At 44.4% G+C, this 72,089-nt stretch overlaps 1 protein-coding gene across 1 annotated transcript; it reads right to left on the bottom strand.

The window, feature by feature from the left end:
* Nucleotides 1–42,701: 42,701 nt before the first annotated feature.
* On the bottom strand, nt 42,702–46,271 carry LOC123071735 (thioredoxin domain-containing protein 9 homolog). The gene is made up of 4 exons (XM_044495319.1): nt 46,122–46,271; nt 45,769–46,041; nt 43,193–43,351; nt 42,702–43,099 (listed from the first exon to the last, which is right to left on the bottom strand). The coding sequence occupies exons 1-4, from the start codon at nt 46,140–46,142 to the stop codon at nt 42,920–42,922; spliced, it is 633 nt and encodes a 210-aa protein (XP_044351254.1). The 5' UTR covers nt 46,143–46,271; the 3' UTR covers nt 42,702–42,919.
* Nucleotides 46,272–72,089: the final 25,818 nt, after the last annotated feature.

Raw genomic sequence — 72,089 nt, 5'->3', positions numbered from 1 at the left:
GGCGGTTCACCCGCACTGGTCCTAGACCCAATCATCGACGGATTCCACCTCATGCGAGTCCTTATGGATGGCGGCAGCAGCCTGAACCTGCTCTATCAGGACACAATGCGCAAAATGGGCATCGACCCATCGAGGATCAAGCCCACCAAAACCACCTTCAAAGGTGTAATTCTAGGAGTAGAGGCTCGTTGCAGAGGCTCCATAACACTGGAAGTGGTCTTCGGATCTCCAGATAACTTCCGAAGCGAGGACTTAATCTTCGATATCGTCCCTTTCCATAGTGGTTATCACGCACTGCTTGGATGAACTGCATTCGCTCGATTCAATGCGGTACCACACTATGCATACCTCAAGCTCAAGATGCCAGGACCTCGCGGGGTTATAACAGTCAACGGAAACATGGACCGCTCTCTCCGTACAGAAGAGCATACTGCAGCCCTCACGGCAGAAGTACAATGTAGCCCTCGCGGCAGAAGTACAATGCAGCCTTCTTCGGCAAACCACCAATCCGGCGATAACAACCCTGAACACCGTCAAGCAATTCCGGAGTACCCCGCAACAAGATCGCCAGGCACGCCAAGAGCGCGACTAGCAGTCCGGCCTCCGCTCCAGCCCCATCAAGGCAGCATTCATGGCGCGCGTACACAATTACGCACTCAAAATACCATGGGCATAGGCGGAGGCGCAATAGTGACTCAGTCAACAGTGCGGTACATCCGCAACATACTTTAATAACCCCTGTTTATCTTTTAGGACACTGCTTTCGGGCAGCCTCTTCAGAAGAGCCGGATTGTCGGACTCGCATAGGAGAGAAAACCAAGGAGGCAAAAGGCTTTGCGCACAAAGGGAATACCCAGGTGGAATCTGTTCACGATCGTTATACCTATTTTATATACCTACATGCGGCCCGCCCTTGGATAGGACATGTTAAATAGTCCTATTTAATTCTGCTTAACGCATTCATTGTAAACATACTCTTAGACGTATTATCCATTAATGGGAAATAATATATAGCGTCAGCTTATTATTCCTATTTGCACATTTTCCCCTATAAATATTTATTTAATATTGCACCTGTACACCTTGGTACGTTCAGTTTGCCAGGGGCTTCTTATGGCGCCCCATAATACGGCAAGACAAGTCCGAACACTTTCAACAGTGCGGCACCCCGAACTTATAGCATTATATGCATCAGCTCCGAATCATGTCTTGGGTCAATAGTTGGGTTTTCCCGGCTCCCTTGTTTTGGTACCTTACATTCCGTTATATCAGCTAAGGTAGCGCAGGGAGAACTACTGCGATTGTGTCCCAGTTCTTCCGGACGAGCACCTCAGTAGAGAAAGCCGAAAACTGACCGGCATGATGCGGCGAGAGCTGGTCGCTGTTCGAGAGGTCTTAAAATCCTTAAAGATTTTTTCTGCTTTAAGGCGATGAATCGGCCTCGTCCGATTTAGGCGTATATAGCGCCCCAATTCAGCTTTTCGAATTCTAGGGGCTTCGCCGAAATTTAGAATTGTAGACTTCTATGTCTAAGTGAAAGTTATAAAGTCGCATAGTCCGATTGCCTTGTTCGTTGCGCCAAACACCTCCATCAGGGACCAAAAATTTGGATAAAGAGTGTCTGGGTTTTTTCCACGAACACCCGAGTACTAGTTATGTGGGGACGGAAGCCAACGACTGGCCTACTTTCAGAATTTTATAAACGGTCGCACAGAAGGTAATATTTTAAATCAAAACAAAGCACTATATAGCGCAAATAACTTCGTCTTTATATTACAAAAACGACATAAGTACATTCACTCAAAGATCGTGTCCTTGGTACATTCATCGGCCACGAGACGAGCGCCTTTCATAATGCCATCATAATATTTTTCGGGACAGCGATGCGCCTTTCCCTCCGGCGGTCCATCCTTCACCACCTTCTCCGCATCCAGCTTGCCCCAATGCACCTTTGCACGGGCAAAGGCTCGGCGGGCACCCTCAATGCAAACGGATCGCTTGATCACGTCAAGCTGCGGATAGGCATTTACGATCCGCTTAATCAGGCCGAAGTAGCTGGCGGGCACGGGCTCACCAGGCCACATCCGGACTATGAAATCTTTCATAGCCACTTCGGCCGCCCTGTGGAGTTCAACCAATTGCTTCAATTGGTCACTCAGAGGCATCGGGTGTTCGGCTCCAGCATACTGGGACCAGAACAGCTTCTCCGTTGAGCTCCCCTCCTCGGCACGGTAGAACTCCGCAGCATCTGATACGCTGCCTGGCAGATCTGTGAATGCCCCTGGAGAGCTCCGAATTCGGGTAAGTAAAAGAAACGTCTCCTCCACATGCTTGCTTTGCATAAAGAATGTCTTACCTGCCGCTATCTTCTTGGCCGCCTGGATTTCCTGCTGGGCCTTTTCGGCTTTGGCCTTGGCGTCTTTCATGCTCAAAAGGGCCTTCGCAAGCTCACACTCCTTCGTCTTGAGGTCACGCTCCAAGGACTCGAACTTCTTGCCAAGCTCCTGGAGCTCTTGCTGTACCTCACCCACCCTAGCATTTTGCTTTTCGCGCTCAATGCGCTCCATGACCGCCTTCTCTTCGGCCTCGGATAGCGCTTTCTTCAGGGACGCCACTTCGGTCGTGGCCCCTATTACAAAATCACGACGCTTTGTCGCTAGCATCACCAATTTTGTCTATTCTTTATGATATGTGAACAGGGTATTACTCAACTTTGTTCTCTTCGAGCTGCCTCCTCGTGAGGTTGAGCTCTCCCTGGGCCTGCTCCAGGTCCCGTTTGAGTCTGGAGACCTCCGCTGTGTGGGCAGCAGCGGCAAGCAGCACCGCCTGCTCATTCACATAGACACTTAATATTAGACTCCTGCGGATTTTAATTGACCCTCCGTTTGGCTTTTCTTTTGGAACACCAAACAGAGTATCAGAGGCTATTGTCTATCGGGTGATAATTTCCCAAACTTTTAATTACTTACCTCAAAACCTGTTAGGAGGCTGGTGCAGGCTTCGGTCAATCCGCTTTTGGCGGACCTGCTACCTCTTGAGCACTGCGTTGGATTTCCCCGAAGAGGAAAGGATGATGCAGCAAAGTAGCGTAAGTATTTCCCTCAGTTTTTGAGAACCAAGGTATCAATCCAGTAGGAGACCACGCACAAATCCCTCATACCTACACAAAATGATAGCAACTCGCAACCAACGCTTAGGGGTTGTCAATCCCTTCACGGTCACTTACGAGAGTGAGATCTGATAGATAATATTTTTGGTATTTTTGATAGATAGATGCAAAGTAAAAAAGTAAAAGGCAAAGTAAAAACAAATCAAGTAAATAAAGTGATAGAGATTGATATGATGAGAATAGACCCGGGGGCCATAGGTTTCACTAGTGGCTTCTCTCAAGAGCATAAGTATTCTACGGTGGGTGAACAAATTACTGTTGAGCAATTGACGGAATTGAGCATAGTTATGAGTATATCTAGGCAATGATCATGTATATAGGCATCACGTCCGAGACAAGTAGATCGAAACGATTCTGGATCTACTACTATTACTCCACTCATCGACCGCTATCCAGCATGCATCTAGAGTATTAAGTAAAAACAGAGTAACGCCTTAAGCAAGATGACATGACGTAGAGGGATAAATTCATGCAATATGATAAAAAAACCATCTTGTTATCCTCGATGGCAACAATACAATACGTGCCTTGCAACCCTTTCTGTCACTGGGTAAGGACACCGCAAGATTGAACCCAAATCTAAGCACTTCTCCCATTGCAAGAACTACCAATCTAGTTGGCCAAACCAAAAAGGATAATTCGAAGAGACTTGTAAAGATAACTCAATCATACATAAAAGAATTCAGAGAAGAATCAAATATTTTCCATAGATAATACTGGATCATAAACCCACAATTCATCGGTCTCAACAAACACACCGCAAAAAGAAGATTACATCGAATAGATCTCCACGAGAGAGGGGGAGAACATTGTATTGAGATCCAAAAAGAGAGAAGAAGCCATCTAGCTACTAGCTATGGACCCGAAGGTCTGAAGTAAACTACTCACACTTCATCGAAGGGGCTATGGTGTTGATGTAGAAGCCCTCTGTGGTGGATGCCCCCTCCAGCGGAGCTCCGGAACAGGCCCCAAGATGGGATCTCGTGGATACAGAAGGTTGCGACGGTGGAATTAGGTTTTTGGCTCCTGTTCTGATTGTTCGGGGATACGTAGGTATATATAGGAGGAAGGAGTACGTCGGTGGAGCGTCGAGGGGCCCACGAGGTAGGGGGCGCGCCCTCCACCCTCGTGACTGCCTTTGGCACTGCTTGGAGTAGGGTCCAAGTCTCCTGGATCACGTTCGGTTGGAAAATCACGATCCCGAAGGTTTCATTCCGTTTGGACTCCGTTTGATATTCTGTTTCTTCAAAATACTGAAAAAGGCAAAAAACAGCAATTCTGGGTTGGGCCTCTGGTTAATAGGTTAGTCCCAAAAATAATATAAAAGTGGAAAATAAAGCCCAATATAGTCCAAAACAGTAGATAAAGTAGCATGGAGCAATCAAAACTTATAGATACATTGGAGACGTATCAGGGATCCCCAAGCTTAATTCCTGCTCGTCCTCGAGTAGGTAAATGATAAAAAAATTGATGCGGAGTGATACTTTGGCATAATTTCAATGTAAACTTCTTAATTGTGATATGAATATTCAGATCCGAAAGATTCAAGACAAAAGTTCATATTGACATAAAAATGATAATACTTCCAGCATACTAATCAAAGCAATCATGTCTTCTCAAAATAACATGGCAAAAGAAAGTTATCCCTACAAAATCATATAGTCTGGATATGCTTCATCTTCCCCACACAAAATATTTAAATCATGCACAACCCCGATGACAAGCCAAGCAATTGTTTCATACTTATGACATTCTCAAAACTTTTCAATCTTCACGCAATACATGAGTGTGAGCCATGGATATAGCACTATTGGTGGAATAGAAGGGTGATTGTGGAGAAGACAAAAAGAGGGAAGATAGTCTCACATCAACTAGGCATATCAACGGGCTATGGAGATGCCCATCAATAGATATCAATGTGAGTGAGTAGGGATTGCCATGCAACGGATGCACTAGAGCTATAAGTATATGAAAGCTCTACAAAAGAAACTAAGTGGGTGTGCATCCAACTCGCATGCTCACGAAGACCTAGGGCATTTTGAGGAAGCCCATCATTGGAATATACAAGCCAAGTTCTATAATGAAAAATTCCCACTAGTATATGAAAGTGACAAAATGAGAGACTCTCTATCATGAAGATCTTGGTGCTACTTTGAAGCACAAGTGGGGTAAAAGGATAGTAGCATTGTCCCTTCTCTCTTTTTCTCTCATTTTCTTTATTTGGGCCTTTCTCTTCTCTTTTTTTGGCCTCTTTTTTTTATATATTTTTTTGTAAAGTCCGGAGTCTCATCCCAACTTGTGGGGGAATCATAGTCTCCATCATCCTTTCCTCACTTGGGACAATGCTCTAATAATGATGATCATCACACTTTTATTTTTCTTACAACTCAACAATTACAACTCGATACTTAGAACAAAATATGACTCTATATGAATGCCTCCGACGGTGTACCGGGATATGCAATGAATCATGAGTGACATGTATGAAATAATTATGAATGGTGGCTTTGCCACAAATACAATGTCAACTACATGATCATGCTAGCAATATGACAATGATGGAGCGTGTCATAATAAACGGAATGGTGGAAAGTTGCATGGCAATATATCTCGGAATGGCTATGGAAATTCCATGATAGGTAGGTATGGTGGCTGTTTTGTGGAAGGTATATGGTGGGTGTATGATACCGGCGAAAAGTGCGCGGTATTAGAGAGGCTAGTAAAGGTGGAAGGATGGGAAAAGTGCGTATAATCCATGGACTCAACATTAGTCATAAAGAACTCATATACTTGTTGCAAAAATCTAGAAGTTATCAAAGCAAAGTATTACGCGCATGCTCCTAGGGGGATATATTGGTAGGAAAAGACCATCGCTCGTCCCCGACCGCCACTCATAAGGAAGACAATCAATAAATAAATCATGCTCCGAGTTCATCACATAACGGTTCACCATACGTGCATGCTACGGGAATCACAAACTTCAACACAAGTATTCTTTGAATTCACAAATACTTAACTAGCATGACTCTAATATCACCATCTTCATATCTCAAAACAATTATCAAGCATCAAACTTATCTTAGTACTCTACGCACTCAAAAGAAAGTTTCACATATCTTGAACACCAAGTATATAAACATTAAGCGAATTACCATGCTATTAACGACTCTCAAAATAATCTAAGTGAAGCATGAGAGATCAATAGTTTCTTTAAAACAAATCCACCACCGTGCTCTAAAAGATATAAGTGAAGTACTAGAGCAAAATTTATCATGCTCAAAAGATATAAGTGAAGTACTATGAGCAAAACTATCAAGCTCAAAAGATATAAGTGAAGCACATAGAATATTCTAACAAATTCCAAATCATGTATGGCTCTCTCCAAAGGTGTGTACAGCAAGGATGATTGTGGTAGACTAACAAGCAAATACACAAATAATACAAGACGCTCCAAGCAAAACACATATCATGTGGTGAATAAAAATATAGCTCCAAGTAAATTACCGATGGAAGTGGACGAAAGAGGGGATGCCTTCCGGGGCATCCCCAAGCTTTGACTTTTTGATGTCCTTGGATTATTTTTGGGGTGCCATGGGCATCCCCAAGCTTAGGCTCTTGCCACTCCTTGTTCCATAATCCATCAAAAGAATTCACCCAAAACTTGAAAACTTCACAACACAAAACTCAACAGAAATCTCGTGAGCTCCGTTAGAGAAAGAAAACAAAAGACTACTTCAAGGTACTGTAATGAACTCATTCTTTATTTATTTTGGTGTTAAACCTACTTTATTCCAACTTCTCTATGGTTTATAAACTATTTTACTAGCCATAGATTCATCAAAATACGCAAACAACACACGTAAAACAGAATCTGTCAAAAAAAGAACAGTTTGTAGCAATCTGTAACTAACGCAAACTTCTGGAACTCTACAAATTCTCCCAAAATAGGAAGTCCTGGACAATTTGTTTATTGAACAGAAGCAAAAAGAATCTACGCAAAAACACGTTCCTGGGATTTAACATAACTATATTCGTGCGCGCAAAGTTTCTGTTTTTCAGCAGAATCAAATCAACTATCATCGTAGGTTATCCTATAGGTTCTACTTGGCACAAACACTAATTAAAACATAAAACCACATCCAAACAGAAGCTAGATGGATTATTTATTCCTAAACATAAGCAAAAACAAAAAACACAAAATAAAATTGGGTTGCCTCCCAACAAGCGCTATCGTTTAACGCCCCTAGCTAGGCATAAAAGCAAGGATAGATCTAGGTATTGCCATCTTTGGTAGGCAATCCATAAGTGGCTCTCATGATAGATTCATATGGTAATTTTATTTTATTTCTGGGTAAGTGTTCCATACCCTTCTTTAAGGGAAATTGGAATCTAATATTCCCTTCCTTCATATCAATAATTGCACCAACCGTTCTCAGGAAAGGTCTACCAAGAATAATAGGACATGAAGGATTACAATCTATATCAAGAACGATAAAATGTACGGGCACATAATTCCTATTTGCAACAATAAGAACATCATTAATTCTTCCCATAGGTTTTTTAATAGTGGAATACGCAAGATGCAAGTTTAGAGAGCAATCATCAAAATCAAGGAAATCTAGCAAATCACACAAAGCTTTGGGAATAGTGGAGACACTAGCACCCAAATCACACAAAGCATGAAACTCATAATCTTTAATTTTAATTTTAATAGTAGGTTCCCACTCATCATAGAGTTTTCTAGGGATAGAAACTTTCAACTCAAGTTTTTCTTCATAAGATTGCATCAAAGCATCAACAATGTGTTCGGTAAAGGCTTTATTTTGACTATAAGCATGAGGAGAATATAGCACGGATTGCAACAAGGAAATACAACCAATCAAAGAGCAATTTTCATAATTAAATTCCTTGAGATCCAAAATAGTGGGTTTAGCAACATCTAGGTTTTTATTTCTTTCAATCCCACTTTCATCAATTTCATCATCAAGATCTAGAAACTCCGAAATCTTAGAACGCCTTCTAGGTAAAGGAAGATCATATTCAGTTTCATCAAGATTCATATTGCAAAACAAAGATTTAATGGGGGACACATCAATAGCTTTTAGATCTTCATCTTGATTTTCATAGGAATTGGAAGAAGACGCTTTAATAAAGGCATCTTTGGAAGCACGCATCCTAGCGGTTCTTTCCTTGCACTCATCAATGGAAATTCTCATGGCTTTGAGAGACTCATTGATATCATGCTTAGGAGGAATAGATCTAAGCTTTAAAGAATCAATTTCAAGAGAAATTCTATCAATGTTCCTAGCCAAATCATCAACTTTAAGCAATTTCTCTTCAAGCAAAGCATTAAAATTCTTTTATGAATTCATAAACTCTTTAACACTACTCTCAAATTCAGAGGGCATCTTATTAAAATTTCCATAAGAGTTGTTGTAGGAATTTCCATAATTATTAGAAGGATTACTAGGATAAGGCCTAGGATTAAATTCCCTCTATAAGTGTTGTTTCCAAAACTATTCCTACCAACAAAATTCACATCCATAGGTTCATCATTATTCTCAAGCAAAGTAGATAAAGGCATATCATTGGGATCAAGAGGAGTATTTTTAGGAGCAAACATCTTCATAAGTTCATCCATCTTTTCACTCAAAACATCAATTTCTTCTATAGCATGCACTTTTTTACTAGAAGATCTTTTGGTGTGCCATTGAGAGTAATTAGCCATAATATTATCAAGCAATTTGGTAGCATCCCCTAACGTTATTTCCATAAACGTGCCTCCCACGGCCGAATCTAAAAGATTTCTAGAAGCAAAATTCAATCCGGCATAAAAAAATTGTATGATCATCCATAAATTCAAACCATGAGTAGGGCAATTGCGAAGCATTAATTTCATTCTTTCCCAAGATTGGGCAACATGCTCATGATCAAGTTGTTTAAAATTCATGATATCGTTCCTAAGAGTGATAATCTTAGCGGGAGGAAAATACTTAGAGATAAAAGCATCTTTGCACTTGTTCCAAGAATCAATACTATTTTTAGGCAAAGATGAAAACCAAACTTTAGCACTCTAAGCGAAAACGGAATTAACTTCAATTTGACAATATTGTTATCCGTATCTTTCTTCTTTTGCATATCACACAAATACACAAAATTGTTTAGATGAGTAGCAGCATCTTCACTAGGAAGGCCGGCAAATTGATCTTTCATAACAAGATTCAACAAAGCGGTATCGATTTCACAAGACTCTCATTATTAAGAGGAGCAATCGGAGTACTAAGGAAATCATTATTATTGGTATTCGAGAAATCACACAATTTGGTATTATCTTGCACCATGGCAACAAGTAATCCAACACACAAGCAAACAGAAAGGCAACGGGAAAAAGGCAAAGGGGAAAGAGAGGAGGAGATTGGGAAAGAGAGGGCGAATAAAACGGCAAGGGTGAAGTGGGGGAGAGGAAAACGAGAGGCAAATGGCAAATAATGTAATGCGAGAGATAGGGATTGCGATGGGTACTTGGTATTGTTGACTTGCTTGTGTGAGCCTCCCCGGCAACGGCGCCAGAAATTCTTCTTGCTACCTCTTGAGCACTGCGTTGGATTTCCCCGAAGAGGAGAGGATGATGCAGCAAAGTAGCGTAAGTATTTCCCTCAGTTTTTGAGAACCAAGGTATCAATCCAGTAGGAGACCACGCACAAGTCCCTCGTACCTACACAAAACGATAGCAACTCGCAACCAACACTTAGGGGTTGTCAATCCCTTCACGGTCACTTACGAGAGTGAGATCTGATAGATAATATTTTTGGTATTTTTGATAGATAGATGCAAAGTAAAAAAGTAAAAGGCAAAGTAAAAACAAAGCAAGTAAATAAAGTGCTAGAGATTGATATGATGAGAATAGACCCGGGGGCCATAGGTTTCACTAGTGGCTTCTCTCAAGAGCATAAGTATTTTACGGTGGGTGAACAAATTACTGTTGAGCAATTGACAGAATTGAGCATAGTTATGAGTATATCTAGACAATGATCATGTATATAGGCATCACGTCCGAGACAAGTAGATCGAAACGATTCTGGATCTACTACTATTACTCCACTCATCGACCGCTATCCAGCATGCATCTAGAGTATTAAGCAAAAACAGAGTAACGCCTTAAGCAAGATGACATGATGTAGAGGGATAAATTCATGCAATATGATAAAAACCCCATCTTGTTATCCTCGATGGCAACAATACAATACGTGCCTTGCAACCCTTTCTGTCACTGGGTAAGGACACCGCAAGATTGAACCCAAAGCTAAGCACTTCTCCCATTGCAAGAACTACCAATCTAGTTGGCCAAACCAAAAAGGATAATTCGAAGAGACTTGCAAAGATAACTCAATCATACATAAAAGAATTCAGAGAAGAATCAAATATTTTCCATAAATAATACTGGATCATAAACCCACAATTCATCGGTCTCAACAAACACACCGCAAAAAGAAGATTACATCGAATAGATCTCCACGAGAGAGGGGGAGAACATTGTATTGAGATCCAAAAAGAGAGAATAAGCCATCTAGCTACTAGCTATGGACCCGAAGGTCTGAAGTAAACTACTCACACTTCATCGAAGGGGCTATGGTGTTGATGTAGAAGCCCTCCGTGGTGGATGCCCCCTCCGGCGGAGCTCCGGAACAGGCCCCAAGATGGGATCTCGTGGATACAGAAGGTTGCGACGGTGGAATTAGGTTTTTGGCTCCTGTTCTGATCGTTCGGGGATACTTAGGTATATATAGGAGGAAGGAGTACGTCGGTGGAGCGTCGAGGGGCCCACGAGGTAGGGGGGGCGCCCAGGGGGCGCGCCCTCCACCCTCATGACCGCCTCTGGCACTGCTTGGAGTTGGGTCCAAGTCTCCTGGATCACGTTCGGTTGGAAAATCACGATCCCGAAGGTTTCATTCCGTTTGGACTCCGTTTGATATTCTGTTTCTTCGAAATACTGAAAAAGGCAAAAAACAGCAATTCTGGGTTGGGCCTCCAGTTAATAGGTTAGTCCAAAAAATAATACAGAAGTGGAAAATAAAGCCCAATATAGTCCAAAATAGTAGATAAAGTAGCATGGAGCAATCAAAAATTATAGATACGTTGGAGACGTATCAAGACTGAACCCTCTGAATCACCGCACTCATAAGAGTATGGTGCTCTTCACCCATGGAAGCGCCATGAAGCGCTTCCAGCAGAATATCCGATGCCTCTGGCATAACGGAAGTTATCGGCACAGACGGCTCGCCCTCCTTGGCGTGGGGCTGCCTGCCCGAATCCGGAACCTTTGGGGGTTCCGGTATAGTGTCCGGCTGGGAGCCCGGCTTGCTGGGGCTCCCGTCAGCACAATCCATGGGGATCTTGCGCCCCGTGTGCCCGGCGTCTGGAATTTCTCCTTGGGGCGTCTCCAGAGTCACCTCCCCCTACTCTGGGAGCCTTTGGGACAACACCTCCGTGTCATCCGTAGGCCGAGGGGTAGTGGCCGTCGGGAGCGAGTTCATCGTCGAATCACTCAAGGACCCATCCGAAGAGGATACCTCGGGATGGACCCTGGCCGGACTACATATATGTGTTCAGTGTTATAACAGACTATGAAGCGAAGTCGCACTAAAATACAACAAAGTGCGGATACTTACGATCTTACTAGGGGCTTCCCCCTGGGCAGCCACTCCTCCTCGTTGTAGGCGGCCGTGGTGGAGTAATCCGGAAGGGATGCCTTTCCCTTCTTGGGCATCCTAGCCTCCCCCTCTAGGGAGGCTTTCCTTTTCTTCTCCTCCCCAGTGCGGGGAGGCGGAGTTTCCTCGTGTTTCCCCCCGCCTCCGCGGGAGGAATCCGCCTCATCGTCTTCGGACGACGAGCTTATGACGGCCTTGCACCGGGGACCCTTCCTGGTCCCCTGGGTCGCCCTCTTGGTCCCTTCGGCTTCCTCAGGTGGGGCGGCCCCTTCCTTTTCCTCCTCCCATTCGGGGGAGGAGTGTGCCTCATCGTCTCCGGACGAGGCGTCCGGTACGACCTTATGCCGGAGACCCTTCCTAGTCCCCGGGGCCTTCTTTTCCGGCGCCTTGTAGGGCGCTGGGACTAGTATCTCCGTCAAGAGAGCGTCTACTGGACCTTATGGCAGTGGAGCTGGACAGTCGATCCGCTCCGCCGTCACCACGTACTCCTGATTAAACACACACGATGACTTAAAATCCTCCCATGCGTACGCTGGGAAAACTATATCTGGTGATGGTCAGGAAACTCACCGGACTGGGGAGCCGCATGGCATTAAGTCCGCGGTCCTCGGATGTGGGAGGGAGTATTTCGGAGGCCTTGAACAACACCTTCCATGCGTCCTTGTGTGTCAAGCCGTAGAGCTCTTGAAGTGTCCGGTGTTTGGCCGGAACAAACTCCCACAGAGTACATGCCCGTCTTTGGCACGGAAGAATGCGGAAGACGAGCATGACCTGGACCACGTTGACAAGCTTGATTTTCTTGTCCATCATACTCCTGATGCAGTTCTGAAGTCCTGTCAGCTCCTCAGGTTCGCCCCAGGCCAGGCCCTTCTTTTCCCAGGAGGTGAGCCACATGGGAATTCCGGATCGGAATTCGGGGGCCGCCGCCCAGTTGGCGTCGCGTGGCTCGGTGATGTAGAACCACCCCGATTGCCACCCCTTTACGGTCTCCACGAAGGAGCCGTCGAGCCAGGTAACGTTGGGCATCCTGCCCACCATGGCGCTTCCGCACTCCGCTTGCTGGCCACTCACGATCTTTGGCTTCACGCAGAAGATTCGTAGCCACAAGCCGAAGTGAGGTTTGATGTGGAGGAAGGCCTCACACACGACGATAAACGCCGAGATGTTGAGGACGAAATTTGGGGCTAGATCATGGAAATCTAGCCCGTAGTAAAACATGAGCCCACGGACGAAGGGATGAAGTGGAAACCCCAGTCCACGCACGAAGTGGGCGAGAAACACGACCCTCTCGTGGGGTCCCGGAGTTGGAATGATCTGCCCTGCGTTCGGTAGCCGGTGCATGATATATGCGGCCAAGTATCCGACCGCCCGGAGCTTCGTGATATGCTCCTCCTTGACGGTGGAGGCCACCCACTTGCCTCCTGCTCCGGACATGTTTGGCTGTGCGGAGGAGGTGTGAACTAGGGCACTGGAGCTCGAGGGGGAAAGAATGGATAAGCGAAGGAGGAAGAAGGCGTGGGTGAAAATGGGGAATCCTTATCCCTTTATAGAGATGACGAGAACGGTGCGCCTCCCCACTTGCCCGTTGGGGATCACTTATTTCCCAAGCACCACGATTGATGGCGCGGTTGGGTTACCCATACCCGTATTGATGCGAATCCTGTGATAAGGGGACATGATCTCTGCCTCGACAAGATGTGCTGAGGAAACCACCTCGTAATATGCACTGTGGCTGGTTGTGGGAAAACGGTTCGAATAATGACTCGACCGTAGTGTCGTGTCACGTTGTCTAAAGTTGTCAGCAGATTACATTTGTGGAATATCATTCTCTCTATGGTGGTATGTGAAGATCATCTTGCAGATCCGGAAATGATTTAAGTGTTCGATAATTACTTTGGAGTATTCGGAGATGGAACCCGCCTTGCAATGCCGAAGACAAAACTGCGCGCCGAACTCATCGTCATTCAAGGCTGGTTCAGGGGCTACTGAGGGAGTCCTGGATTAGGGGGTATCCGGACAGCCGGACTATATACTTTGGCCGGACTGTTGGACCGTGAAGATACAAGACTCAAGACTTCGTCCCGTGTCTGGATGGGACTCTCCTTTGCGTGGAAGACAAGCTTGGCGATCCGGATATTATATATCCTTCTTTGTAACCGACTCTGTGTAAACCCTAGCCCCCTCCAGTGTCTATATAAACCGGAGGGTTTAGTCCTTAGAGACACAATCATAATCATCATAGGCTAGCTTCTAGGGTTTAGCCTCTACGATCTCGTGGTAGATCAACTCTTGTAATACTCATATCATCAATATCAATCAAGCAGGAAGTAGGGTTTTACCTCCATCGAGAGGGCCCGAACTTGGGTAAAACATCGTGTCCCTTGCCTCCTGTTACCATTAGCCTTAGACACACAGATCAGGACCCCCTACCCGAGATCCGCCAGTTTTGACATCGACAGCGACTATCGCTACCGCTTAGTGATAAAGTAAAGCAATTACAGGGCGATTGCATTGCATACAATAAAGCGACAACCATATGGCTCCTGCCAGTTGCTGACAACTCGGTTACAAAACATGATCATCGCATACAATAAAATATAGCATCATGTCTTGACCATATCACATCACAACATGCCCTGAAAAAATAAGTTAGACGTCCTCTACTTTGTTGTTGCAAGTTTTACGTGGCTGCTACGGGCTGAGCAAGAACCTTTCTTACCTACGCATAAAAACCACAATGATATTTCATCAAGTTAGTGTTGTTTTAACCTTCTTAAGGACTGAGCATAGCCACACTCGGTTCAACTAAAGTTGGAGAAACTAACACCCGCTAGTCACCTCTATGCAAAGCACGGCGGTAAAACCAGTCTCGCGTAAGCGTACGCGTAATATCGGTCTGGGCCGCTTCATCCAACAATACCGCCGAACCAAAGTATGACATGCTGGTAAGCATTATGACTTGTATCGCCCATAACTCACTTGTGTTCTACTCGTGCATATAACATCTACGCATAAACCTGGCTCAGATGCCACTGTTGGGGAACGTAGTAATTTCAAAAAAATTCCTACGCACACGCAAGATCATGGTGATGCATAGCAATGAGAGGGGAGAGTGTGTCCACGTACCCTCGTAGACCGAAAGCGGAAGCGTTAGCACAACGCGGTTGATGTAGTTGTACGTCTTCACAATCCGACCGATCAAGTATCGAACGCACGGCACCTCCGAGTTCAGCACACGTTCAACTCGATGACATCCCTCAAACTCCGATCCAGCCGAGCTTTGAGGGAGAGTTCCGCCAGCACGACAGTGTGGTGACGATGATGATGTTCTACCAACGCAGGGCTTCGCCTAAGCACCGCTACGATATTATCGAGGTGGGTTATGGTGGAGGGGGGCATCGCACACGGCTAAGAGATCCAAGGGATCAATTGTTGTGTCTATGGGGTGCCCCCCTCCTCCGTATATAAAGGAGGGGAGGAGAGGGCCGGCCAGGAGGAGGAGGCGCACCCAAGGGGGGAGTCCTACTCCCACCGGGAGTAGGACTCCTCCTTTTCCTATTTGGAGAGGGAGAGGGAAGGAAGAGGAAGGAGGGAGGAAGGAAAGGGGGGCTGGCCCCCCTCCCAATTCGGATTGGGATTGGGGGGGCGTGCCCCCTCCCTTGCTCCTTTCCCCTCCTTTCCACTAAAGCCCATTAAGGCCCATATACCTCCCGGGGGGTTCCGATAACCTCCCGGTGCTCCGGTATTGTCCCGATCTCATCCAGAACCATTCTAGTGTCCAAATATAGTCGTCCAATATATCGATCTTTATGTCTCAACAATTTCAAGACTCCTCGTCATGTCCGTGATCACATCTGGGACTCCGAACTACCTTCGGTACATCAAAACACATAAACTCATAATATAACCATCATCGAACTTTAAGCGTGCAAACCCTACGGGTTCGAGAACTATGTAGACATGACTGATACACGTCTCCAGTCAAAACCAATAGCGGAACCTAGATGCCCATATTGTCTCCCACATATTCTACAAAGATCTTTATCGGTCAAACCGCATAAAAACATATGTTGTTCCCTTTGACATCGATATCTTACTTGCCCGAGATTCGATCGTCGGTATCTCAATACCTAGTTCAATCTCGTTACCGGCAAGTCTCTTTACTCGTTTCATAATGCATCATCCCGTAACTAACTCATTAGCTACATTGCTTGCAAGGTTTATAGTGATGTGCATTACCGAGAGGGCTCAGAGACACCTCTCCGACAATCGGAGTGACAAATCCTAATCTCGAAATACGTCAACTCAACAAGTACCTTTGGAGACACCTGTAGAGCCCCTTTATAATCACCCAGTTACGTTGTGACGTTTGGTAGCACACAAAGTGTTCCTCCGGTAAGCGGGAGTTACATAATCTCATAGTCATAGGAACATGTATAAGTCATGAAGAAAGCAATAGCAACATACTAAACGATCAACTGCTAAGCTAAAGAAATGGGTCAAGTCAATCACATCATTCTTCTAATGATGTGATCCCACTGATCAAATGATAACTCATATCCATGGTTAGGAAACTCAACCATCTTTGATCAATGAGCTAGTCAAGTAGAGGCATACTAGTAACACTATGTTTTTCTATGTATTCACACATGTATTGTGTTTATGGGTAATACAATTCTAGCATGAATAATAAACATTTATCATGATATGAGGAAATAAATAATAACTTTATTATTGCCTCTAGGGCATATTTCCTTCAATTATTGCCTCTAAGGCATATTTCCTTCAAAAATGACCCAATTGAGCCAGAGATGGCAGATGCAGAGCAGGAAAATAATGCATTGCAGCAGGTTAACACTCAAGTTAGTGTTAATTATGCGGATTTCCAGTTTGATACAGATGAGGAGGAGCATGCAGGAAATGAGGACACATCTGATGAAGATGATGACTCGGTATTTGATGAAGACTTTGTAGCTCATGTAGACCTCCTAGATGTAGAAGAAGATTCAGATTCATGGACTATGAAGAAGAAGATAGTGTAGCTAGAGAAGAAGAATAGAGGAGGAAAGTGGAAAGTGATCTGAAAGACACAATTTCTAACATTAAGAGGAAGAGAGATCAATACATGAGCAGTACACACTGTGAAGGGGACACAAACCCTGAAGATTTATATGACATAGACTTGGAGGAAGAGGATGATGAGTGTCAAGAGATTGCAGTTGCTGAGCCTGTTGAGAAGAAGATAAAGAGGCATGGACCTACAAGTAGGTCCCACTCTAGTGCTAATAGAAGCATTAATGACGACTGGTATCCATCTTCAGAAGAGGATGATATAGGCTTTGAAGCTGATGATGATGCAATGAACCAATGTCCTTTATAATCCCCTCTGGTAGAAGGAGCAGAGCTAAGAAAAGACCACCCAGGGTCTGGTATGGTGCGAACAGGCTGCATCCAGAGCAGCAATTCCAGCTCAGGCTTTATTTCAGAGATGTGTACCAATTTAGAGAGGCTCTTGTGAATTTGCATGTGAAACAACTTAGAAGATACAAATATCACAAAAACTGCAGTGATAGGATAATAGTGTGTTGTGTTGGAGAGGGCTGTCAGTTCCACATGGTTGCGGCAAAGATCAATAATGAGCCCACTTTCTGCATTAAGAAGATGATATTGGAGCACACATGTCCCACCCAATCTGAGAAGACAAGGATCAGCTCAAAGTGGCTTGGCAAAAAAATGCTTGTAACTATCAGATCAGACCCCAACACTACTGTACCTGCTATAGTTGACAAGGTAAAGAGGCAGTTTGGTGTTGAGGTGCCCAAGATGATGGCATGGAGAGCAAAGAGGAAAGCAAAGGAGATTGTGCTTGGAGATCACAAGAGGCAATACAAGAGGCCGGGAGATTATTTGGAGATTGTGAAAGCTACAAATCCTGGAACAAGATGCATTGTTGCTACTGTGAGTGGAAAAACAAGAGAAAGTCCAACTGCAGGACCAAGGTTTCATGGTCTTTTTTCTGTTTGAATGCATATGTTGAGGGATTTTAGAATGGATGCAGGCCATTCATAGGCCTAGATGGTTATTTCATTAAGTTTACTAGTGGGGCACAAATACTAGCTGCTACTGGAAGGGATGGCAACAACAATATGTACCCCATAGCATTTGGAGTGGTTGGAGTTGAAGACACACCAAACTGGTCTTAGTTTTTGACTCAACTAAAGTATGCCCTAGGAGGGACTAAAGAGGGAAAATTTGGGAAGTACACATTCATGTCTGATAGACAGAAGGTGAGTTTATTTTGATCTTAACTTGTTCTTAATTTAGTAGTACAATTAGTTAATTAATTTGTTCTGCATTTAGTTAACTTAGTTCATTATTTTGTTTTGCATTTAGTTAACTTAATTCATTATTTTGTTGAATAGTAGAACAACTAAATTGAATAGTAGAACAACTAAATTGAATTAAAATCAAATTAATAGTAGAACAATTTAATTTAAAATATTTTTATAATGTAAAATTAATTCAAAATCCTTTGTAGGGTCTGCTGAATGCAGTCACAACAATCTTTCCAAACTGCCCTCATAGGTACTGCTTGAGGCACATTTATGCCAACTTTCAGAGAGCAGGATTCAGAGGAGAAGACTTGAAGAAATGCATGGATGCAGCTGCATATGGTCACACTGAACATGACTTTCAGTTGGCAATGGAGAGCATGAAGGCTAAGTGCAAGCCTGCTTGGGAGTGGATGTCAAGGATTCCTCCAAAAGCTTGGTCAAGACATGCAATGCATACTAACTGCAAAACTGATCTGGCGGTCAATAACTTAAGTGAAGTTTTTAATAAGTACATACTTGATGTAAGGAAGAAGCCAATTGTCACTATGATCAATGGGATCAAGGACAAATTTCTGGTAAGGTATCAACAAAAGAGAGAGGGTGGACTAGTTTCAAGATGGGAAATTGCACCAACTTATGCTGAGAAGCTAGATATGAACAAGAGATATGCAAGGGACTGCAAATCATTGATAGCTGGACCAGGTCTTTTCCAAGTGAGTAGTGGGGACAAGACCTACTATGTTGAAACTAACCTGAAAACATGTGGTTGTAAGAAATGGGACCGATGACCCAGAAGTATAGGGGATCTATCGTAGTCCTTTTGATAAGTAAGAGTGTCGAACCCAAAGAAGAGCAGAAGGAAATGACAAGCGGTTTTCAGTAAGGTATTCTCTGCAAGCATTGAAATTGTAGGTAACAGATAGTTTTGTGATAAGATAATTTGTAACAGGTAACAAACAATGAAAGTAAATAAATTGCATCAAGGTGGCCCAATCCTTTTTATAGCAAAGGACAAGCCTGGACAATTTCTTATAATGAGAAAAGCGCTCCCGAGGACACATGGGAATTATCGTCAAGCTAGTTTTCATCACGCTCATATGATTCGCGTTCGGTACTTTGATAATTTGATATGTGGGTGGACCGGTGCTTGGGTACTGCCCTTACTTGGACAAGCATACCACTTATGATTAACCCCTATTGCAAGCATCCGCAACTACAAAAGAAGTATTAAGGTAAACCTAACCATAGCATTAGACATATGGATGCAAATCAGCCCCTTACGAAGCAACGCTTAAACTAGGGTTTAAGCTTCTGTCACTCTAGCAACCCATCATATACTTATTACTTCCCAATGCCTTCCTCTAGGACCAAATAATGGTGAAGTGTCATGTAGTCGACGTTCACATAACAACACTAGAGGAGAGACAACATACATCTCATCAAAATATCCAGCGAATAACAAATTCACATGACTACTAATAGCAAGACTTCACCCATGTCCTCAGGAACAAAAGTAACTACTCACAAAGCATATTCATGTTCATGATCAGAGGAGTATAAATATGCAGTGGGTCATCAAGAAAATTCTCTGACCTAGACAAGAGTCTTGATGACCCACAAGTATAGAGGATCTATCGTAGTCCTTTCGATAAGTAAGAGTGTCGAACCCAACGAGGAGCAGAAGGAAATGACAAGCGGTTTTCAGTAAGGTATTCTCTCCAAGCACTGAAATTGTAGGTAACAGATAGTTTTGTGATAAGATAATTTGTAACGGGTAACAAGCAATGAAAGTAAATAAAGTGCAGCAAGGTGGCCCAATCTTTTTTTAGCAAAGGACAAGCCTGGACAATTTCTTATAATGAGAAAAGCGCTCCCGAGGACACATGGGAATTATCGTCAAGCTAGTTTTCATCACGCTCATATGATTCGCGTTCGGTACTTTGATAATTTGATATGTGGGTGGACCGGTGCTTGGGTACTGCCCTTACTTGGACAAGAATCCCACTTATGATTAACCTCTATTGCAATCATCCGCAACTACAAAATAAGTATTAAGGTAAACCTAACAACAACATTAGACATATGGATCCAAATCAGCCCCTTACGAAGCAACGCATAAACTAGGGTTTAAGCTTCTGTCACTCTAGCAACCCATCATCTACTTATTACTTCCCAATGCCTTCCTCTAGGCCCAAATAATGGTGAAGTGTCATGTAGTCGACGTTTACATAACAGCACTAGAGGAGAGACAACATACATCTCATCAAAATATCCAGCGAATAACAAATTCACATGACTACTAATAGCAAGACTTCACCCATGTCCTCAGGAACAAAAGTAACTACTCATAAAGCATATTCATGTTCATGATCAGAGGAGTATAAATATGCATTAAGGATTTGAACATATGATCTTCCACCAAGTAAACCAATTAGCATCAACTACAAGGAGTAATCAACACTACTAGCAACCCACAGGTACCAATTTGTGGTTTGGATACAAGATTGGATACAAGAGATGAACTAGGGTTTTGAGAGGAGATGGTGCTGGTGAAGATGTTGATGGGGATTGACCCCCTCCCGATGAGAGGATCGTTGGTGATGACGATGATGATGATTTCCCCCTCCCGGAGGGAAGTTTCCCCGGCAGAACAACTCTGCCAGAGCCCTAGATTGGTTACGCCAAGGTTCCGTCTCGTGGCGGCGGAGTTTCATCCCGTAAGCTTGCTTGTGATTTTTTCCAGGGTGAAAGCCTTCATATAGCAGAAGATGGGCACCGAAGGGCCACCAGGGGGCCCAGGAGACAGGGGGCGCGCCCAGTAGGGGTGGGCGCGCCCCCCACCCTCCTGGCCAGGGTGTGGGCCCCCTCTGGTAGTTTCTTCGCTCAATAATTCTTATTAATTCCAAAAATAGCTTCCGTGGAGTTTCAGGATTTTTGGAGCTGTGCAGAATAGGTTACCAATATTTGCTCCTTTTCCAGCCAGAATTCCAGTTGCCGGCATTCCCCCTCTTCATGGTAAACCTTGTAAAATAAGAGATAATAGCCATAAGTATTGAGACATAATGTGTAATAACAGCCCATAATGCAATAAATATTGATATAAAAGCATGATGCAAAATGGACGTATCAGGGACCTCTTTGGAATTCCTTGCAACCATGCTTGTTCTGCCATCTAAAGTTCCAAACAACTACCAGAGGACCATGTAAATGTGTTCTTCAAAAAGGCTATGTACTTGGAGTCATACAAGCCTATCATTTACCCAGTTCCTGGTCCTGATTGTTGGGTGAAAACTAAAACTCCTGACATTGACCCAGCTCAGTTCAAAGAAGACAAGAAGGGACCGGCAGAAGAGAAAAGGAAGAAAGGCAGGTTAGAGCCTCCTCAAGCAAAGCAGACATCAAGGATGGCTACAATAACTTGTAGTAACTGCAAGTTGCAGGGTCACAAATACACAAGTTGTGCTAAGCCATTGAGGCCAGATCTGCAAATTAGGAAGAACAAGCACATGGTATGTTCTTTTTTACTGGCTTCTCTGTCTCATCATTCATTAAGTATCACTGAAATTTATCCAAATAAAATAATTGAAGGAAATCAGGACAGCCCCTTCATGGCAGCAAGGTGGAAGCTCGACATCTGCTACAACAACTCCTAGGGGTGCAAGCTCTACATCTGCTTCAAGGGGTTCATCTGCTGCTGCTTCAAGGGGCAACTCTGCTAGAGCTGCTACTCCATCTGCTAGAGCTGCTGGTACATCTGCTAGAGCTGCAAATTCGTCTCCTTTTGGTGCTGGTATTGTTGCTGCAAGAAGAGGTGCAAAGACAGGTGCAAGAAGCTTCAATCCTCCAAGAACTACTGCAGAAGCTTCAACTAGCCAGCCAACAGGACATAGGTCCAAAAGGACAAGATACATGAGCAAAAGGATGGAGGGGGTACTTCTATGCCAGTGGGAACTACTGAGAGTTCTTGTTTGACTATGTATCCAAGTGCATGTGTGCTCCATCAGGCACTAGAGCACTTTCTCTATGCCAAGACTAAATTTGAACTTATGTAATGCTATGTTGAACCTATGTGTGGCACTAAGAACTACTGTTGTGTAGTGCTATGTTGAACCTATGTATGGATCTTATGTACTGCTATGTTGAACCTATGTTGGCTTGCATGATCATCATATATCTATCTATAATTATGTGCTTGCCATAAGTTACTGTATATCATCACATTCTGTGCACAATAATAATGCCATCAGTTCCTGGTATACTAATGCCGTAAGTTTCTGTATATCATCATATTATGTGCACCAATTTCACCTGATATAAATATTTTTATAAATACAAGAGACATACTACAAATTCAGTTCAAATTCATGCCATAAGTTCAAATTCTAGACTTGGAGATAAACTGGATAATTCAGTACAAAATAAACCATTACAACACTACAGTACACTTCTAGTTAGGTCTCATTATTCAGTGCAACGAAGCACAACTACACCAACAAAGCACAACACTACAGTGCACATTACATAATTAAAATTCATCACAGATCTCCTTCAACTTCCTGATCTTGTCCTTGTAGCCATGCTTCTGTTTCAGCAAATCAGAAATGATGTACTCCAGCTTTTTCTTCTCTTCCTTTAGTTGGTCTCTCTCTGTGAGCACTTGGTCTCTCTCTACCACAAGCTTGTCCCTCTCCTTCTCTGCCTTTGCCCTGAGTAACTGATGTAGATTTGTGCAACCATGGTCTGCCAGCTTCTTCTTCTCCATCTCCTCTTTCAGATCACTAAGAGCCAACCTAGCATTGCCCAGCTGAGTAATAGACTCCTCCTTGTCAGCCACCATTTTTGCAAAATCAAGTTTGAAAAATCTCAGCTCTTCCTCCATCTTCCTCTTTTCTCCAACTACTTTGAAATTGTGTTCAGCAAGCTGAACATTGTCTCTCAACCTGTCCTTGTTTTCTTTGGAGTACATGCTCCACAATTCAGTTAGGCGGAACTGCAAAGCCACTGACCACTTAGGATCTATCCACTCCAGATAGTTGCACTTCAGTTCAGGCTAAAATTTAGAAAATATATTATCAATGATACTACAAAAGAGATGTTCTTGTTCTCAATAAGAAATTGTGATCATTTAAGAGCAGAAACAGTTATGCAAGCCTATGAAATTAATATGTGTTGTCAATAAGAAATTTTTGTCAATTTTAACAGCATATGAACTAAATATATGTTGGCAATAATTATAACAACAACTATATTATTTCCACCAAATTATTTAATATAGCATAATTACCTACTGACATTAACAATTTCCTACTGTACTAAATTATTTGGAGCAAATTACACTGGCAGAGCATGATTTCCTACCGGCGGAGCATCATTTCCTACTGTGAGAGCATAACCACCAAATTATATCCAACCGTGGGCAGTGACATTTCTTTACACTAATAAGCAGAGCAAAATTTCCTTCTGGCAATTGAATGGAGCAGAAACTAACTAAGATTAACTAATTACAGTACTAAGCAACATACCTTCTCCTCAGCACAAGCAAGAAAACGTCGGCCAGTGTCAGTAGATTCAAATGATACTAGCCTGAGGCAAGGCTCTCGATGCAGACAGCAAGAGGAGAGCTCATGAGCAATGCCACTCCATTCATAGCATGGGATAGTCCTAGGAAGCTAAAACCCAAGAGATTGAACAAATCAGCGAGTTGGTAAGAAATCCCCAACTCAAGAACCCTAACCCTAATCCTAAATGCTGCAATCCCCAAATGAACGTACCTGGCTGGTCACTGACTCGTCGTCCAAAGAAGAAGAGCTTGACCCCTCGCTCCAAGAAACCATGGCGGAGCGGCGGTGCCGGCGAGACGATCATGGCGGTGCCGGCGGTCGTCGAGGTCGAGACAGAGCGGTCGATGTGGTCTGGTGCCGTCTGGTCCGACTAGCGACCCGTGCGGCCCACTAATACACATGTGCGGAAACGGCCGTCACCCACCGTCTAACGTCATCCGTCAGCCTGCGCCACGTCGACCAGACAGGTGGGCCCGACCTGCCGGTCTTGCTGTTTCCGCGGCAAAATCAGCCCGTCAGTGCTCCGCATTACCAATAGTCTCAGAGTTGGTGGTTTTTTGTGACATGGCTCAAATCTGGTACTGACATGTTACCCTAGCCCCAAGTGTGGTGGTTCTGGGTAAATAACTCAACAAAAGCTATGCACATGGACTGCGGCTGGATGGTTAGAAGGAGTTCAAGTCCTAGACTTGTTGCTTGCATGAGAGGAGATGTTCTTGCCAACTACGAAGACGTCGTCGTTGTCTGTGGTGACTTTATCTAGGAATTCACACGTAGATTATGGTCTCCAAAAAAGGCCACCAGCTTGGTATTTCCCGACTTCTCCATCCATGAGCTATGACTACCAGGCCATCGGTAATGAGTAGTGAGACCATCGGTGAAACTAAAGCCACCGGAGATCAGTTTTATTCGAATATTGATTGACATTTGGACGGTCACGGAAGGAAATTTGGCTGAAGATATTCAAGTCTCAGCACGTGTTATGACACCAGCTAGAGAGCACTAGGGAAAACTTTCTTACAGACGGATAACTATTAGTGTTGAAACTAACTTTGTTATAGTTCAAGTCCAAACAACAACACATACCAAAGAGATCCTCAAAGTAACTTTTGCAAGATCATTCAACCAATGTAATCTCAAGCATCATACTCCCTTCGCATGCGTGCGCACGACACACACACACACACACACACACACACACACACACACACACACACACACACACACACACACACACACACACACACACACACACACACACACACACACACACACACAAAGTGACATTTGGGGACTGTCTCAAGTCGTGGCCATCGATATCGTTTTAAATATTCAACCTCAAAATCATATGTATGAATAAGCCTTGAGAAGTGTTTTTTAGCATTGTACTCCCTCCGTACCTAAATATAAGTCGTTTTGGTAGGCTAGGAAGTAGTATTACAATTATTTTAAAGACCACGTCAGTTATGAAAATGTCACTTCTTCATGTGGCAAAGGGAATGATGTGGCAGATGCAGCTTTGTTGTACAGAATCTATTGATGTGCATTATACAGTCGGTGCCCAGGAAAACTCTTTATACAGTAGATATAAGCAATGTGACATTCTACAATAGCACATAGTTAGATGGCTTTTCAGATTTGTAACTGATCATAACTTCCATCCACAAGCAATAGTATCGCGACTCAGGGTATCATTTGTTCCGCTTGTCAAGAAATTCATCGATTTTCTGGCAATCGCATGGAGCAAGAAAAGTCATGTTAGCAACGAAAAACATTTCCCTCAAATAAGCGAACCAAATCAGGTATGGATGCATGGTAAAAACGAGAGCAATCTACAACAGTGACAATTGCGGTTCAAATCGACATCACCACACAAATTTCTTTCCTATTACCAGTAAGGATAGCATAACGGCTTGGCGTAAATCCTATATATAAAAATCCTTGGTGCACGCCTTCAATATAGGAACAAAACTAGTCAGAGTCTGAGTTGCCAGCATCTGATTGTCGACTTCGCTTGCTGGCGGCAGAAATAATAATTACATTACACCTAATGGCATTCTTCACACAACCGAAGAACAAACCATGAAGAGCAGTCCTACCACATAATCCTCAAGCTTGGCATTTTTTACTAGAACAAGAGTTGGGAGCACAACAACACTTAGTTTTTTTGTCCAAAACGGAGCCTTTTCAGCATGCACTTTGATAAATCGTGTTTCTACATGTTTTTTTAGCATTCTTCACCCGTACCCAAACCCGGCGGGTGCCATCCCTAGTTGCGCATTCAAGAAAAGAAATGCTTCAAGATTATAAATGGGAAAGGAGTCAACTGAGACAGTCATAGTGCAGATAATAAAGTGAAGATTTTCAAGGAAACAAATATAAACTAAGTGACCGGATGATTTCTTGCACAAAAACTTTGTTTTTGCTTTACTAGGTATGTTGAATGTTGCATATCTGAATGTGGCCATGCGCTCCGCGTCAACCTCATGGTATTGGAGGCCATCTCCCCCTCCAAAAGACGTAGGACGACTACCCGGTACAACATGTGGAGGTGGACCTCTACTTCAATCGGCACCCCACACGATGTTTCCGGCACCGCTGCGCGTGCGGCCGGGCAAGACCACACTCAACTACATCGCTTCATATACGACTAGAGTCGGCCCTAATAATATGGATGTCCTAATATGATTGAGGCACAGTGAACCTTAACATAGTAACATATGTACTTTCAACAATATATATCATATATCATGAAAAATATAAAGGCATAAACATAAAGAAAACGTATGTTTCTCAATACACCACCTATATGTGATTATTTGATGCAAACAATGATTATAAGATACATGTACTCGACTATAAATAAGTATTGAATAAATACGACATGGTGAAGTGCGTCGGGAGGGGGGCAGGTGCCCTCTATTCAAGTTGATTTTGTGTCCTGGAAAACAATTTTTGTAATTTATTTAAGTATATAGATATATTGGGAGGCCGCAACATGGAAGGAGGCCACAACCGAAGGTGGGTCGATGGAGTTCCACCTCGCCGGCTGGTTCGGTACCAGCGTGATCCGTCCTATTTTGTTTGGATTCATTCCCTGTAAGGTTAAGGCCAAGTGTAAACTTTCGTTCAACTTGCCGCCCGGCAGGACGTTGATGCGTCACTCAAACTCAAGCTGCACGTAGTATGCAGGGACATAAACCTGCTGGAACCGACGATGTTGTAGTACCCTCATTATTTCACCATGGAGCAGTTCTTATTAATTAAGCTCATTAGAATTATAACAAGCACATAGAAATAGCTATAAGCAGATCAAGTTGTAAATAGTCATGCAAAAACTCAGCGCAACTTTATGATGATTAATTTAACACACTGACTGGTAAAGAATTGATTTGAGTAACAAGCTTATTGTTTAGGAAGGAATAACTCTGTGACTGGGACATCATTACACGCCTACATGAGGCATGGTCATTATTTCCCTAGGATACGATGCTGGAAGACATACTCACCCGTTATGGGACGGAGGGAGTACAAAATAATCCTAAAAGTTTGGAGTAAAAATGAATCACATGGAAGGAGGAATAGGGACGTATTTAGTTAAGTTATCACCGACCCGGCGCCCCACAAACTCTTGAATATCAGCCATTGGTCTCCCCTTCAACATGGAAGCCACTTTTTCATTGGTGTCCAAAGATGTTTGTAACGCAAGTCAGACGAAGAGAGGGCATTCTTCCATGTCAGTAATTATTTTGAATAAATTCTCATTCAGGTGATTAACAAATAAAGATAAAAACTTCAAGACGTTACATGAAACATTAGAACCAATGAATGTAAAAGAAACCTCACTAGCACAAAGACGACCAACGCCGTCGATGCAAGATAGGATATTGGCTGAAGATTTGGATAGACGTCTCTGTGATTCTTTTGCTGTTTCATCAGATTCTTTTTTCTGGTAGTTAGACTTATTCTGTAATGTAGTTATTAATGTGTACTGCACAAACAAAAATTAATAGTCCTCATAAATAAATCTTTTTGTTTTGGAAACAAGACAAAAGATTTGCCATTTTCATTGAATAAGGAGTTTTAGGGATCTCAGCCAAAGGTCAAATACAACATATCACTCTCGCGGCATGATACTAGGTGAACATGAGATAGCTTCTCCCATAGGTTGACAAACTCATAAAGATAGTCGACCGTGTTGCCCTGGGAGGTCTTCGAGATAAAATCTTGAGCCACTGAACTTCAGTAACATACTTAAATAGTAGAGCAGGGACTAAGATGTGAGACCTCAGAATGCAAAAGTCCCAACTCTTCACTCAAATCCTTGAAACAAACTGTTCTGGGGTCATAGTATGTTTGTAGTACTTTTTTTTGGATCAACAAGAACCCAAGGCTTTTTTGTAGATCATATATTGAAGACTAGCCCCTGTGGCTTTTAAATTAAAAGAGAACAACTGTGAGCACCCCTGCAGAGCACAAGGATCAAATGCGGGTGGGCTAGGGGCCATGACCGCACACGCCTCTAGACAACTGTTCGATGCCCAGTTATATATGTTTGCAGTTCAATGGACATAAATGAATGGTGCGGTGATCACAACTAGAATATTGTGCAAATACTAAATTTGTATAACCAGAAAATTAGGAACTACCTTAGCATTTAGAAGCTTTTCCAGTTCAATGAACTGAAATCCAGATCAGAAGAGACACCTAAAGATGACAAAGAAAAAACAAAATCATTAGAGAAGATTTATGTGGTGTAGAAGCAAATCAAACCTATGGTAGATACTACAACACAAGGGAACAACAGAAATATTGACAGTCCATGGCATATATACAACCGAAGATTATGCCCTTTGTCGTGGAAATGTCACGGCAGATGTCTGATAACCCACAAATGTAGGGAATCGCAACAGCTTTCGAGGGTAAAGTATTCAACCAAAATTTATTGATTCGACACAAGGGGAGCCAAAGAATATTCTTAAGTATTAGCAATTGAGTTATCAATTCAACCACACCTGGATAACTTAGTATCTGCAGCAAAGTATTTAGTAGCAAAGTAGTATGATAATAAAGGTAACAGTGGAAAAAGTAAAGATAATAGTTTTGTAGTAGTTGTAACAGTAGCAACGGAAAAGTAAATAAGCAAAGCACAATATGTTAAAAGCTCATAGGCATTGGATCAGTGATGGATAATTATGTCAGATATGATTCCTCATGTAATATCTATAACATAGGGTGACATAGAACTAGCTCCAATTCATCAATGTAATGTAGGCATGTATTCCGAACATAGTCATACGTGCTTATGGAAAAGAACTTGCATGACATCTTTTGTCCTACCCTCCCGTGGCAGCGGGGTCCTAGTGGAAACTAAGGGATATTAATGCCTCCTTTTAATAGAGAACTGGAACAAAGCATTAGCACATAGTGAATACATGAACTCCTCAAACTACGGTCATCACCGAGAAGTATCCCGATTATTGTCACTTCGGGGTTGTCGGATCATAACACATAATAGGTGACTATAGACTTGCAAGATAGGATCAAGAACTCACATATATTCATGAAAACATAATAGGTTCAGATCTGAAATCATGGCGCTCGGGCCCTAGTGACAAGCATTAAGCATAGCAAAATCATAGCAACATCAATCTCAGAACATAGTGGATACTAGGGATCAAACCCTAACAAAACTAACTTGATTACATGGTAAATCTCATCCAACCCATCACCGTCCAGCAAGCCTATGATGGAATTACTCACACACGGCGGTGAGCATCATGAAATTGGTGATGGAGGATGGTTGATGATGACGACGGCGACAAATCCCCCTCTCTGGAGCCCCGAACGGACTCCAGATCAGCCCTCCCAAGAGAGATTAGGGCTTGGCGGCGGCTCTGTATCGTAAAACGCGATGAAACTTTCTCTATGATTTTTTTCTCCACGAAACAGAATATATGAAGTTGGAGTTGAGGTCGGTGGATCATCATGGGGCACACGAGACAGGGGGCACGCCCATGGGGAGGGCGCCCCCCACCCTCGTGGACAGGGTGTGGGCCCCCTGGCTTTGATTCTTTCGCCAGTATTTTTTATATTTTCCAAAACTTATCTCTGTGGATTTTCAAGTCATTCCGAGAACTTTTGTTTTCTACACAATAAACAACATCATGGCAGTTCTGCTGAAAACAGCGTCAATCCAGTTTAGTTTCATTCAAATCATGCAAGTTAGAGTCCAAAACAAGGGCAAAAGTGTTTGGAAAAGTAGATACGTTGGAGACGTATCAACTCCCCCAAGCTTAAACATTTGCTTGTCCTCAAGCAATTTAGTTGATAAACTAAAAGTGATAAAGAAAAACTTTTACAAACTCTATTTTCTCTTCTTGTTGTAAATATGTAGAGCCAGCATTCAAGTTTTTAGCAAGGGTTATAAACTAACCATACTCACAATAACGCTTAGGTCTCACAATTACTCATATCAATGGCATTCAGCTAGCGAGCAATAATAATAAAAATCGGATGACAACACTTTCTCAAAACAATCATAATATGATATAATAAGATGGTATCTCGCTAGCCCTTTCTGAGACCGCAAAACATAAATGCAGTGCACCTTTAAAGATCAAGGACTGACTAAACATTGTAATTCATGGTAAAACAGATCCAGTCAAGTCATACCCAATATAAACCAATAGTAATGAATGCAAATGACAGTGTGCTCTCGAGCGGGTGCTTTTTAATAAGAAGGATGATGACTCAACATAAAAGTAAATAGATAGGCCCTTCGCAGAGGGAAGCGGGGATTTGTAGAGGTGCCAGAGCTCGATTTTAAAATAGAGATGAATAACATTTTGAGCGGCATACTTTCACTGTCAACGCAACAACTATGAGATGGTGATATCTTCCATACTACATGCATTATAGGCAGTTCTCAAACAGAATGGTAAAAGTTATACTCCCCCACCACCAACAAGCATCAATCCATGGCTTGCTCGAAACAACGAGTGGCTCCAACTAACAACAGCCCTGGGGGAGTTTTGTTTAATTATGTTGATTTGCTTTGATCTTTTTGGATCATGGGACTGGGCATCCCGGTTACCAGCCATTTCTCGTGAATAAGGAGCGGAGTCCACTCCTCTTGAGAATAATCCACCTAGTATGGAAGATATAGGCGGCCCTAGCTGGAACATGAGCTGCTCGAGCATACAAAACAGAATTTCATTTAAAGGTTTGGAGTTTGGCACATACAAAATTACTTGGAAAGGTAAGTAAATACTGCATATAGGAAGATATGGTGGACTCATATGGAACAACTTTTCGGGTTTAAGGAGTTTGGATGCACAAGCAGTATTCCCGCTTAGTACAGGTGAAGGCTAACAAAAGACTGGGAAGCAACCAACTGAGAGAGCGACAACAGTCATGAACATGCACTAAAATTAATTTACACCGAGTACAAACATAAGTAGGATATAATCCACCATGAACATAAATATTGTGAAGGCTATGTTGATTTGTTTCAATTACATGCATGAACATGTGCCAAGTCGACTCACTCAATTCATTCAAAAGAGGATGCCATCCTATCATACCAAATCATAATCATTTTAATAGCATGTTGGCACGCAAGGTAAACCATTATAACTCATAGCTAATCAAGCATGGCACAAGCAACTATAATATCTAAATGTCATCACAAATATGTTTACTTCATAATAAGCTGAATCAGGAACGATGAACTCATCATATTTACAAAAACAAGAGAGGTCGAGTTCATACCAGCTTTTCTCATCTCAACCAGTCCATCATATATCGTCATTATTGCCTTTCACTTGCACGACCGAACGATGTGTATAATAATAATTGTGCACGTGCATTGGACTAAGCTGGAATCTGCAAGCATTCAACTCAAGAGAGAAGACAAAGTAATATGGGCTCTGAGTTAAATAAACAATCATGCATATGAGAGCCACTAAGCATTTTCAATATGGTCTTCTACTCTTGACCCCCAATGGAAAGAAAAGAAAATAAAACTATTTACACGGGAAAGCTCCCAACAAGCAAGAAGAAGAACGAGAAATCTTTTTGGGTTTTCATTTTAATTTCTACTACAAGCATGGAAATTAAATTAACTAATTGTTTTTGGTTTTTCTTAAGGTTTATCAAACACACAAGAAGAAAGCTATAAAAAGAAATTAAACTAGCATGGATAATACAATGAAAGAGTATGAGCACCGACATCTAGAATAGTGTGTGAACATGAGTGTAAAGTCAGTGAGAAATACGTACTCCCCCAAGCTTAGGCTTTTGGCCTAAGTTGGTCTATTGCCAAGGACCGCGGCTGCTCTTCCCGGTGTACTGAGGAGTGTAATCAGGATACCACTGACTGGCGATCTCCTTCGGATCCCACTGGTAAGATGATGAACGATAAGGGTCTAGTGGAGGTTCCGGCTCAGGCTCTGGAGTGCATGCTTGGCCTCGATGAGCATAAATCGCTTCCGGCGTGACAAGATAATTAACTGCAGCCAAATCAAACAACAGAGGCGCAGGCAGGATAATAATTTCATTGTGTTTCTTATTAAATCTTAAGTTATATAGGAGCATCTTATCATCATTGTGAACAATAAACTCATGTGCTACCATGCTCTTGTAATCTAAAATGTAAGGAGGCAATATTGTCTCCTCTTTCTTATGGTGTCTAATAGGTATCTGGAAATATTTAGCAAGACGCGCAACATAGATACCTCCAAAGATGGGCCCTTTTGTACGGTTCAGGCTTTGCCGTTTAGCAATAACGACACCCATACTAAAACTATTATCATTAAACAAGGCATGGAATAGAATAATAATATCAGGAACACTGAAGTTTTCACTATTTCCACGACCAATTAAGCATCTACTAGCAAATAAGGCAAAGTAGCATAAAATAGGAAAGTGTATGCTAGAGATTCTCGCATTGGAACCCTTCTTTGGATCCCCTACAGTAATGGTGTTAACAAAGCCATCCACATCTTTACGATGTGGTTCATCTAATTTTCCCTCAAAGGGTATTCTACATACCACACAAAAATTACGTAAAGACATTTCCTTAAATTCATCATATAAATGAAATGATACTGATGGAGGTGAATTCTTAGGATAGTAATAAAAGTTTTGCACAAAAGTATTGGTGAGTAAGAGATACTGATTGATCCGGTCGTGGAGGAAGTCGGTGAGGCCTGCATTTTCAATCAAGGAATAAAAGTCTTCATAAATCCCGGCTTCTCTCAAGAAATTATCACATGGCCATTCGCACGATCGTACTTCCGCTACGCGAGGAAGATTATACTTGGCCTTTTCCTTTTCTTTAGCTTGTTTTTCCTGGGAGCCTTGGCTAGAAGAGCCCCTCAAAAATCTCCTTAACATTTTCTGAAAATTTCTGAAAATTTTAGTAACTTCAAAATAAAAGTGAATATAACCAAACAAGATTGGTAGCAACTTCTCCTACAAGTGCCTATAGCCTATATCATGCATTAGAATTACTTGGGACCTCATATATTTAACATGCAAGCTCAAGAACAGTGTCACCTATGCAGCAAAATTTTTGCAATGAATAAAGCACTAGAACCAAAACTAATTGGACCAATGGAGGAGTCACATACCAAGCAACAATCTCCCAAAGCAGTTTTGTGAATGTAGCTTTGAGCAAGGAGATCGAAAATCGCATCAAAATGAGCTAGAACTCGTGCTTGAGCTGGATGGGGATTTTTCTGGGAAGAAGATGGAGTGTGTGGGTGCAGGAATAAGTGGAGGGGGGCCACCGTGGGCCCACGAGACAGGGGGCGCGCCCTCCACCCTCGTGGTCAGGTGCTTCCCCCCCTACAGTGTTTTCAGTGCCTAAAATCCTCAAATATTCCATAAAAAATCATACTAAATTTGCAGGGCATTTGGAGCACTTCTATTTTCGGGATATTTTTTATTGCACGGATAATTCAGAAAACAAACAGATAATACTATTTTTGCTTTATTTATTCTAAATAACAGAAAGTAAAAAGAGGGTACAGAATGTTGTGCCTTCTAGTTTCATCCATCTCATGATCATCAAAATGAATCCACTAACAAGGTTGATCAAGTCTTGTTAACAAACTCATTTCGAATAACACGGAACCGGAGAAATTTCGAATAACACTAAGTTACCTCAACGGGGATATGAACATCCCCTACAATAAGAATATCATACTTTTTATTGACAGTAGGAAGGGGAAATTCAAAACCTCCAATAATGATAGTTGGAATTTTTCCAATAGAATTGATGCTATGAACTTGAGATTGTTTCCTCGGAAAGTGTACCGTATGCTCATTACCATTAACATGAAAAGTGACATTGCCTTTGTTGCAATCAATAACAGCCCCTGCAGTATTCAAAAAGGGTCTACCAAGGATAATCGACATACTATCGTCCTTGGGAATATCAAGAATAACAAAGTCCGTTAAAATAGTGACATTTGCAACCACAACAGGCACATCCTCACAAATACTGACAGGTATGGCAGTTGATTTATCGGCCATTTGCAAAGATATTTCAGTAGGTGTCAACTTATTCAATTCAAGTCTACGATATAAAGAGAGAGGCATAACACTAACACCAGCTCCAAGATCACGTAAAGCAGTTTTAACATAATTTCTTTTAATGGAGCATGGTATAGTTGGTACCCCGGGATCTCCAAGTTTCTTTGGTATTCCACCTTTAAAAGTGTAATTAGCAAGCATGGTGGAAATTTCAGCTTCCGGTATCTTTCTTTTATTTGTAATGATATCCTTCATATACTTAGCATAAGGATTTAATTTAAGCATATCAGTCAAGCGCATACGTTAGAAGATAGGTCTAATCATTTCAGCAAAGCGCTCAAAATCCTCATCATCCTTTGTATTGGATGGTTTAGGAGGAAAGGGAATGGGTTTCTGAACCCATGGTTCTCTTTCTCTACCGTACTTCCTAGCAACAAAATCTCTCTTATCATAACATTGATTCTTTGATTATGGGTTATCAAGATCAACAGCAGGTGCAATCTCTACATCATTATTATTGCTAGGTTGAGCATCAATATGAACATTATCATTAACATTATCACTAGGTTCATGTTCATCACCTGATTGCGTTTCAGCATCAGAAATAGAAATATCATTGGGATTCTCAGGTGTGTCTACAACAGGTTCACTAGAAGCATGCAAAGTCCTATATTGTTTTTCTTTTTCTTCTTTTTGGAAGAACTAGGTGCCTCTAAATTATTTCTCTGAGAATCTTGCTCGATTCTCTTAGGGTGGCCTTCAGGATACAAAGGTTCCTGAGTCATTTTACCAGTTCTAGTAGCCACTCTGACAGCAAAATCATATTTATTATTTAATTCATCAAGCAAATCACTTTGAGCTAAGTACTTGCTCAGCTTGAGTGGTAACCATAGAAGCATATTTTCTAATGAGTTTAAGTTCACCTTTAACTCTAGCCATATAATCACTCAAGCGTCCTATATCGAAAGCATTATTCTTTAATTCTCTACCAACATAAGCATTAAAACTTTCTTGTCTAGCCATAAAGTCATCAAATTCATCTAAGCATGGGCTATGAAATTTAGTAGACGGGATTTTAACTTTATCATATCTATAGAGAGAATTTACCTTTACTACCTGTGTCGGGTTATCAAGACAATGTGTTTCTTTGACAGGTGGTATATTAAGACCATGTATTTCTTCCATAGGAGGTAAATTCTTAACATCTTCAGCTTTAATACCTTTTTATTCATAGATTTCTTTGCCTCTTGCATATCTTGAGGACTGAGAAATAAAACGCCCCTCTTCTTCGGAGTGGGTTTAGGAATAGGCTCAGGAGTTGGCTTAATTGGTTCGGGAATTGCCTCAGGAATTGGCTCAGGAAGAGTCCAATTATTTTCATTAGTCAACATGTTGTTCAATAGTAATTCAGCTTGGCCAACTGGTCTTTCCCTGAAAACACAACCAGCACAACTATCCAAGTAATCCTTGGAAGCATCGGTTAGTCCATTATAAAAGATATCAAGTATTTAATTTTTCTTAAGAGGATGATCAGGCAAAGCATTAAGTAATTGGAGAAGCCTCCCCCAAGCTTGTGGGAGACTCTCTTCTTTAATTTGCACAAAATTATATATTTCCCGCAAGGCAGCTTGTTTCTTATGAGCAGGGAAATATTTAGCAGAGAAGTAATAAATCATATCCTGGGGACTACGCACACAACCAGGGTCAAGAGAATTAAACCAAGTTTTAGCATCACCCTTTAATGAGAACGAAAATATCTTAAGGATATAATAATAGCAAGACTTCTCATCATTAGTAAACAGGGTGGCTATATCATTTAACTTGGTAAGATCTGCCACGACAGTTTCAGATTCAAGGCCATAAAAAGGATCAGATTCTACCAAAGTAATTATTTCAGGATCAACAGAGAATTCATAATCCTTATCAGTAACACAGATAGGTGAAGTAGCAAAAGCGGGGTCAGGTTTCATTCTAGCATTAAGAGATTGTTGCTTCCATTTAGCTAATAACTTCTTAAGATCATATCTATCTTTGCAAGCCAAAATAGCTCTAGCAGCTTCCTCATCCATAACATAACCCTCAGGAACAACAGGTAATTCATAATCAGGGGGAGAACTTTCATCATCACTATCATCAATAATAGCATCTTCAATAATTTCATTCTCTCTAACCCTAGCAAGTTGTTGATCAAGAAATTCACCTAATGGCAAAGTAGTATCACGCACAGAAGTAGTTTCAACATAAGTATCATGCATAGCAGAAGTGGCATCATCAATAACATGCGACATATCAGAATTCATAGCAGTAGCAGGTTTAGGTGTCGCAAGCTTACTCAAAACAGAAGGAGAATCTAGTGCAGAGCTAAATGGCAGTTCCTTACCTTCCCTCATAGTTGAGGGATAAATCTTAGTTTCGCGTCTTTCAAGTTCTTCATAGTGATCAACAGATATAAATCCCAAGTGACTCAAAGAATAGAGCTATGCTCCCCGGCAACGGCGCCAGAAATTAGTCTTGATAACCCACAAGTGTAGGGGATCGCAACAGCTTTCGAGGGTAGAGTATTCAACCCAAATTTATTGATTCGACACAAGGGGAGCCAAAGAATACTCTTAAGTATTAGCAGTTGAGTTTTCAATTCAACCACACCTGGATAACTTAGTATCTGCAGCAAAGTATTTAGTAGCAAAGTAGTGTGATAATAAAGGTAACAGTGGCAAAAGTAAAGATAATAGTTTTGTAGTAGTTGTAACAGTAGCAATAGAAAAGTAAATAAGCAAAGCACAATATGTGAAAAGCTCATAGGCATTGGATCAGTGATGGATAATTATGTCGGATGCGATTCCTCATGTAATAGCTACAACATAGGGTGACACAGAACTAGCTCCAATTCATCAATGTAATGTAGGCATGTATTCCGAACATAGTCATACGTGCTTATGGAAAAGAACTTGCATGACATCTTTTGTCCTACCCTCCCGTGGCAGCGGGGTCCTTGTGGAAACTAAGGGATATTAAGGCCTCCTTTTAATAGAGAACCAGAACAAAGCATTAGCACATAGTGAATACATGAACTCCTCAAACTACGGTCATCACCGAGAAGTATCCCGATTATTGTCACTTTGGGGTTGTCGGATCATAACACATAATAGGTGACTATAGACTTGCAAGATAGGATCAAGAACTCACATATATTCATGAAAACATAATAGGTTCAGATCTGAAATCATGGCACTCAGGCCCTAGTGACAAGCATTAAGCATAGCAAAGTCATAGCAAAGTCATAGCAACATCAATCTCAGAACATAGTGGATACTAGGGATCAAACCTTAACAAAACTAACTTGATTACATGGTAAATCTCATCCAACCCATCACTGTCCAGCAAGCCTACGATGGAATTACTCACGCACGGTGGTGAGCATCATGAAATTGGTGATGGATGATGGTTGATGATGACGACGATGACAAACCCCCCTCTCCGGAGCCCCGAACGGACTCCAGATCAGCCCTCCCGAGAGAGATTAGGGCTTGGCGGCGGCTCCGTATCGTAAAATGCGATGACACTTTCTCTCTGATTTTTTTCTCCGCGAAACAGAATATATGGAGTTGGAGTTGAGGTCAGTGGAGCATCGTGGGGCCCACGAGACAGGGGGCGCGCCCCCCACCCTCGTGGACAAGGTGTGGGCCCCCTGGCCTTGATTCTTTCTCTGGTATTTTTTATATTTTCCAAAACTTATCTCCGTGGATTTTCAGGTCATTCCGAGAACTTTTGTTTTATACACAATAAACAACATCATGGCAGTTCTGCTGAAAACAACGTCAGTCCGGGTTAGTTTCATTCAAATCATGCAAGTTAGAGTCCAAAACAAGGGCAAAAGTGTTTGGAAAAGTAGATGCGTTGGAGATGTATCAATGTCCTAGTGTGAGGACTTAGTCATGAGGCCAACGCATCTATGTGGTAGCTTGAGAGGGGTTGATCGGGACGAGAGATGCAACACACAAGACAAGGATTTATACAGCTTCGGGCCCCGGGAAACATCATCCGGTAATAGCCCTACATGCTGTTTGGGGCTAGGTCTCATTATGCTCATGAGGGAGACGCCGTAAATCCGGCTCTCCTCTAGTTGTGTCTAGCCTTACTGGTTATTCAACTTGTCCCTATTTGGGGTGCCCTACCGCTCCTTATATATGTTGAAGGGGCCGGTTACATGACTAGTCCTAGTAGGATTAGGATTGCTCTATTACAAGTGGAGTCTTAGTCTTGCTTCCTTTGCAAGGGAATATTCCTTACGCTTTCCTCTTAAGTCGGCCCACCATAACATGAGCCGTCCTTCTGGGCCTTGGGCCTAGTCCTCTACTGACCCGCCATCGGGCCATTAATGAGTCGCAATGTTCAGGCGAGTTGCCCATAAACCGCCAAGTCCGGGCGGGTCGCCAGTGAGCCGCCAAGCTCTAGCAGGGTCATACATCCGGTGGGTTACACCGCGGGGTATATCCCCGACATTAGCCCCCAATTTAGCTTGGATTTATCCATGGTAAACTTATGCTGCAAAATAAACACAAGAACAAATTTAACAGGTTGTGCTCTGGTTTAAAAGTTCTCCTGAACCTGTACCTGATCATCCTTAAGTCCTTGCCATTTCCTCCTGGGTGTATGTCTATGATCTTATAGCAAATCTCCATTAACAGACATGTTCAAACTTTGCCAATGCAAAAAATCCAGGCACTTCTTCTGAAAAATCCGAGTCAATAGGCCAGCTTCATAATCAATTTGCTGACGTTGGCTGTTGGAGAGAGATATTATAAGAAATAATCCATTTGAATCGGTTTCCAAATCGCCGGCTTAATAAATATTGGTCTTGAAATACTCAACTGATATCCAGGCGGCTTAAAGATGTAGATCTGGTTTGTTTCAAAGAACTGAGAGCTTGAAGATGTTCTTCCATTATATTCATATCACTTGTAGCCCCCAAGTGCTGGGTCATTATGAAATAATGAGAAGGGACTTTCTAAATATGATCATGTAGACTTGAGCAGCAACGTGTAGCCCCCAAGGGCCGGCTCAGTAAGATAATACTGAGCTGGGACTTTGTATATAATTCATTGATAATAACATCATACGATGTAATCTCCACCATGGGGATTGAACCCACGTCCATAAGGTTAAGAGCTTTGTACTCCACCAACTGAGTAGTGGATCTTTCAACATAATGGATTAAGGCTTGTGTACCTTGAATTTTTGACAGGAGCAATTGGTAGCCCCCAAGGCCCGGCTCATTACAATGTGATGAGTCGGATCTCCAATAAGTTGAGTAAAAAATGACTTTGCATTAGCCCCCAAGTGCCATGGTGCATGCTAGCAGTGACATGGGACTTGCATATTTGATGTAATCTTGACTTGAATAATGTAGCCCCCAAGAGTCAGGTCGTAAGCCTGCAGCGACTCGGGACTATTCCCTCCATTGCAAAAATAATCATGTCCATTGATAAAATAATAGCCATTGCACTGAAGCGACTTTGAAGACCTCCATCATAATATTGGCTGTGTAGTGAGGGTGATAACCCAATCTTCAGAAGCCAAAACTTCCAAATATTTATGATTGTCATATGCTGGCGACTTATCATCCAAAGTCAAGCCGGGTTAAATAGAAACCACACATATATGCTTCAGATATGAACAAAAAGTCTCAAGACAAACCCAAAAGACTGTTTTCAAAAAAAAATCTGAAGTCAAAACAAAGAGAAAAGGCGGGGCTTCTGATTCGAATACGATCAGTAAGCCGGACCAAAAGGGGTTAAGCTATGATTCGAATACGATCAAGAAGCCTCTAGTGGGTTTGGCATTACGCCGATCAAGAGGGTACCGATAGATATATTCTCTTTGGTTCGAATACGACCTATGTTTGAACAGGAAGCCCCCAAATGACCTTGAAACTTTTTAACGACTCTGATTCGAATACGATCAGCGTCGGACCCAAAGGGGTTAAGCTATGATTCGAATACGATCCAGCCCACAAGTGGGTTTGGCATTGCACCGATCAAGAGGGTACCGACAGCTATGTTCTTTTTTGTTCGAATACGACCTATGTTTGAACAGGAAGCCCTCAAATGGCCTTGAGACTTTTTTAATGACTCTGATTCGAATACGACCAGGAAGCCGTGCCAAAGGGGTTAGGCTAGATTCGAATACGATCAGCCCCTAATGGTCATTTGAAGCAGGGTACCTATGTTTGAGCTGTGCTTTGCAACAGACTCTCTTTGATCCCTTTAATTTTTCCTGAGAACTCGAGCTTTGCGAGAGATAAATTCTTCTTGAGCCGAAATTTTTCCGGACGGCCTTTAAACTGACAACATTTATTGAACTATGTCCATGTAGCCCTCGAATCTTTAAGACGACTCAATGAGTTGACTTGAGATTCTCCACAGTTGACCGTGATATAGACCGGTTTGAGTCCTGCATGGGACAACTTAAAAGCCAAAGTAATTACTCTTTTAAAAAAAATGCAATATAAAATATACTGGATGGATTTCACCTGATATGTCAGGCCAGTAATTATCCACCGCAGACTTGATGATCACGGTGAAGCTGAAATCAATCACGGGTGAGCCGGCCGCAGCGTTGTGAGCCAGCGCGGACGGGCGAGTCAATCGCAAGCGCGGACAGACGAGTCAACCACGTCATGTTGATGTAACAGGGGCGGCGACTTGCACACATATTCATCGAGCAACACAGCATGGATAAGCGCTAATGCAAAGATAATGTTTGGCACATGCCCCTTTGTGACACCTTTGTAATGGATAGTGGTCCTGCGAGAGAAATACCACCAACCAAAAGTAATTGCTCTTAAAAGATTAAAACATGTACTGATAAAATATATAGGAGGGATAACACCTGATTTGATAGGCCGGAAATTATCCGCCTCGGAGTCGATACAGATCGAGCTGCAGGGGCGGCGACTTGCACACGTCCAACGAGCAGCGGGCAAGCGTGGTCCTGGTGAATCGATGTAGACCGGGCCACAGGGGCGGCGACTTACGCACGTCTATTCACCAGGTAGCGTGGCACGGACGAACTCCAATGCACAATGTTGCCAGCATATGCTCCATACCCGCCAGTGAGCCGCCAAGCTCTAGCCGGGTCATACATCCGGCGGGTTACACCGCGGGGTATATCCCCGACACCCTTCAAGAGTTACTTCTCTGGGTTAACGTTTCTTTCACTTGGCAATCATAGTTCACCTTTAGAATTTAGCTCATAACCTATATGCTATTGTTAATAAGAATGTAACAATGAACTTCAAATTTATATTATTTTTCAACAACCTTAACACCTTTCATCATAGCCTACGATCAAGTTTATCCATGCCACTGTATTTACTGTTTTAGCATTCACTTGTTTACCTTAAATTATGTGTCTGACACAAAGTTTCATCAGTTTATTTAATATATCTGACATGTAAGTAGAAACAATTCAAAGCATATAGCGTTGTATGCAATGTAACAAACAAAAAAGTACTTTATGTATTTGTGAATGCTTGCCTTTTCTTACAAGAGGCCATCAGTGAAGCTAAAGCCATTGGAGATCAGTTTTATTCGAATATTGACATTTGGACAGGCACACAAGGAAATTTGGCTGAAGATATTCCAGTCTCAGCACGTGTTATGCACCAACTAGTGAGCATTAGGGAAAACTTTCTTACAGGCGGATAACTAACTTTATTATAGTTCGGACCCAAATAACAACACATACCAAAGAGATCCTCAAAGTTCTTTTTTTCTTGTGCAACATCACTCAACCGATGTAATCTAAAGCATCATACTCTTTCCACACATAAAAAGTGACATTTGGGAAATGTCACAAGTCTTAAAATCATATGACGAAAGGTGACCATCAATATTGTTTCAAATATTCAACTTAAAATATTGTTTCAAATATTCAACTTAAAATCATATGCATAAATAAGCCTTGAGAAGTGTTCCTTTTAGCATTGTAGTATTATAATTTTGTATTTTTTGTTGTTTATATGTGTATGTTGCAATGGAACAAGTGATCAAAAATATATTAAAGACCACATACGAAAATGTCACTTCTTCATGTGGCTAAGGGAATGCCGTCCACCAGTAGACGCAGCATTGTTGTACATAATTTACTGATGTGTACTATACAGCCGGTGCCCAGGCAAACTCGATATACAGTAGATATAAGCAATGTGACATTCTACAAGAGCACATAGTTAGAGGCCTTCTCGAGGGCTTTTCAGATTTGTAACTTGTCATAACTTCCATCCGCATCCGCGAGCAATAGTATCGCGAATCAGGGTATCATTTTATCTCCTTGTCAAGTAAGTCATCGATTTTCTGACAATCACACCGAGCGAGAAAAGTCCTGCTAGCAACGAAAAACTTTTCCACTCAAATAAACAAACCAAACCAGGTATGGACGCATGGTAAAAACGAGAGCAATCTACAACAGTGACAATTGCGGTTCAAATCGCCATCGCCACGCAAACTTCTTTCCTATTACTAGTAAGGATAGCATAACAGCTTGGCGTAAATCCTATATATAAAAATCCTTGGCGCACACGCCTTCAATACAGGAACAGAACTAGTCAGAGTCTGAGTTGCCAGTATCTGATTGTCGAACGCTTCGCTTGCTGGCAGCAGCTTGCTTGGAAGGATTTGCAGGCCCCTCTCCGTCGAGGAAGATCACTTGAGCTTTCGCAATGCGTTCCTCCAGATCTTCAGTGCTGAAGTCATCTTTACCACCCAGCTCATCAAATCCAACCTGGTAGTAACAGAAATAATAGTTACACACACGCCTGACGACATTTTTTATTTTTTACACAGCTGAAGAACAAACTGTTAAGAGCAGTCTTACCACATAATCCTCAACCTTGGCGTTCTTCACTAAGGCAAGAGTTGGAAGCACAACAACCCTTAGTTTTTCGGTCAGAAAGGGAGCCTTTTCAGCATGGACTTTGATAAACCGTGTTTCTACATGCTGTTTAGCAAGAATCGACATGTGTTTGTCCATAACCTGCACCCCAATAAAGGAGAGATGTAAGAAAATACTTTTGGACAATGCAAGTTTCAGCTAAATAACACTGCTATCATCAGCGCCACATGACAAAAACAACATAAAGGCACTAAATAGGAACAAATACTTGCAGCGCCGTCACAGCGTTCTTCTGAGTCACAATGGCACACTTAGAGTGCATTCAAGAAGAAAAAATGGTTCAAGCTTATGTTCAAAAATTGACATGAACCAAAATTCTCAAACAATCTACATGACAACGTCTCACATATATTTTTCTTTCAAAAATTCTCGAAATTTAATCCAACCTTCCTTGCCATATCCTTGATCTCTAGTGTTCAAACCGCTTGTTTTGTTCAAAATTCTTGAACTAAAATTATAAAACAGAAACCAACAAAAGTGAACTTTGTCCAAACCCTATTTTAAAAAATCGTAAAAAAACCTAAAAATTCACCAAGTTGTATCTTGGCATCTCCAGCACTCTTCATGTTGCGAGATGATCAAGTTCAGTTCAACTTTCCAGAATAGCATCCCAACAATAGCTTCAGCTTCTAGAAGGAAAATTCCTCAAGGACTCAAATAATTCTGAGATGAAGTCAGAGGTGAGTTTTGACCTCTAAACACATGCAGAAGTGGACACGCTCTGGATATGCACAAAGCCAAGAGTGAATCATTGCAAATCCCTCCCAAATTCCCCTAAATCTCTCTGCTGTTACTGATCCATTGAAATTTTGAAGCAATTATCAATTGGCCACCCCCAAAATATATTACTCAGCTCGTAAGTTTTTTAAGCCTCCCTGGTTAACGTAGGAGATTCATCCAGAATGCAAGCCTCTTTTCACAGTCCTGAAAGGGCAATTTTCAACAGCAAGATGCATTCAACACTCAAACATAAAATGACTCAAGCACATGTGTTAGCCCTGCCTGACTTTGCAAAACAATTTATAGTAGATGCAGAGACATGTGCTTATGGTATTCGCGCAGTCCTCATGCACGGTGGCAGGCCTATCTCTTTTTTCAGCAAAATAATTTTTCCTAGGGCATCTGCTCTCTCCACTTGTGATAAAGAGGCAATGGCCATCATTGAAGCATTAACAAAAATGGAAACACTATTTTGCTACTTCTTCCTTGATCATCAGAACAGTTCAACAGAGTCGCAAGTACATCCAAGAGCAGAAACTGAGAGAGGGCATTCTACACAAGCTATTGGTCAAATTACTGGGCTTATACCATTAAATATAAAAAAGGCAACAAAACAGAGTAGCCGGTGCTCTCTCTAGAGTTCAGCACAAATTGCACTCTATTTGCTAGTACTGCAAAAGCAGCTTGGGTTGCTGAAGTGGTTGCTAGCTACAACCAGGACCAGAGATGCAAAGATCTGATCACCCAGCTGACGACTAGCCTGGACTCCCTTCCCAATTATAATTTCAAGCAAGGAGTGATCCAATATAAAAACAGAGTCATTGTAGGTTCACACAATGCCCTCAGAAACAAATTAATCTCTGCACTACATAATTCCTTTGTGTTTCTTTTCATTGAAAAGGTAGAAGTTCAGTTACAATCCTCGGAAGAGGTGCAGTACATAATTCAGAGTTGGGTGGGAGTTCAGGCCGTAGAGCTACATATAGAAGGATTAAGCTCCTTTTCCATTGGTCCGGTATGAAACAAGACATTCTTGACTTCGTCAAGCAATGCCACGCTTATCAAATCAATAAACCCGAGCACACTTAGTACCCTGGACTACTACAACCTCTCCATGTTCCAGACTTTGCTTCGTACCATATTAGTATGAAGTTTGTTTAGGGTTTTCTTGGTACCATATTAGTATGGACTTTGTTGAGCGTTAGTAATGTCTTTCAACTCTCTCCTTAGTTCTTGTGCCAAATCCAAAACGGCATCTAAATCTAAATGTGAATAGAAGTAGTACGTAATGGCACTTGCAGGTCCACCTAACAGATAAAATTCATCCAACAAGTATGGCCTTCACCTCTAGGGCAGCACCCCTCGCGCATTTTCGCAAACACAAGGATGTTGGACTCCATAAATAATAATCGGACACCAAGCATTTGTGAGTGCGCCGGCTAAACAACTATTCAAGTTTCATTTAACTCATAAATGGCAAGTAACTTAAGTTGGAAGGAGTGAGAAGTGCTGAGTTAAAGAGCATGGCTTGTGCAGTACAGATGGAGCAGCCGACATCCGTATTGCAGATCCCACAGCAATTCCAGGGGTTGGGTAAAGAACCAGGTCGAAACGAAAGCATTAACCCAGCTCAAGATATCCCGATCTTCGAAAGGCACAGCATTATCATTGCCAATCGAAGATGATTTACCACGAGATCCACATCTAAACAATCCGATCTGACCTTTTTTTCCCCAAGGAATGGAATGAAAAGAAGGAAGCCAATGAAAGGAGCGCACCTTGCAGGGCCAGTTGTCGCGGTAGAAGTGGCACACCATGCGCTCGCTGGCCTTGGCGGCGGAGAAGAACTCTTTCTCGGGGACCTCCGTGTACTCGCCGTGCCCCAGGGCGCGCCACTTGGCCCGGCGCTCGGCCGCGCGGCGCATCTGCAGCATCCGGCGCTCGCGTAGCGCCTCGATGTCGTCCGGGTCGAGCCGCTCGAGCGCGGCGATCTGCTCGTCTAGCTTGTCCTCGACCGCCTTCGCGGCCGACAGGACTTGCTTCTCCAAGATCTGCGATCGTTGGGGCACGCCGGGTCAGAGAAAAGGAGATGGGGAAGCGGGCGGAGTGCGACAGGCCGGAGATCGTTTACCTGGCCGATGACGCCGTCCATGGCGGCAGCGGCGGGAGGATGGAAACGGAGACGGCGATCGGGGAGAAGAGAAAGAGGGACGGCGTGGAGTGAAGAGGGAATCCGGGTGGAGTTTTGCTGCGGCAGTTCGGCTCCGGGCCCTTTGTCGGCTACTTGAATATCCAGAAAATCGATTTTTTTATTATAAGTATATTAATACAAAATTATGTCAATTACGCCCAACCTTTTTTTTGCGAGATAATTACGCCCAACCTTTACAATGACACATATCAATATCAAGCTACAGTCTAGACATAAAAATGTACACAGCCAGTCATAAAAATAATAATAAGAAAAGGCCGACAAAACCAACAATTTGCGATAAACTGACAACAACGACGCACGGGCTAGGAAAAAGGTTATCTGTAAACAAAGCCCCCAAACCTCCCAAACCCGTTGCAGGTGAGAGCTTGAGTTTTTACCCGGAGAGCACAAGTAAGGGTGGAATTCAAGTCCAGCCAAGGCTCGACCCGTTAGAGCTTGTTAAGATAACGAATCATGTCGGTTTGACTCGTTAACGTAACGAGCTCAGATTCAAACTCGGCTCGATTTGTGTAACTCGCGGGCCAGCTCGTTTAGCTAGTCAACCTCGCTATAACCATAATAACAAAATACATGCATTATGTATGTAATTAATCTATAAAATATATTCGTAGACACTTACATTTCTTCCTAGATCGCAACAATCAACAATTTACACTAAAGAAACACTTTGTACACTTCATAAATGATAACAATCAACAGCAATATTAGTACTCATCTTGTGTCCCTTTTAATTAACAAGCTTAATGAGCTAAACGAGTAACTCGCTAGCTCGGCTCGTTAAACTTGTTATGTTAACGAGCTCAGATCAAAAGTTGACTCGGCTCAACTCGTTAGTCACCGAGTTCGACTCAAATCGAGCCGAATCATGAGCTGCTCGTTTAGCTCGCGAGTTTCAAGTAAAATTCCAGCTCAAATGACATGAGCAGAATGTGAAGCAATGCCTACAGCAAGGACACAACATGTGAGACATCGCGATCGCCAGGTGCAACCATCGACCTAGGGTTTCATCCCGGAGCTCGAGACTCGATGCTTGAAGAGCCACCAAGACAAAGACACACCATCTGTTGTCGATTGTCGCCACCCTTTTGCTGATGGAGACGAAGCTGCATGAAAGCATCCACATATCATTCTCATGGGGAACTAAAATACAACATGGCATACATGTATGGAGGTTGCCGACCACGCGGTCAAATAAATGCGTGTGAGCACATAACTGTCACAAACTCTTAGAGTCGAACACATCGGGATCCATCTTAGGCGCATGTGCTCCAAAATCTTTTGGCAAGGGCGACGACGACAACGATATCAAGACATGACGACAAATCCGTGGCTCCTTCATACTCTCCAGCAAGCCCGTCCTTATTAAAATGCATGCAAAGTCTTTGAGTTGATCATCATAGGCTTCTCGAGGAGATAGGTTGTTGGATCAATGGGGTAGAATCCAGTGGCGATACTCTTCCACATCTTCGAAGCGTACCTAATATGATCCCGCATTTCAAATTCCTAGCCGAGAACTTCCCCTTTACATTATAAATGGGAGGGTTACCTTGATACTTTATCATCGGTTCTTTTGGAATTGTGTGAAGTGCATTAAGGTAATCCCACCCATTTTCATCATGTTTACTTCGGGGAGAGGAAAGGAGAGCACTTGTTCAGTCATTGGCGGACTTTCCTTCACTACGGGGCCGATGGAGACTCCATTAGGACTCCCACCACTTGCAAGCATTTCCGCTATAGCCTCTTCAACCATGATCTTCAATCCAGGGGCGTGTTTATCCAACAAGTGTACGACTTCTGTGGAGGTATAATGCTTATCCTCTAGTTGTCTCGAGGATGTTTCCTTTCCGGAATCAAAAAGCGCCACACTGTTGGTATCTTGCACGTCCCTCTTTCCAATCATCTCGCTCTAGGGAGGTTAAGCCACAAGACAGAGCACGAGGCTCTAATAAAAATTGAAAGGGTTGGGATGAACCTAGAGGGGGAATTTTAATTGATTATTATGAAGTTTAGGCAATGTGGAATATAGATGTGAGCCTAAACAATTGCTAAAGTGAGATAAGCAATGTAATGTAGTATGTTCAACATGTTACAATAAACGCACGTCCAGTGACCAAAGTAAACCACAAGCAGGGAGTTAGGTTAGGGATAACCGACAACACGGAGATGAAGGTGTATCCCGATGTTCACTTCCTTGGAGGAAAGCTAGTCATCGTTGGAGGGATGGGTGTTATCACTGAAAGGGCATCTCCCTACCAAAGTGTTTTGGTGTTGATGACAACGTAATTTGCGGACTAACCATGTGCTTGAGCTAAACATGCATATTCAAAAGTGGCACAAGACAGTTAGGCTCCCCTCTGGAAGGAAAAGACCAAAGATGGTGTTTCCGACGTCTTTATTTCTTTGGTTGTAGGAAATTCATACTACTAAGAGGGGGTCCGTGTTGAAAGGTACGTGTGAACTCAGAACATGTATACAAAACATATATTGCACACATATCACATTGCCAACAGTATCGAGGAGAGCCTCAAGTCCTACCAAGTTGCAGAAATTGTACACCCAATATCATGTATTATGTAAGTACGATAAGCAAAGATGTTAACCTAGGTCGAGTTTGAATTTGGTAGCGTAAGTGGGGCCGTCCTAAACACATTTTTCCTGCAGTTCCTAAAGATGTTGTCTTATATGAGATCGAACTGCACGCCTCCTCTAGGGCGGTTCATCACAAAAGTCATGTGATCTGCCTCCATGATCTTGTAATACCTAAGTTTGCATTGCCACAACAAAAACACAAGAATGTAAGTGATCTTGTTTTGTGATAGAGAATTTTCATAAAGCTTATGCACATTGGTGGATAGTGCAATTTGGTCCAAACATCATCATAATCCTAGCAAATACTTCTCAAACAACATTAAATTCTTATATGATTAGTCTCTAGTGTATATTAAAAATTGGATTGCAGTTTAGAGGCGTGTCGTGGCACCCCTACTAGATCCGCCACTGGTTCTGTAGAAAGTAGAACAAGGTTTCCAAAAGAAGAAAAATGCTTTCCGCAGAAATTAGAACTAGTTTTCTTTGGGTATCCTATGAAGACGCATTTATCCGTTTTGGGTTCGAGCTTATCAGGTTGAAACATTTTCACATAAGCATCACAACCCCAAACTTTAAGAAATGACAACTTGGGTTTCTTGCCAAACCACAGTTCATATGTTGTCGTCTCAACAGATTTAGATGGTGACCTATTTAACGTGAATGCAGCTGTCTCTAAAGTATAACCCCAAAACGATAGCGATAAATCAGTAAGAGACATCATAGATTGCATCATATCTAATAAAGTACGGTTACAACATTTGAACACACCATTACGCTGTGGTGTTCCATGTGGCGTGAGTTGTGAAACTATTCCACATTGTTTCAAATGAAGACCAAACTCGTAACTCAAATATTCGCCTCCGCGATCAGATCATAGAAACTTTATTTTCTTGTTACGATGATATTCCACTTCACTCTGAAATTCTTTGAATTTTTCAAATGTTTCAGACTTATGTTTCATTAAGTAGATATACCCATATCTGCTTAAATCATCTGTGAAGGTCAGAAAATAACGATACCCTCCGCGAGCCTCAACACTCGTTGGACCGCATACATCGGTATGTATTATTCTGAATAAGTCAGCGGCTCGCTCCATTGTTCCAGAGAACGGAGTCTTAGTCATCTTGCCCATGAGGCATGGTTCACAAGCATCAAGTGATTCATAATCAAGTGATTCCAAAATCCCATCAACATGGAGTTTCTTCATGCGCTTTACACCAATATGACCTAAACGACAGTGCCACAAATAAGTTACACTGTCATTACTAACTTTGCATCTTTTGGCTTCAACATTATGAATATGTGTATCACTACAATCGAGATTCAATAAAAATAGACCACTCATCAAGGGTGCATGACCATAAAAGATATTACTCATATAAATAGAACAACCATTATTCTCTGATTTAAATGAATAACCGTCTTGCATCAAACAAGATCCAAATATAATGTTCATGCTCAACGCTGGCACCAAATAACAATTATTCAGGTCTAAAACTAATCCCGAAGGTAGATATAGAGGTAGCGTGCCGACGACGATCACATCGACCTTGGAACAATTTCCGACGCGCATCATCACCTCGTCCTTCGCCAATCTTCGTTTAATCCGTAGCCCCTGTTTCGAGTTGCAAATATGAGTAACAGAACCAGAATCAAATACCCAGGTGCTACTACGAGCATTAGTGAGGTACACATCAATAACATGTATATTAAATATACCTTTCACTTTGCCATCCTTCTTATCCGCCAAATATTTGGGGCAGTTCCGCTTCCAGTGACCAATCCCTTTGCAGTAGAAGCACTCAATTTCAGGCTTAGGTCTAGACTTAGACTTCTTTCTGGGAGTAGCAACTTGGTTGCTATTCTTCTTGAAGTTACCCTTCTTCCCTTTGCCCTTTTTCTTGAAAATAGTGGTCTTGTTAACTGAGGGAGTCCTGGATTAGGGGATGTCCGGATGGCCGGACTATGACCTTTGGCCGGACTCCCGGACTATGAAGATACAAGATTGAAGACTTCGTCCCTTGTCCGGATAGGACCTTCCTTGGCGTGGAAGGCAAGCTTGGCGATTCGATATGAAGATCTCCCCCCATTGTAACCGACTCTATGTAACCCTAGCCCTCTCCGGTGTCTATATAAACCGGAGAGTTTTTAGTCCGTAGGATGAACAACAATCATACCATAGGCTAGCTTCTAGGGTTTAGCCTCTCTGATCTCGTGGTAGATCAACTCTTGTACTACCCATATCATCAATATTAATCAAGCAGGAGTAGGGTTTTACCTCCATCGAGAGGGCCCGAACCTGGGTAAAAACATCGTGTCCCTTGTCTCCTGTTACCATCCGCCTAGACGCACAGTTCGGGACCCCCTACCCGAGATCTGCCGGTTTTGACACCGACATTGGTGCTTTCATTGAGAGTTCCTCTGTGTCGTCACCTTTAGGCCCGATGGCTTCTTCGATCATCAACCACGACGCGGTCCAGGGTGAGACTTTTCTCCCCGGACAGATCTTCGTATTCGGCGGCTTCGCACTGCTGGCCAATTCGCTTGGCCATCTGGAGTAGATCGAAAGCTACGCCCCTGGCCATCAGGTCAGATTTGGAAGCTTAAACTACACGGCCGACATCCGCGGGGACTTGATCTTCGATGGATTCGAGCCACGGCCGAGCGCGCCGCACTGTCACGATGGGCATGATCTAGCTCTGCCGTCGGACAGCGCCTAGAGCGCCGCTCAGGTGTCCGTTCCGACCCTTAGCTCGGAGCCGACCACGCCAGTCGGGGATGGACGGTTGGACGCCGCCCCAGGGGCCGCGATCTCTACGGCGATCGAGCCGGATATCGGCCTAGTCCTTTGTGAGGCCTGTGACTCCAAGGTGCCGGACTCCTTTCCGGACTCCGAATCTCCCGCGCCCCTTCCGATCGAACCCGATCGGGCTCCGATCATGGAGTTCACCGCCACAGACGTCTTTCAGCACTCGCCCTTTGGCGACATCCTGAATTCACTAAAGACTCTCTCTTTGTCAGGAGAGCCCTGGCCGGACTATGGTCAGCGAGGTTGGGATGCGGATGACAAAGAAATTCGAACCCCACCCACCACCCACTTCATAGCCACTGTCGACGATCTAACCGACATGATCGACTACGACTCCGAAGACATCGACGGTATGGACGCCGATGAAGGATACAATCGAGAACCAACGCCTATAGAGCACCGGACAATCACCTCATCACACGATGTATACATGGTGGACACACCTAAAAGAAGCAACGACGAGGATCAAATGGGCACAACCAGGGATCGTTCCATCGAAAAACAATCAAAGCGGTGGCGTAAGCGCCGCGCCAAGCCCCACCTCGACAGAGACCCAGCCATAGAGCAGGGCGAGTCAACGGAAGACGAACATGCCATCGAGCAACCGTCCAAAAAGGGCGGACAAACCGAACAATCCGTCCCCAACAAAGATAATAGTCCGGACGACCTCACGCCGGACAAATCGCTGGAGCGCCAGAACCTCCACCAAAGGCTCGTCGCCACTGCTCGTAGCCTGAAAAAGCAGAAGCGAAAGCTCAAAACAGCGGAAGATGCACTCAGAATCAGATGGAGCAAAGTACTCAATACCGCACACAAGTACGGCAACAGTCATCACACGAAGAGCTATCCGAAGCGGAAATTACTACTGGAATTCGATGAAGAGGCCTTAGAGCCCCCACAATCAAAAAACAAGGAAGCCACCAGGTCGGATAGACGACCCCACGATCGACCTCAAGCGACAAAGGGCGCCACACTCAATACGGCACGCGATCCGCCCAAGGATTCGCGTCAAAAAACCAGTCCAACCAGATCCATCTACGGGCCAAGAAAGCAAGCTCCAGTGAGCAACGCAACGCAGAAAATATCCGAACATCGCGGCACACCTACATACAGGGGCGCCGCACATCCCCTATGTTTCACCGATGAGGTACTGGATCATGAATTTCCAGCGGGATTCAAGCCCGTAAACATAGAAGCATACGACGGAACAACAGACCCTGGAGTCTGGATCGAGGATTATATCCTCCACATACACATGGCCAGAGGAGATGACCTTCACGCCATAAAATACTTACCCCTTAAGCTCAAAGGGCCAGCCCGGCATTGGCTTAAAGGCCTCCCCGAAAACACCATAGGAAGTTGGGAAGAGCTCGAGGACGCTTTCCGGGCAAATTTTCAAGGGACCTATGTCCGACCTCCGGATGCAGACGATCTGAGTCATATAACTCAACAACCCGGAGAGTCAGCCCGGAAACTCTGGAACAGATTTCTTACTAAAAAGAATCAGATAGTCGACTGTCCGGACGCCGAAGCCCTAGCAGCTTTCAAACATAGCGTCCGAGACGAATGGCTCGCCAGACACCTCGGCCAAGAAAAGCCAAGAACAATGGCCGCATTAACAAGCCTCATGACCCGCTTTTGCGCAGGAGAGGATAGCTGGTTGGCAAGAAGCAGCACCAGTGACCCAAGTACATCCGAACTCAGAGATGGAAACGGGAAACCGCGCCGTAACAAAGAACAGCGCCGGATCAAGGATAACAGCCCGATGAGCACGGCAGTCAACACCGGATTCAAAAGCTCTCGGCAAAATCAGAAAAAGCCGCCCCAAAGATGACACGGACGAGCTATCTAACCTCAACAGTATCTTGGACAAAATATGTCAAATCCACAGTACTCCCGGGAGACCTGCAAACCACACCCACAGAGATTGTTGGGTCTTCAAGCAGTCCGGCAAACTCAACGCCGAACACAAGGGGCTCGACACACCAAGCGAGGATGACGACGCACCCCACAAGCAGAACACCGGAGAACAAAAGAAGTTCCCACAAGAAGTCAAAATAGTAAATTCACTTTAGGTGATAAAAGGGAAAAACAGAATGGCGCCTACGATACGCGCCATACGGCCTGCCCCAGAGGAGCCCCGCCACTGGTCGTCACAGCCAATCACCTTCGATCATCAGGATTACTCCAGAGGTATCCGGAACGCAGGCTGGACTGCCTTGGTCTTGGATCCGATTATTGACGGACTCCAATTTACACAAGTCCTAATGGACGGCGGCAGTGACCTAAACCTGTTATATCAGGACACAATCCGCAAACTGGGGGTAAACCCAGCAATAATTCGCCATGGCAACACTTCCTTTCAAGGAGTCACGCCGGGCCCAGATACCCAGAGTATGGGTTCCCTTTCGTTAGAAGTCATGTTCGGCTCACCCGACAACTTCCGAAGCGAAAAGCTAACCTTCCGCATCGCCCCATTCATAAGTCGCTATCAAGCGCTACTGGGACGCGAAGCTTTCGCCCGCTTTAACGCAATACCGCATTATGCATCCCTCACACTCAAAATGCCCGGTCCACGAGGCATCATCTCATTAAAGGGAAATATCAAGTGATCCCCGAAGTGCGGATAATGGTGCGGCTGCCTTGACAGCCGCACACTAAACCAGCTTTACTACTCCGGACACGGCTCGACGAGTCCGGCGTAAACGTACAAAGGCTTAATAGCCGTATAACCCTGTACAAGGGGCTCCGCGTGTTTACACCAGGAGACAATACGGCTCAATTCCACTCATGTCTCTGTATTATATTTTGTTTATTTTAATATAGATTTCTCGCACGATTATTTTTCACTAAGTTCATCTCCTTCGCAGACGAACACCATGCTACACCCGTCCAGGATACGGCACAATGGAGACACAGGCGCAGACGTGCAGTAGGGACCCGTTTTAAGGATTCTTTCCAGATTAAGACCCTGCGCAAACCTTTTTACTGTCTCTTGTTGATAACATCCCCCGGTTTTCGCTATAACCGAGGAGGAGGCTGGCGTCTTGGCATGTGGCCACACCAAAATTTTGCGCGTTCCTGGGCACCAGGGGCTTCTTACCAAGGGCTTTTGTTCAGCCCATTTTCATAAAGACCGAATACCTTAGGGAGTGTTCGGCGTCATGAGTTTGGCCTTATATGCATCAGCTCCAAATCATGTCTTTGGTCAAATGTTGGGTTTGCCCGGCTCCTGTGTTTTGCTGCCTTACGTTCCGCTCTATCGGCTAAGGCGGCACCAGGAGAACTACTGCGATTGTGCCCCGGTTCGGCCAGGCGAGCACCTCAGTAGAGAAAGCCGAAAACTGACTGTCATGATATAGCGAGAGACTGGTCAACCACTCGATGACTTTCGGAATCTTTAGGATTCCTCCGCATTAACGAAGGGCCGCTTCCCGGTCAGGCACACACGCGCCCCGAATTCGGGCGAGCGCGGTGCCCCTAGGGGCTATTCAGTAGCCCCACTGTCAAACTCCTATGGCTAAGTGAAAGTGATAAAGCATTATAGTCCGGTTGCCTAGTTCGCTGCGCTATCACCTCCTTTATAGGACCAAGACGTTGGATTAAGTGTGAAAAGGCGCCTTTTTGCGAACACCCCCGCATTATATGCGTGGGGGCTGAAGCCAACGACTGCCATCTTTCAGGTTATATACACATATACATTAACGGCCGCACAGGAGGCATTATAATTCTTGCAAGCACAAGTATAAAAAGCTTTTATATTCTATCAAAATATTTGTTTTACAATAGCACATGCTATTCGAACACAACATCCTTCGAGCACTGCGCCTCTATTAAACGAGCGCCCTGAAGAACTTCCTCAAAGTAGTGCTTGGCAGGTACTCGGCTTTCGTCCGAATCCCGGGATGCAACAACACTGGCCTTCATATCCGCCCAGTATGTTTTGACACGGGCAAGAGCCATCTGTGCACCCTCTATGCACGCCGACCTCTTCATTGCATCAACATGCGGCACCGAACCAAGGAACTGCTGCACCAAGCTAAAATAACTCTTCGGCTCTGGCTCTTCCGGCCACAGACGACTCGCAACATACCTCATGGCGAGTCCGGATAACCTGTTCAGCTCCGCCCAGGCGGCCAAACGGTCGGATACCGAAAGTGGGCGTTCTGGATTGTGGAACTGCGACCAAAAAAGTTCTTCCAATTCATGGTCACCTCGACCCCGGAAGTGTTCGGTCGCGTCTGCCGCACTCGCTGCCAAATCCAGATAAGTGTTTTCCGCACTCCACTGCCGGTCTAACGGAGCATACTTAGGATCCCCGAACTTCATCCGCAGCATATAGGGCTTTCCAGCCGTGATATCTCCGGCCTGACGTAGCTCCTCCTTCATAGCTCTCATTGCAGAGCGAGTATCCTTGGCCTCGGCAGTGATCTTTTCAAGGTCCTTCTGAGCCGCCCTATCTTCTTGTTCAAGAAATTTACAGCGGTCGGCAGCATCCTTCAATCTTATAGCCATCTCGGCTATTACTTTCTTGCTCTGGCAGTGAGCAGCCTGTTCGGCTTCTAGCTCTTCAGCCGCTTTAACGGCAGCCGCATCACTTTTCCTTGCTTGCTCCTTGGCTCGGGCAAGTTCCGCCCGAAGGTTCTCCACGGCAGCAACACCATCTACATTAAGCACATATCTTATAAGGCATGAGTATCGAGCTCCTCTTATCAGATGTCTCTGGAACATACCTTGTGCCTCGTCTAACCGCTTATTTACAAGCGCGATGTCGGCATCTGCTACGTCAAGTTGCCGCTTTAGCTCGGCAGATTCATCAGTCCGGCTAGCCACCGAACGCCTCGCCACCTTCATAGAAAAGGTGACATATTATACCTGGGGTTATGATCCTCTGTGCGCCGTCATTTTTGACAACACACAGAGTCTCAGGGGCTACTATTCATACAGGGCGCATTTTATATATGCGGCTCTACCAAAAGGTACACCTTTTCACGTACCTCAAAGCCTGTCAGTAAACTCCTGGCGGCCTCGTACAATCCGCTTTCCACGGATGAAATCCTTCCAATCACCGTGTTCATCAACACACGGTGTTCTTCTGAGATAGACGCTCGCCCGAGCAGATCCTTCAGCCCCTCCAACCGCGCACCAGAGGGTGCCGGACTAGCCTGACGACCTTTTTCAGGGTCCGGACTTGGAGAAACCCTCCGAGACGACACCTCAGGGTTGCCTGCCTCGTAAGAAGGTGCAGCTAGGGGAGGCATTTCGCTCTCCATCATCTCCGGACGAAGATCCCCTGAGGATGAGCTCTGCTGACAAGGGTTGAGATCCGAACTGCAAGGTAATATTTCGGTTATCTTCCTCAAAAATAAAACAGGGATGTCACTCATTTTGGAACCCCTCTCTTTAATTACGGCTCGGTGGAGAGCTGATCCCCTTGGGGGCACAATGTGGCCGGGGCATTCTCCGGCGCCGGATCCTCTGGCGAAGATTTCTTCCCCCGTTTTGAGGCCATCCCCTCCGGGTCTTCAGAGGCAGTCCTTTTCTTTCCCTGGTTGGGGGAATTCTCGATTCCTCCCTTTCTAACAGCTTCCTTCGCGGAGGCGGTAGCTCCTTGGTTCCCCTCCTCGCCTTCTGCCGAAGGCGCAATCTCCAGCATACTGGTTAACACGGGATCTGGCGTGGTCTCGGGCAGGGGGGCTGGACACCTGATAAGCTTTGCTTTCGCTATCCACTCCAGTTCAAAGGATAGCTCTGTTAAGGGCAATTTTATGATAAAAATACGGATGGCGTGTCCAAATACGGGGCTACTTACTTGGGCATCCGGGCAATTGCAGCTCAGACCTGCATCTCGGACAAGTCCGGACACCTTGCTTGTGATCCGAAGAACAATTCGTACATCTCCACGGGCGTCGTGACCATAAAGTGTTGGAGGACTCGCGGTCCCTCCGGATTAAGTTCCCACAGGCGGAGAGGGCGACGTTTGCAGGGCAGCGTGCGGTGAATCAGCATAACTTGCGCCACTACGGTCAAGTTGATATCTCTTTCTAGGAGATCTCGAATGCGGCCCTGCAGCAAGGGCACGTCTTTGGACGGCCCCCAGATAAGCCCTTCATTGACCCATGACGCTAGCCGTGGTGGGGGACCCGAGCGAAAAGCAGGTGGCGCCACCCATGTGGTGCCCCTGGGGGCTGTGATGTAAAACCAGTCCCGTTGCCATAAGCCGAACTCCTCTTGGAAAGAGCCCTCGGGCCATGGAGCGTCGGCCATCTTGCTTATGATAGCTCCTCCGCACTCAGCGTGCTGCCCCTCGATCATCTTCGGTTCTACCTTGAAGGTTCTAAGCCACAATCCGAAGTGAGGAGTAATATGGAGGAAGGCCTCACACACGACAATGAACGATGAGATTTGGAGGATGGACTCCGGAGCTAAGTCGTGAAATTCCAGCCCGTAATAAAACATAAGCCCCCTCACGAAGGGATCAATCGGGAAGCCTAGCCCCCGAAGGAAGTGAGATGTGAACACCACGCTCTCACCGGGCTGGGGAGTGGGAATGGCCTGCCCTTGAGCAGGCAGCCTATGCGAGATTTCGCCGGTTAGATACCTGGCATCTCTCAGCTTTCGCACGTCTTCTTCCGTAACGGAGGAAGGCATCCACCGGCCTTGAAGGTCGGAGCCGGACATCATCGAAGGTCCGAAGCGCCTAAAACTGGAGCTTTGGGTGTTGGAACTCGAGGCGAGGGGCGGATTCGATTGAATTGAAAAGAAAGGAGTCGAGCCTTGGTCTCTTTATAAAGAGGTTGAATACCAAGAGCCCTCCCCGTAACCGTTTGGGACTCGCTTTCAATTAGGGAGTCATACCAAAGGCACGGTTGGGTTACCCACGCTCGTATTGATGAGAATCCCGGAATAAGGGGACACGATCTCTGCTTTGACAAGACGTGCCAAGGAAACCGCCTCGCTAAACGCGCTGAGGTGGAACAGTAAAACGATTCGAATAAAGGCTTGGCCGTGGCGTGATGTCACGCTGCGGAATACGTCAGCAGATTAGATTTGTGCAGATATTATTCTCTCTACGGTGGTATGTGGAACTTATTTTGCAGAGCCGGACACTATCCTTGTGTTCAACATCTTCTATGAAGTATTCGGAGGAGGAACCCGCCTTGCAATGCCGAAGACAATTTGCGCGCCGGACTCGTCGTCATTGAAGCCTGGTTCAGGGGCTACTGAGGGAGTCCTGGATTAGGGGGTGTCCGGATGGCCGGACTATGACCTTTGGCCGGACTCCCGGACTATGAAGATACAAGATTGAAGACTTCGTCCTGTGTCCGGATAGGACCTTCCTTGGCGTGGAAGGCAAGCTTGGCGATTCGATATAAAGATCTCCCCCCATTGCAACGGACTCTATGTAACCCTAGCCCTCTCCGGTGTCTATATAAACCGGAGAGTTTTTAGTCCGTAGGACGAACAACAATCATACCATAGGCTAGCTTCTAGGGTTTAGCCTCTATGATCTCGTGGTAGATCAACTCTTGTACTACCCATATCATCAATATTAATCAAGAAAGAGTAGGGTTTTACCTCCATCGAGAGGGCCCGAACCTGGGTAAAAACATCGTGTCCCTTGTCTCCTGTTACCATCTGCCTAGACGCACAGTTCGGGACCCCCTACCCGAGATCCGCCGGTTTTGACACCGACATTAACCATCAACACTTGATGCTCCTTCTTGATTTCTACCTCCGCAACCTTCAGCATTGCGAAGAGCTCAGGAATTGTCTTTTCCATACCTTGCATACTATAGTTCATCATGAAGCCTTTATAGCTTGGTGGCAGTGATTGAAGAACTTTGTCAATGACAGTATCATCAGGAAGATCAACTCCCAGCTGAGTCAAGTGGTTATGGTACCCAAACATTCTGAGTATGTGTTCACTGAAAGAGCTATCCTCCTCCATTTTGTAGCTGTAGAACTTGTTGGAGACTTCATATCTCTCAACTCGGGCATTTGGTTGAAATATTAACTTCAACTCTTGGAACATCTCATATGCTCCATGACGTTCAAAACGTCTTTGAAGTCCTGATTCTAAGCCGTAAAGCATGGCACACTGAACTATCGAGTAATCATTAGATCAAGCTTGCCATACATTCATAACATCATCATCTGCTCCTGCAGCAGGCCTTGCACCTTGCAGTGCTTCAAGGACATAATTCTTCTGTGCAACAATGAGGATAATCCTCAAGTTACGGACCCAGTCCGTGTAATTGCTACCATCATCTTTCAACTTAGATTTCTCTAGGAACGCATTAAAATTCAAGGGAACGATAGCATGGGCCATTGATCTACAACAACATAGATATGCAAAAAAACTATCAAGACTAAGATCATGATAAATTAAAGTCTAATTAATCATATTACTGGAGAACTCCCACTTAGATAAACATCCCTCTAGTCATCTAAGTGATCACGTGATCCATATCAACTAAACCATGTCTGATCATCACGTGAGATGGAGTAGTTTTCAATGGTGAACATCTCTATGTTGATCATATCTACTATACGATTCACGTTCGACCTTTCGGTCTCAATGTTCCGAGGCCATATCTGCTAGGCTCGTCAAGTTTAACCCGAGTATTCTGCATGTGCAAAACTGGCTTTCACCCGTTGTATGTGAACGTAGAGCTTATCACAACCGATCATCACGTGGTGTCTCGGCACGACGAACTGTAGCGATGGTGCATACTCAGGGAGAACACTTATACCTTGAAATTTAGTGAGGGATCATCTTATAGTGCTACCGCCGTACTAAGCAAAATAAGATGCATAAAAGATAAACATCACATGCAATCAAAATATGTGACATGATATGGCCATCATCATCTTGTGCCTTTGATCTCCATCTCCAAAGCTCCGTCATGATCTCCATTGTCACCAGCTTGACACCTTGATCTCCATCGTAGCATCGTTGTCGTCACGCCAACTATTGCTTCTTCGACTATCGCTACCGCTTAGTGATAAAGTAAAGCAATTGCATGGCGATTGTATTTCATACAATAAAGCGACTGCTGAGGGAGTCCTGGATAAGGGGGTATCCAGACAGCGGACTATATACATCGTCCGAACTATAGAAGCGTCAAGATACAAGACTCAAGACTTCGGCTCGTGTCTGGATGGGACTCTCCTTTGCGTGGAAGACAAGCTTGGCGATCCGGATATTATGTTTCCTTCCTTGTAACCGACTCCATGTAAACCCTAGCTCTCCGGTGTCTATATAAACCGGAGAGCATGGTCCTTAGAAGGCCGATCACAATCACAATCATACCATCATAGGCTAGCTCTTAGGGTTTAGCCTCTATGATCTCGTGGTAGATCTACTCTTGTACTCCACGTATCTTCAATATTAATCAAGCAGGAAGTAGGGTTTTACCTCAATCGAGAGGGCCCGAACCTGGGTAAACATTGTGTCCCTCGCTTCCTGTTACCATCAGCCTAAGACGCACAGATCGGGACCCCCTACCCGAGATCCGCCGGTTTTGACACCGACATTGGTGCTTTCATTGAGAGTTCCTCTGTGTCGTCGCTTCGAGGCTTGATGGCGTCTTCAGTCGTCAACAACACGGTCCAGGGTGAGACTTTTCTCCTCGGACAGATCTTTGTGTTTGGTGGCTTCGTACTGCGGGCCAATTCGCTTGGCCAGTTGGAGCAGATCGACAGCTTCGCCCCTGGCCACCAAATCAGGTTTGGAAACTTGAACTACACGGCGGATATCCGCGGAGACTTGGTCTTCGACGGATTCGAGCCTGCGCTAGGAGCGCCGGACAACCACGACGAGGACGGCCTAGACCTGCTGTCAGACAGTGCCCGGGACATCATCCCCGAAGCAGCCTTGGATCTAAATCCAGGGCAGGTTGCGTTGCCTATGGACGGAGGGCTAGACACCGCTCCGCAGGCCGCACACTTATCGGTGGTGGAGCCGAACACGGGTCCCACCGCTGTGGAGGCCTGTAATCCCAGACCCCCGGACTCATATCCGGCTGTTGGTCCTGGTCCGCTCACTCTCGAGCCAACCGAGCCAGGTTGGGCTCCGGTAATGGAGTTTACCACTGCGGACATCTTTCAGCACTCACCCTTTGGCGACATGCTAAACTCATTGAAGTCTCTCTCTTTGTCAGGAGACTCTGGGCCGAACTATGTCCGGCTAGAGTGGAAGCAGGCGACGAAGGAATTCACTGCCCACCTACCACCCACTTTGTCGCGACGATCGATGATTTAACCGACGTGCTCAACTTTGACTTTGAAGACATCGACGGTATGGACGACGATGCAGGAGACATACAGGAGCCACCACTCACAGGGCGGTGGGCAGCCACCTCTTCATACGTTATATATATATGGTGGACACTCCGAAAGAAACGAATGGTGATGAGGCAACGGAGGAAAACCCCTACAAGAAGAAGGCAAAGCATGGGCGTTGCCAGCGCTGCTCCAAGCCCCGCCAAGGCAATACCGGCGCCGGAGATGATAATAATCCGGACGGTGCCGATGATGAATACAACCCCGAATAGACCGCCTTCGAGCAGGCCGAACAGGAAGACAGGCATAACAGCCTAGATGAACAGGCGACAGACGGGTATCCGGAGGAGGACAACTACATGCCCCTCTCCGAAGACGAGATTAGCCTCGGCGACGACGAGTTCGGCGTACTCGAAGACCCCGCGGAGCAGGAGCGCTTCAAGCGCCGTCTTATTGCCACTGCGAGAAGCCTGAAGAAGAAGCAGCAGCAGCTCCAAGCTGATCAAGATCTGCTCATAGACAGATGGACAGAAGTCCTGGCAGCCGAGGAATACGGACTCGAGCGCCCCACGGCTGACCGACCACCTCGAGGTTAGGACAAAATGGCATATCAACCAAAATACCAGCCCGTACCCCCGCGCCAGTTTACTACGGCCCGGGGCAATACTCAGGACCTGCGCGATAAACTGGATAACATCGCAGGACAACCAAGATCGATCTACGGATCGCGGGGGCGCGCCGAAGCACATGACGATGACCGTCATACCGGATACACCAACAGCAAATCCGGCCGGGCCGGATACAACCACTCAGACGCAGCCGGACTGTGCAGCGACATAGCCCGACATAGAGGCGCCGCACACCCCCTATGCTTCACTGATGAAGTGATGGATCATGAATTCCCAGAAGGGTTTAAACCCGTAAACATCGAATCATACGATGGCACCACAGTGTTGGGGAACGTAGCAGAAATTCAAAATTTTCCTACGCGTCACCAAGATCTATCTATGGAGAGACCAGCTACGAGTAGAAGGAGAGTGCATCTACATACCCTTGTAGATCGCTAAGCGGAAGCGTTCAAGTGAACAGGGTTGATGGAGTCGTACTCGTCGTGATTCAGATCACCGATGATCCTAGTGCCGAACGGACGGCACCTCTGCGTTCAACACACGTACTGCCCGGTGACGTCTCCCATGCCTTGATCCAGCAAGGAGAGAGGGAGAGGTTGAGGAAGACTCCATCCAGCAGCAGCACAACGACGTGGTGGTGATGGAGGAGCATGGCAATCCAGCAGGGCTTCGCTAAGCACCATGGGAGAGGAGGAGGAGGGAGAGGCAGGGCTGCACCAACGAGAGATCAAATCGCGTCTTATGGGCAGCCCCATGCCTCAATATATATAGGGGGGAAGGGGGCTGCGCCCCCTTTAGGGTTTTCCCACCCCCTAGGGGCGGCGGCCAGCCCTAGATGGGTTTTGGGGTGCGGCCAAGAGGGGGGGAGGAGTCCATCCTCCCCAAGGCACCTCGGAGGTGCCTTCCCCCTTGAGGACTCTTCCCTCTAGGGTTCCCTAGGCGCATGGGCCTCTTGGGGCTGGTGCCCTTGGCCCATGTAGGCCAAGGCGCACCCCCTACAGCCCATGTGGCCCCCCGGGGCAAGTGGCCCCACCTGGTGGGCCCCCGGGACCCTTCCGGTGGTCCCGGTACAATACCGATGACCCCGAAACTTGTCCCGATGGCCGAAACAGGACTTCCTATATATAAATCTTTACCTCCGGACCATTCCGGGACTCCTCGTGACGTCCGGGATCTCATCCGGGACTCCGAACAACATTCGGTAACCACATACAAGCTTCCTTTATAACCCTAGCGTCATCGAACCTTAAGTGTGTAGACCCTACGGGTTCGGGAGACATGCAGACATGACCGAGACGTTCTCCGGTCAATAACCAACAGCGGGATCTGGATACCCATGTTGGCTCCCACATGTTCCACGATGATGAACCACGATGTCAAGGACTCAATCGATCCTGTATACAATTCCCTTTGTCTTGCGGTATTTTACTTGCCCGAGATTCGATCGTCGGTATACCGATACCTTGTTCAATCTCGTTACCGGCAAGTCACTTTACTCGTTCCGTAACACATCATCCCGTGATCAACTCCTTGGTCACATTGCGCATATGATGATGTCCTACCGAGTGGGCCCAGAGATACCTCTCCGTTTACACGGAGTGACAAATCCCAGTCTCGATCCGCATAAAACAATAGATACTTTCGGAGATACCTGTAGTGCACCTTTATAGTCACCCAGTTACGTTGTGACGTTTGATACACCCAAAGCACTCCTACGGTATCCATGAGTTACACGATCTCATGGTCAAAGGAAGAGATACTTAACATTGGCAAAGCTCTAGCAAATGAACTACACGATCTTTTGTGCTAGTCTTAGGATTGGGTCTTGTCCATCACATCATTCTCCTAATGATGTGATCCCGTTATCAACGACATCCAATGTCCATAGCCAGGAAACCATGACTATCTGTTGATCACAACGAGCTAGTCAACTAGAGGCTCACTAGGGACATATTGTGGTCTATGTATTCACACGTGTATTACGATTTCCGGATAATACAGTTATAGCATGAATAAAAGACAATTATCATGAACAAGGAAATATAATAATAATACTTTTATTATTGCCTCTAGGGCATATTTCCAACAGCCTCCCACTTGCACTAGAGTCAATAATCTAGTTCACATCGCCATGTGATTAACACTCACAGGTCACATCGCCATGTGACTAACACCCAAGAGTTTACTAGAATCAGTAGTCTAGTTCACATCACTATGTGATTAATACTCAATGAGTTTTAAGTTTGATCATGTTGCTTGTGAGAGAGGTTTTAGTCAACGGGTCTGAACCTTTCAGATCCGTGTATGTTTTACAAATCTCTATGTCATCTCCTAGATGCAGCTACCACGCTCTATTTGGAGCTATTCCAAATAACTGTTCTACTTGGAGCTATTCTAAATTGTTGCTCCATTATATGTATCTGGTATCTCTACTCAGAGCTATCCGGATAGGTGTCAAGCTTGCATCGACGTAACCCTTTACGACGAACTCTTTTACCACCTCCATAATCGAGAAAAATTCCTTAGTCCACTAGTTACTAAGGATAACTTTGACCGCTGTCCTATGATCCATTCATGGATCACTCTTGTACCCCTTGACTGACTCATGGCAAGGCACACTTCAGGTGCGGTACTTAGCATGGCATACTGTAGAGCCTACGTCTAAAGCATAGGGGACGACCTTCGTCCTTTCTCTCTTTTCTGCCGTGGTCGAGCTTTAAGTCTTAACTTCGTACCTTACAACTCAGGAAAGAACTCCTTCTTTGACTGGTCCATCTTGAACACCTTCAAGATCATGTCAAGGTATGTGCTCATTTGAAAGTACCATTAAGCGTTTTGATCTATCCTTATAGATCTTGATGCTCAATGCTCAAGCAGCTTAATCCAGGCTTTCCATTGAAAAACACTTTCAAAATAACCCTATATGCTTTCCAGAAATTCTACGTCATTTCTGATCAACAATATGTCAACAACATATACTCATCAGAAATTCTATAGTGCTCCCACTCACTTCTTTGGAAATACAAGTTTCTCATAAACTTTGTACAAACCCAAAATCTTTGATCATCATCAAAGCATACATTCCAACTCCGAGATGCTTACTCCAGTCCTTAGAAGGATCGCTGGAGCTAGCATACCTTTTAGCATCCTCAGGATTGACAAAACTTTTCTGATTGTATTGCATACAACCTTTCCTTACGAAAACTAGTAAGGAAACTTGTCTTGACATCCATCTGCCAGATTTCATAAATGCAGCTAATGCTAACATGATTCCGACGGACTTTAAGCATCGCTACGAGTGAGAAAATCTCATCGTAGTCAACTCCTTGAACTTGTGAAAAACTTTTCGCCACAAGTCGAGCTTCATGGACGGTGACATTACCATCCACGTCCGTCTTCTTCTTAAAGATCCATTTATCTTAATGGCTTGCCGATCATCGGGCAAGTCCGCCAAAGTCCATGGATCCGTTCTCGGATTTTATGGCCTCGAGCCATTTATCGGAATCCGGGCCCACCATTGCTTCTCCATAGCTCGTAGGTTCATTGTTGTCCAGCAACATGACTTTAAAGACAGGATTACGTAACACTCTGAAGTAGTACGCATCCTTGTCATCCTACGAGGTTTGGTAGTGACTTGATCCGAAGTTTCATGATCAATATCATAAGCTTCCACTTCAATTGGTGTAGGTGCCACAGGAACAACTTCCTGTGCCCTGCCACACACTAGTTGAAGAGACGGTTCAATAACCTCATCAAGTCTCCACCATCCTCCCACTCAACTCTTTCGAGAGAAACCTTTCCTCGAGAAAGGACCCGATTCAAGAAACAATCCATATTGCTTTCGGATCTGAATTAGGAGGTATACCCAACTGTTTTGGGTGTCCTATGAAGATGCATTTTATCCGCTTTGGGTTCGAGCTTAATCCTGAAACTTTTTCACATAAGCGTCGCAGCCCCAAACCTTTAAGAAACGACAACTTAGGTTTCTCTAAACCATAATTCATACGGTGTCATCTCAACGGAATTACGTGGTGCCCTATTTAAAGTGAATGTGGTTGTCTCTAATGCCTAACCCATGAACAATAGTGGTAATTCGATAAGAGACATCATGGTACGCACCATATCCAATAGGGTGCAACTATGATGTTCGGACACACCATCACACTATGGTGTTCCAGGCGGTATTAATTATGAAACAATTTCCACAATGTCTTAATTGTGTGCCAAAACTCGTAACTCAGATATTCATCTCTATGATCGTATCATAGACATTTTATCCTCTTGTCACAATGATCTTCTACTTCACTCTGAAATTACTTGAACCATTCAATAATTCAGAGTTGTGATTCATCAAGTAAATATTCTCAACATCTACTCGAATCATCTGTGAAGTAAGATCATAACGATATTCACTGCATGCCTCAGCACTCATTGGATTGGACACATCAAAATGTGTTACTTCCAACAAGTTGCTATCTTGTTCCATCTTACTGAAACCGAGGCTTTTCAGTCATCTTGCCCATGTGGTATGATTTGCATATCTCAAGTGATTCAAAATCAAGTGAGTTCAAACGGTCCATTTGCATGGAGTTTCTTCATGCATATATACCAATAGACATGGTTCGCATGTCTCAAACTTTTCAAAAATGAGTGAGTCCAAAGATCCATCAACATGGAGCTTCTTCATGCGTTTTATACCATTATGACTTACATGGCAGTGCCACAAGTAAGTGGTACTATTATTACTATCTTATATCTTTTGGCATGAAAATGTGTATCACTACGATCGAGATTCAATAAACCATTTATTTAGGTGCAAGACCATCGAAGGTATTATTCAAATAAATAGAGTAACCATTATTCTCCTTAAATGAATAACCGTATTGCGATAGACATAATCCAATCATGTCTAAGCTCAACGCAAACACCAATCTCGGTGGTAGAGGGAGCGTGCGATGCTTGATCATATCAACCTTGGAAACACTTCCAACACATATCGCCAGCTCACCTTTAGCTAGTCTCCGTTTTATTCCGTAGCTTTTATTTCGAGTTACTAACACTTAGCAACCGAACCGGTATCCAATACCCTGGTGCTACTAGGAGTACTAGTAAAGTACACATTAACATAATGTATATCCAATATACTTCTATCGACCTTGCCAGCCTTCTCATCTACCAAGTATCTAGGGTAATTCTGCTCCAGTGGCTGTTCCCTTTATTACAGAAGCACTTAGTCTCGGGTTTGGGTTCAACCTTGGGTTTCTTCACTAGAGCAGCAGCTGAATTGCCGTTTCATGAAGTATCCCTTCTTGCCCTTGCCCTTCTTGAAACTAGTGGTTTCACCAACCATCAACAATTGATGCTCCTTCTTGATTTCTACTTTCGCGGTGTCAAACATCACGAATATTTCAAGGATCATCATATCTATCCCGGATATGTTATAGTTCATCACGAAGCTCTAGCAGCTTGGTGGCAATGACTTTGGGGAAACATCACTATCTTATCTGGAAGATCAACTCCCACTCGATTCAAGTGATTGTTGCACTCAGACAATCTGAGCACAAGCTCAATGATTGAGCTTTTCTCCCTTAGTTTGCAGGCTAAGAAAATCGTCGGAGGTCTCATACCTCTTGACGTGGGCACGAGCCTGAAATCCCAATTTCAGCCCTCGAAACATCTCATATGTTCCGCGACGTTTCGAAAACGTCTTTGGTGCCTCTACTTGAACCATTTAACTGAACTATCACGTAGTTATCAAAACGTGTATGTTCGATGTTCGAAACATCCACAAACGACGTTTGGGGTTCAGCACACTAAGCAGTGCATTAAGGACATAAGCGTTCTAGTGTCCGCATATTCGCTACTGTCAACTTTCAACTATATTTTCTCTAGGAACATATCTAAAACAGTAGAACTATAGCGTGAGCTACGACATAATTTGCAAAAGGTCTCTTGACTATGTTCAGGATAATTGAGTTCATCTTATGAACTCCCACTCAGATAGACATCCCTCTGGTCATCTAAGTGATCACATGATCCGAGTCAACTAGGCCGTGTCCGATCATCACGTGAGACGGACTAGTCATCATCGGTGAACATCTTCATGTTGATCGCATCTACCATACGACTCATGCTCAACCTTTCGGTCTCCGTGTTCCGAGGCCATGTCTGCACATGCTAGGCTCGTCAAGTTAACCCTAAGTGTTTTCGCTGTGTAAAACTGTCTTACACCCGTTGTATGTGAACGTAAGAATCCATCACACCCGATCATCACGTGGTGCTTAGAAGCGACGAACTGTAGCAACGGTGCACAGTTAGGGGGGAACACTTCTTGAAATTTTGTAAGGGATCATCTTATTTACTACCGTCGTCCTAAGTAAACAAGATGCATAAACATGATAAACATCACATGCAATCAAATAGTGACATGATATGGCCAATATCATTTTGCTCCTTTTGATCTTTATCTTCGGGGCTCCATGATCATCATCGTCACCGGCATGACACCATGATCTCCATCATCATGATCTCCATCATCGTGTCTTCATGAAGTTGTCTCGCCAACTATTACTTCTACTACTATGGCTACCGGTTAGCAATAAAGTAAAGTAATTACATGGCGTTGTTTAATGACACGCAGGTCATACAATAAATAAAGACAACTCCTATGGCTCCTGCCGGTTGTCATACTCATCGACATGCAAGTCGTGATTCCTATTACAAGAACATGATCAATCTCATACATCACATATCATTCATCACATTCTTCTTGGCCATATCACATCACATAGCATACCCTGCAAAAACAAGTTAGACGTCCTCTAATTGTTGTTTGCATGTTTTACGTGGCTGCTATGGGTTTCTAGCAAGAACGTTTCTTACCTACGCAAAACCACAACGTGATATGTCAATTGCTATTTACCCTTCATAAGGACCCTTTTCATCGAATCTGTTCCGACTAAAGTGGGAGAGACTGGCACCCGCTAGCCACCTTATGCACCAAGTGCGTGTCAATCGGTGGAACCTGTCTCACGTAAGAGTACGTGTAAGGTCGGTCCGGGCCGCTTCATCCCACAATACCGTTGAAACAAGATTGGACTAGTAACGCAAGCATATTGAACAAAATCAACGCCCACAACTACTTTGTGTTCTACTCGTGCAAAGAATCTACGCAATAGACCTAGCTCATGATGCCACTGTTGGGGAACGTAGCAGAAATTCAAAATTTTCCTACGCGTCACCAAGATCTATCTATGGAGAGACCAGCTACGAGTAGAAGGAGAGTGCATCTACATACCCTTGTAGATCGCTAAGCGGAAGCGTTCAAGTGAACGGGGTTGATGGAGTCGTACTCGTCGTGATTCAGATCACCGATGATCCTAGTGCCGAACGGACGGCACCTCCGCGTTCAACACACGTACTGCCCGGTGACGTCTCCCACGCCTTGATCCAGCAAGGAGAGAGGGAGAGGTTGAGGAAGACTCCATCCAGCAGCAGCACAATGGCGTGGTGGTGATGGAGGAGCATGGCAATCCAGCAGGGCTTCGCTAAGCACCGTGGGAGAGGAGGAGGAGGGAGAGGCAGGGCTGCACCAACGAGAGATCAAATCGCGTCTTATGGGCAGCCCCATGCCTCAATATATATAGGGGGGAAGGGGGCTGCGCCCCCTTTAGGGTTTTCCCACCCCCTAGGGGCGGCGGCCAGCCCTAGATGGGTTTTGGGGTGCGGCCAAGAGGGGGGGAGGAGTCCATCCTCCCCAAGGCACCTCGGAGGTGCCTTCCCCCTTGAGGACTCTTCCCTCTAGGGTTCCCTAGGCGCATGGGCCTCTTGGGGCTGGTGCCCTTGGCCCATGTAGGCCAAGGCGCACCCCCTACAGCCCATGTGGCCCCCCGGGGCAGGTGGCCCCACCCGGTGGGCCCCCGGGACCCTTCCGGTGGTCCCGGTACAATACCGATGACCCCGAAACTTGTCCCGATGGCCGAAACAGGACTTCCTATATATAAATCTTTACCTCCGGACCATTCCGGAACTCCTCGTGACGTCCGGGATCTCATCCGGGACTCCGAACAACATTCGGTAACCACATACAAGCTTCCTTTATAACCCTAGCGTCATCGAACCTTAAGTGTGTAGACCCTACGGGTTCGGGAGACATGCAGACATGACCGAGACGTTCTCCGGTCAATAACCAACAGCGGGATCTGGATACCCATGTTGGCTCCCACATGTTCCATGATGATCTCATCGGATGAACCACGATGTCAAGGACTCAATCGATCCCGTATACAATTCCCTTTGTCTTGCGGTATTTTACTTGCCCGAGATTCGATCGTCGGTATACCGATACCTTGTTCAATCTCGTTACCGGCAAGTCACTTTACTCGTTCCGTAACACATCATCCCGTGATCAACTCCTTGGTCACATTGCGCATATGATGATGTCCTACCGAGTGGGCCCAGAGATACCTCTCCGTTTACACGGAGTGACAAATCCCAGTCTCGATCCGCATAAAACAATAGATACTTTCGGAGATACATGTAGTGCACCTTTATAGTCACCCAGTTACGTTGTCATGTTTGATACACCCAAAGCACTCCTACGGTATCCAGGAGTTACACGATCTCATGGTCAAAGGAAGAGATACTTGACATTGGCAAAGCTCTAGCAAATGAACTACACGATCTTTTGTGCTAGTCTTAGGATTGGGTCTTGTCCATCACATCATTCTCCTAATGATGTGATCCCGTTATCAACGACATCCAATGTCCATAGCCAGGAAACCATGACTATCTGTTGATCACAACGAGCTAGTCAACTAGAGGCTCACTAGGGACATATTGTGGTCTATGTATTCACACGTGTATTACGATTTCCGGATAATACAGTTATAGCATGAATAAAAGACAATTATCATGAACAAGGAAATATAATAATAATACTTTTATTATTGCCTCTAGGGCATATTTCCAACACACAGACCCCGCGGTATCGATCGAGGATTTCCTTCTCCACATTCACATGGCCCGCGGAGATTATCTACATGCCATCAAGTATCTTCCCCTTAAGCTCAAAGGACCTGCTCGGCACTGGCTAAACAGCCTGCCCGCAAATTCCATTGGCAGTTGGGAAAACCTGGAAAACGCATTCCTTGACAACTTCCAGGGCACATATGTGCGACCTCCGGATGATGATGACTTGAGCCACATAACTCAACAGCCCGGAGAATCAGCAAGGAAATTCTAGACTCGGTTCCTAACTAAAAAGAACCAAATAGTCGACTGTCCGGACGCCGAAGCCCTGGCGGCTTTCAAGCATAATATCCATGACGAGTGGCTCGCCAGACACCTCGGCTAGGAGAAACCCAAGTCCATGGCAGCTCTTACGACACTAATGACCCGCTTTTGCGCGGGCGAGGACAGCTGGTTGGCTTGCAGTAGCGCTACGCCACATTCTAGAACTTCAGATGTCCGGGACAATAATGGCAAGCCATAGTGCAACAGACACAAGCGATGGAACAATGGCGATAGCACCGAGGATACGGCGGTCAATGCCGGATTCAGCGGATCGAA

This window comes from Triticum aestivum, chromosome 3B (assembly GCF_018294505.1).
Source record: "Triticum aestivum cultivar Chinese Spring chromosome 3B, IWGSC CS RefSeq v2.1, whole genome shotgun sequence".
NCBI classification, from domain to species: Eukaryota; Viridiplantae; Streptophyta; class Magnoliopsida; order Poales; family Poaceae; genus Triticum; species Triticum aestivum.
This window is presented reverse-complemented; position numbering and strand designations above follow the sequence as displayed.

Coding starts and splice junctions, on each gene's coding strand:
- LOC123071735 (XM_044495319.1), bottom strand. CDS start 46,142: ATGGACGGCGTCATCGGCCAG. Junction 46,042..46,121: donor TGGACGGCGTCATCGGCCAG/GTAAACGATCTC, acceptor CAACGATCGCAG/ATCTTGGAGAAGCAAGTCCT. Junction 43,352..45,768: donor GCGACAACTGGCCCTGCAAG/GTGCGCTCCTTT, acceptor ATTGGGGTGCAG/GTTATGGACAAACACATGTC.